Source organism: Chanodichthys erythropterus, chromosome 17 (genome assembly GCF_024489055.1).
Source record: "Chanodichthys erythropterus isolate Z2021 chromosome 17, ASM2448905v1, whole genome shotgun sequence".
Taxonomy (NCBI): domain Eukaryota; kingdom Metazoa; phylum Chordata; class Actinopteri; order Cypriniformes; family Xenocyprididae; genus Chanodichthys; species Chanodichthys erythropterus.
In genome coordinates, this window is record NC_090237.1 from 28,201,091 (window position 1) to 28,273,179 (window position 72,089).

Genomic DNA, 72,089 nt, shown 5'->3' on the forward strand with positions numbered 1-72,089 from the left:
TCTTCCAGTCATAAATACTGTATAGTGAAGTATAACCAAAGTAAGTATGAAATAAGTATAACCAGCGGACAGAGAGGCGATAGATGTGATACATATCAATGATCAGTACAAAATGACCTATAAATGCAACTTGCCCACAATTATTCTGTTCTTAAAGCAAAAAAATAAACAAACATATCAATAAACAAAGAAATAAACGACAACAACTTATGAATAAATACAAATTTCCATTACTGTATTAAAAGTATGGGACAATTTTATTTTTATTTTGTATCAGTAGAGAGTTTAATATAATGTTTACCAAAAAGTAAATGTAAGTGAAGTTGCAGAGAAACACACAGTTGCATAACACTCTCTCCGGTAACTGTGATGACTTGAAGCAACTTATTCAACCGGTTGATAAACATGAAGAATTTTTAGTTTTACTTTCTCTGTGATGTAATCACACAATTTTACTCTCTTTCTCTTCAGCATCACTGCCTTAAATGTCTTGCCAGGTTGATTAAGGAATTTGCAACCAGTCAAAAACTTCATGGTAAAGCCACTAATTTACTGTAAGTATTTCAGAAAAACTATTTTTATTATTCACTTCACTTACGGAAACACTTTACATACAATAAAGAAAAGCTCACAACAACAAAAAAAAAAAAACACAAAAACTCTTTCCCTTCAGAAAAATTTCCCAACAATGACAGAGGAAGTATGATGCTTTCCAAAAAAACAGTCATCATAAACACCTTCAGGTGCAGATGCAGATTGTCTCCAGCGATAGCAGATCTCAACATTCCTCAGCTCTCAGGTCATATGAGCTGCTGGGATGGACCTCGATCACTGCCCAGATTTATCAGCTGCTGTAAATGATATAAAAGCAAGAGAGAACACCTACAGATACAACAGTGAGACATCACAAGCTCATCATGATCTTCACCATCACCTGCCTTGCCCTGGTGGCCTCTGCTCTGGGTAAGTGTCTTCTTTAGAAGTTTGCAACAAAAGTGATGGGTGAATATATATATTTACAAAATGCAAAACCTAAATAAAGAGCTTCATTCTTGTGTCATGAACTTCTGTTCTTTATCAACAGGTTGTGGAGTGCCGGCGATTAAGCCACAGACGATTGGCAGCAGGATTGTGAACGGACAGAATGCCATCTCTGGTTCTTGGCCCTGGCAGGTCTCTCTCCAGGTAACTGTGTATTGGTTGGCTTTTATTATGCATTTGCATGATTTGTTCAAAGAGTATATGTCATGTTTTCAATGCTTTTACCTCTGAAACAGCTACCCAACGGATTCCACTTCTGCGGTGGATCCCTGATCAACCAGAACTGGGTTCTCACTGCTGCTCACTGCGCTGTCAGGTAAGAGTCTTCAATCTGACAAACGTCACATACAATAGTTCTTCATAGATGCTGTTGCTCTTGTCTTTTTACAGTTAGTTTTGTCTTTATCTCTCTCTTCTTAGGGTCGGCAATCATCGTGTCATTCTTGGAGAACATGATCGCGGCTCCAATGTTGAACCCATCCAGGTCAAACTTGTTTCCAAGGTAAAAATGTTGAATGATTTCAGAAATGAAAATACAAATTAGAGATCAGCTCATATATTTAAGTGTTCAATAACTGAACGCTTTATAATTGTTGCTTCATTTCTGCTTTTTTACACAACTGAATTGAACTGAATTAACACTGAACTGACTTGAGCTGAATAAAGACACTATTGTCTTTTTAGAGCTGATTTACGGCAGAATTTGAATTTGTCTTATATTAGATGAAGTTTGCATCATTGATTCAGTTATTTATCTGTTTATGACTGATCAGTATTATATGAAGTGCTATATAAATAATGGTGACTTCACTTAACTTGACAATAATAAAACAAGAGATCACTGGAAGAGAACAATAAAAACAATACAAATAATATGCATTATGAATGTTCATTATGAATCCATTATTATCATTTTAAATAACTTGTTGTTTTAAAGTTTATCTAAACAAGAAGTTTCTTTAGCTGTTAAATTGAATTAAGTGGGGAAATAGCTATTAGTCAAATTATCTGTAATTCAGATTTTGGTCCATGTCTGTCAGCTTTGAAGTCATCTACATGATAGATTACTCCTAAAACTTGCCCAAATAGATTTATGCATTTAAAATTGAGCATAGGAAAGAAAATATCTGTACCATATTCCCAAATGACCATTCATGCTGAAGGGAAGAAGGAAAAAATGAATAAAAGGGTTAAGATGAAAAGAAGAAATAAAACATGCTGATATATTAGATTACCTTCAGCTTCCACCAGTAACGCTCCATCATTTTCGGTCCTTTCTGAATGCACAGGTCATCACCCATCCGCTCTACAGCAGCACAACATTGAACAATGACATTGCGTTGCTGAAACTTGCTTCTCCAGTTGTCTTCACTCCTCGTATCTCTCCTGTATGTCTGGCTCCATCAACCATCAACATCCTGCCTGGAACCCGCTGCTTCACCACTGGATGGGGCAGAACTGCCACCACAAGTAAGTCACCTGTTAGATGAGGACAAATTTTAAAAATGACTCTTGTATATATATAATTTATATTTAATAATAATAATAATTTATTTTTTTCCCCTTCAAATGAATTTGAACAGCCTTTCTGATGTTTCCTTCTCTTTTTTCAGCGAGTCCTATGATCCTGCAGCAGACAGGTCTGCCCATCATGAGTCCTGCTGTGTGCAGGCAGATCTGGGGTCAGAGCAGAATCACTGATGCCATGATCTGTGCTGGAGCCTCTGGATCCTCATCTTGCCAGGTATATGAAGATGGATCAAGACAAAAACATTCCCATATCAATTTTGCTGCTGTTTCAATCTCAAATGTGTGTTTGTGTCTGTGTGTTTCCCACAGGGAGATTCTGGTGGTCCTCTGGTGTGTGAGAGATCAGGGGTCTGGAGTCTGGTGGGGTCTGTGTCCTGGGGCACCAGCACTTGTAGCACTGCTTACCCAGTAGTATACGCCCGCATCTCCCAACTGCGCTCCTGGATCGACAAGACTATCGCTTCCAACTAGAACACCAGTCTGAGCATTTACCCTTCAAAGGAGGCAAAAGCAGATTTTAATCATTAATCTGTAATGCAGTTGGTCTTTGATGGTATTTTGTTTATGACTTTTGGTCTTGTTCAATCTTCATGTTACGTTACGGTTTTATTCAAATATTGACAAAGTTTCAATAAAATGAAATGAATACAATAAATTGAAATGAGGAGTGTAATCATTTATCTGAACTTAAAATACAAGTTACCATGATCCACATACAGTACTGCAAACAAAAAGAAATGTTTTCCTTTAATGTCAGTAGTTTTAAAATATATATTTAAATTGCAATTAAAACAAATAAACAAAAAACAGAGTTCCACTTTAACGGGAACAAATGACAGACAACAATGTTGCAATATTTAGTTATCAGATGTTCTCACCTGGACAGAAAATTGATTTGCCAAAGGAAATTAAATGCAGATGATGTTCTCTCACCACCAAACATAAAGTCATGAAGATTGATAAAAATTCCTTTTGATCACATGATCATGTTGAAAATCTTATTTGGTATTCACTTGGTAACACTTTACATGAAGGGGTGTGCATAAGACTAACATGACACATAACATAACAATTTGTACCACTGTAGTTGAGGTCAAGAAAAATATTCATGACGCTGTTATAAAATTATTTGACAGAGTATTAACAAACACTAATGTTCCATATTCTTATTCAGACAATCACTAAAATTTAAGTCACAGCACAATTCATGTTCTCTTATGTAATGCTAAATAATTCTGATTGCTGACAGATTTAGCTGTACAGATTGAGCTCTACTTTTATGACTGTCTGTTATTCTACTGTAAGTGGATGACTTAGTAATACTCTGTTTTTCAGATTTATAAAATTAGATGACAGAGTGTATCGTCATTTATAAACGACAAAGAGAAATTTGCATTTAAAATGCAATAATAATATTCTAAAAAAAAAAAAAAAATGTTGACAACTGTTGATGTCAACAGTTGAAATTATACACACAGACACAAACACACTGATCGCGGACTCCATCAGGTTTAAAATAATGTTGTTACTTGAGAGCACTTTATATTAGGTGTCTTTAACATACTAATATTTAAATGAATCATTTGATACAATGCACTTATTGTGTACATACATGTTTTTAAATTATACCTATAGTTCTTTAAAAAATTCGGCATGTAATTACACCGTTGACCCTTCCCCTATCTCTTAACTCACACAGGTTTCTAACCTTACCCGTATCCAACCTCAGTAGAAGAAAATGTGTTTTGCAATACAACATGAACACAATAAGTACATTATTTTTGATGTAAGTACATAGTAGTTAAAGACACCTAATATAAAGTGTGACCAATTTTAATAAAATCAAAAGAGGCATAAGGATTACAAAATCAGCCATAAGGTGAGCAAGATATCATGCACAACTAGACTGTACAGTAACGATACAGATTATTAACATTTATTATAAACATAATGTACACAAAGTTTACAAATCTTAGCAACAAAGCAAGAGCAGAATCAGAACATGTTTGGAACAAAATGAACCAGATTTTCTTGCTTTTTTTCACAGTTTACAGAGTTATGGTAATTGTATAAATGTTTTAAAAGCAGTTTTCTTTTTTCCAAGCAGACCGGGCATTTTCCCGGTGGGCCGACGCACTTTGGGGCCGATAAAAGGTTATTTTTTATTTATTTATTTATTTTTTTTGCCAAGGACTGGCCTATCACGCAGGGACAGCGGGCCATTGGCTTGTCTTCTGAACTGACAGGCCAAAGTGAGATAGACCTCCCCTCCTGCGCGGTTTTTTGTTTTTAATTGGAGCGCATGAGAAACTGCAAAAGGCTAATATACCCGCTCACCACTGCCGCCCTATGAAGTAATAAACAGCGCAAGTCGCTTGATGCCTTGATCCTTTCACCTTTGCCTCAGAATTGTGTTTAAAACAGTCGAGTGATATGGGAACATTACAGGTTCGGTGGTGAATCTAGCTGAAAACAGCCGCGACCATGTAAAGACATGACGAGGTAAATTGGAAAACGCTAAAACACACAACTACAAGCTTGTCGATCCAACACACCACCACCTTTAATTTACTTTGCAGCTACTAACAGTGAAGAAATATGGTGTTTTGGCAGAAATGTATTTATTAAAAATGCTGTTATTATTAGGCCAACTTATGTTTAATATTGCGGAATATAAATCACTTTCTTTCATAAAGACTGTTTTCGTATTTTCTATGCTTACAATATTTTATTACACAATCTATAGTTTATTATTTATTTTAGAAACCATATACCCAAGGTAATAAGAAGCATGGTTTTACCTGGTTTACCTACCATGATCTTACAGTTAAACCATAGTAAAGGGGCAATTAAAGGATAATTTAACAAAACAGCTCTAAAGCCTGTATCCCATGGGATAAGGACAAAGCTTTATTTTTTATTTCTTTAAAAATGTTTTATGACATTTTTAATAGTTCTTATGAATTTTAATTGAAGTAAAATGTTATTTCAATGAGAGCATCATGAAAGATCGATATCAGTGTCTTACATAAATTAGGTGTTAACTCTTTAAAATATTATTGTTTTAAAGGAGTAGTTCAACCCAAAATGTCTCAATTTACTCAAACATGAATTACTTTCTTTCTGTATAACATAAAAAATAAAATAATTGGAGTCAAGGGTAGCTTAACCAAAATGGTTTGGTTGACAACATTCTTCAGAATATCTTCTTTTGTGTTTTACAGAAGAGAGAAAGTCATACAGGTTTGGAACAACATGAGAGTGAGTAAATGATGACAGGATTTGATAGCATTAAATTTACTTAACGGCATGGAAATCAGTGCTTTACTGTGACAAAAGTGCAATATTAAATTTGTTAACTGCATTTGTAATATCCATCATTATTTGTCACTGTCCTTGTTTTATTTATTCATTTATTTACTCCAATTTAAGACCCTAACCCCAGCAAAAACATTCACAGGGGAACTCGTGGGCCGCATGGGCTGGGTTTGTCCAGGGCCGAATTTTAGCCTCAAAACAATGTATGAGGCTTTTCACATGTTTCTCTGTGGTTATGTAAAATATCTCATGTTCTATATGTTTAGGTTTTATTTGGATTTTAATTTAGCTTAAATCATAATGAGTTTCACAAATCTGAACTCTTATAAAGCACTTCAATTGCATTTAGTTATTAGTGATAAATTCCATTACCATCAGCAGTCCATCTACTGTGAGTCTTACTGACTAAATAAAGCAAACTGGCTTTATCTTCCACTCATAAATACTGTATAGCGAAGTATAACCAAAATAAGTATGATATAAGTATAACCAGCGGACAGAGAGGCGATAGATGTGATACATATCAATGATCAGTACAAAATGACCTATAAATGCAACTTGCCCATAATTATTCTGTTCTTAAAACAAAACAAATAAATAAACAAACAAACATACCAATAAACAAAAAAATAAACGACAACAACTTATGAATAAATACAAATTGCCATTACTGTATTAAATTGCCATTACTGTATTATTTTTATTTTGTATCAGTAGTGAGTTTAATATAATGTTTACCAAAAAGTAAATGTAAGTGAAGTTGCAGAGAAACACACAGTTGCATAACACTCTCTCCGGTAACTGTGATGACTTGAAGAAACTTATTCAACCGGTTGATAAACATGAAGAATTTTTAGTTTTACTTTCTCTGTGATGTAATCACACAATTTTACTCTCTTTCTCTTCAGCATCACTGCCTTAAATGTCTTGCCCGGTTGATTAAGGAATTTGCAACCGGTCAAAAACTACATGGTAAAGCCACTAATTTACTGTAAGTATTTCAGAAATAGACTTCACTTGCGGAGACAATTTACATACAATAAAGAAAAGCTCACAACAAAGAACCACAAAAATGACAGAGGAAGTATGAGGCTTTCCAAAAAAACAGTCATCATAAACACCTTCAGGTGCAGATGCAGATTGTCTCCAGCGATAGCAGATCTCAACATTCCTCAGCTCTCAGGTCATATGAGCTGCTGGGATGGACCTCGATCACTGCCCAGATTTATCAGCTGCTGTAAATGATATAAAAGCAAGAGAGAACACCTACAGATACAACAGTGAGACATCACAAGCTCATCATGATCTTCACCATCACCTGCCTTGCCCTGGTGGCCTCTGCTCTGGGTAAGTGTCTTCTTTAGAAGTTTGCAACAAAAGTGATGGGTGAATATATATATTTACAAAATGCAAAACCTAAATAAAGAGCTTCATTCTTGTGTCATGAACTTCTGTTCTTTATCAACAGGTTGTGGAGTGCCGGCGATTAAGCCACAGACGATTGGCAGCAGGATTGTGAACGGACAGAATGCCATCTCTGGTTCTTGGCCCTGGCAGGTCTCTCTCCAGGTAACTGTGTATTGGTTGGCTTTTATTATGCATTTGCATGATTTGTTCAAAGAGTATATGTCATGTTTTCAATGCTTTTACCTCTGAAACAGCTACCCAACGGATTCCACTTCTGCGGTGGATCCCTGATCAACCAGAACTGGGTTCTCACTGCTGCTCACTGCGCTGTCAGGTAAGAGTCTTCAATCTGACAAACGTCACATACAATAGTTCTTCATAGATGCTGTTGCTCTTGTCTTTTTACAGTTAGTTTTGTCTTTATCTCTCTCTTTTTAGGGTCGGCTATCATCGTGTCATTCTTGGAGAACATGATCGCGGCTCCAATGTTGAACCCATCCAGGTCAAACTTGTTTCCAAGGTAAAAATGTTGAATGATTTCAGAAATGAAAATACAAATTAGAGATCAGCTCATATATTTAAGTGTTCAATAACTGAACGCTTTATAATTGTTGCTTCATTTCTGCTTTTTTACACAACTGAATTGAACTGAATTAACACTGAACTGACTTGAGCTGAATAAAGACACTATTGTCTTTTTAGAGCTGATTTACGGCAGAATTTGAATTTGTCTTATATTAGATGAAGTTTGCATCATTGATTCAGTTATTTATCTGTTTATGACTGATTAATATTATATGAAGTGCTATATAAATAATGGTGACTTCACTTAACTTGACAATAATAAAACAAGAGATCACTGGAAGAGAACAATAAAAACAATACAAATAATATGCATTATGAATGCTCATTATGAATCCATTATTATCATTTTAAATAACTTGTTGTTTTAAAGTTTATCCAAACAAGAAGTTTCTTAAGCTGTTAAATTGAATTAAATGGGGAAATAGGTATTAGTCAAACTATCTGTAATTCAGATTTTGGTCCATGTCTGTCAGCTTTGAAGTCATCTACATGATAGATTACTCCTAAAACTTGCCCAAATAGATTTATGCATTTAAAATTGAGCATAGGAAAGAAAATATCTGTACCATATTCCCAAATGACCATTCATGCTGAAGGGAAGAAGGAAAAAATTAATAAAAGGGTTAAGATGAAAAGAAGAAATAAAACATGCTGATATATTAGATTACCTTCAGCTTCCACCAGTAACGGTCCATCATTTTCGGTCCTTTCTGAATGCACAGGTCATCACCCATCCGCTCTACAGCAGCACAACATTGAACAATGACATTGCGTTGCTGAAACTTGCTTCTCCAGTTGTCTTCACTCCTCGTATCTCTCCTGTATGTCTGGCTCCATCAACCATCAACATCCTGCCTGGAACCCGCTGCTTCACCACTGGATGGGGCAGAACTGCCACCACAAGTAAGTCACCTGTTAGACGAGGACAAATTTTAAAAATGACTCTTGTATATATATAATTTATATTTAATAATAATAATAATTTATTTTTTTCCCCTTCAAATGAATTTGAACAGCCTTTCTGATGTTTCCTTCTCTTTTTTCAGCGAGTCCTATGATCCTGCAGCAGACAGGTCTGCCCATCATGAGTCCTGCTGTGTGCAGGCAGATCTGGGGTCAGAGCAGAATCACTGATGCCATGATCTGTGCTGGAGCCTCTGGATCCTCATCTTGCCAGGTATATGAAGATGGATCAAGACAAACACATTCCCATATCAATGTTGTTGCTGCTTCAATCTCAAATGTGTGTTTGTGTCTGTGTGTTTCCCACAGGGTGATTCTGGTGGTCCTCTGGTGTGTGAGAGATCAGGGGTCTGGAGTCTGGTGGGGTCTGTGTCCTGGGGCATCAACACTTGTAGCACTGCTTACCCAGTAGTATACGCCCGCATCTCCCAACTGCGCTCCTGGATCGACAAGACTATCGCTTCCAACTAGAACACCAGTCTGAGCATTTACCCTTCAAAGGAGGCAAAAGCAGATTTTAATCATTAATCTGTAATGCAGTTGGTCTTTGATGGTATTTTGTTTATGACTTTTGGTCTTGTTCAATCTTCATGTTACGTTACGGTTTTATACAAATATTGACAAAGTTTCAATAAAATGAAATGAATACAATAAATTGAAATGAGGAGTGTAATCATTTATCTGAACTTAAAATACAAGTTACCATGATCCACATACAGTACTGCAAACAAAAAGAAATGTTTTCCTTTAATGTAAGTAGTTTTAAAATATATATTTAAATTGCAATTAAAACAAACAAACAAAAAACAGAGTTCCACTTTCACAGGAACAAATGACAGACAACAATGTTGCAATATTTGGTTATCAGATGTTCTCACCTGGACAGAAAATTGATTTGCCAAAGGTTATGAAATGCAGATGATGTTCTCTCACCACCAAACATACAGACATGAAGATTGATAAAGCCACAAAAATTCCTTCTGATCACATGATCATGTTGAAAATCTTATTTGGTTTTCACTTGGTAACACTTTACATGAAGGGGTGTGCATAAGACTAACATGACACATAACATAACAATTTGTACCACTGTAGTTGAGGTCAAGAAAAATATTCATGACGCTGTTATAAAATTATTTGACAGAGTATTAACAAACACTGATGTTCCATATTCTTATTCAGACAATCACTAAAATTTAAGTTACAGCACAATTCATGTTCTCTTATGTAATGCTAAATAATTCTGATTGCTGACAGATTTAGCTGTACAGATTGAGACTGAACTGAACAGACTTTTATGACTGTCTGTTATTCTACTGTAAGTGGATGACTTAGTAATACTCTGTTTTTCAGATTTATAAAATTAGATGACAGAGTGTATCGTCATTTATAAATGACAAAGAGAAATTTGCATTTAAAATGCAATAATAATATTCTAAAAAAAAAAATGTTGACAACTGTTGATGTCAACAGTTGAAATTATACACACAGACACAAACACACTGATCGCGGACTCCATCAGGTTTAAAATAATGTTGTTACTTGAGAGCACTTTATATTAGGTGTCTTTAACATACTAATATTTAAATGAATCATTTGATACAATGCACTTATTGTGTACATACATGTTTTTAAATTATACCTATAGTTCTTTAAAAAATTCGGCATGTAATTACACCGTTGACCCTTCCCCTATCTCTTAACTCACACAGGTTTCTAACCTTACCCGTATCCAACCTCAGTAGAAGAAAATGTGTTTTGCAATACAACATGAACACAATAAGTTCATTATTTTTGATGTAAGTACATAGTAGTTAAAGACACCTAATATAAAGTGTGACCAATTTTAATAAAATCAAAAGAGGCATAAGGATTACAAAATCAGCCATAAGGTGAGCAAGATATCATGCACAACTAGACTGTACAGTAACGATACAGATTATTAACATTTATTATAAACATAACGTACACAAAGTTTACAAATCTTAGCAACAAAGCAAGAGCAGAATCAGAACATGTTTGGAACAAAATGAACCAGATTTTCTTGCTTTTTTTCACAGTTTACAGAGTTATGGTAATTGTATAAATGTTTTAAAAGCAGTTTTCTTTTTTCCAAGCAGATCGGGCATTTTCCCGGTGGGCCGACGCACTTTGGGGCCGATAAAAGGTTATTTTTTATTTATTTATTTTTTTTTTTTTTGCCAAGGACTGGCCTATCACGCAGGGACAGCGGGCCATTGGCTTGTCTTCTGAACTGACAGGCCAAAGTGAGATAGACCTCCCCTCCTGCGCGGTTTTTTGTTTTTAATTGGAGCGCATGAGAAACTGCAAAAGGCTAATATACCCGCTCACCACTGCCGCCCTATGAAGTAATAAACAGCGCAAGTCGCTTGATGCCTTGATCCTTTCACATTTGCCTCAGAATTGTGTTTAAAACAGTCGAGTGATATGGGAACATTACAGGTTCGGTGGTGAATCTAGCTGAAAACAGCCGCGACCATGTAAAGACATGACGAGGTAAATTGGAAAACGCTAAAACACACAACTACAAGCTTGTCGATCCAACACACCACCACCTTTAATTTACTTTGCAGCTACTAACAGTGAAGAAATATGGTGTTTTGGCAGAAATGTATTTATTAAAAATGCTGTTATTATTAGGCCAACTTATGTTTAATATTGCGGAATATAAATCACTTTCTTTCATAAAGACTGTTTTCGTATTTTCTATGCTTACAATATTTTATTACACAATCTATAGTTTATTATTTATTTTAGAAACCATATACCCAAGGTAATAAGAAGCATGGTTTTACCTGGTTTACCTACCATGATCTTACAGTTAAACCATAGTAAAGGGGCAATTAAAGGATAATTTAACAAAACAGCTCTAAAGCCTGTATCCCATGGGATAAGGACAAAGCTTTATTTTTTATTTCTTTAAAAATGTTTTATGACATTTTTAATAGTTCTTATGAATTTTAATTGAAGTAAAATGTTATTTCAATGAGAGCATCATGAAAGATCGATATCAGTGTCTTACATAAATTAGGTGTTAACTCTTTAAAATATTATTGTTTTAAAGGAGTAGTTCAACCCAAAATGTCTCAATTTACTCAAACATGAATTACTTTCTTTCTGTATAACATAAAAAATAAAATAATTGGAGTCAAGGGTAGCTTAACCAAAATGGTTTGGTTGACAACATTCTTCAGAATATCTTCTTTTGTGTTTTACAGAAGAGAGAAAGTCATACAGGTTTGGAACAACATGAGAGTGAGTAAATGATGACAGGATTTGATAGCATTAAATTTACTTAACGGCATGGAAATCAGTGCTTTACTGTGACAAAAGTGCAATATTAAATTTGTTAACTGCATTTGTAATATCCATCATTATTTGTCACTGTCCTTGTTTTATTTATTCATTTATTTACTCCAATTTAAGGCCCTAACCCCAGCAAAAACATTCACAGGGGAACTCGTGGGCCGCATGGGCTGGGTTTGTCCAGGGCCGAATTTTAGCCTCAAAACAATGTATGAGGCTTTTCACATGTTTCTCTGTGATTATGTAAAATATCTCATGTTCTATATGTTTAGGTTTTATTTGGATTTTAATTTAGCTTAAATCATAATGAGTTTCACAAATCTGAACTCTTATAAAGCACTTCAATTGCATTTAGTTATTAGTGATAAATTCCATTACCATCAGCAGTCCATCTACTGTGAGTCTTACTGACTAAATAAAGCAAACTGGCTTTATCTTCCAGTCATAAATACTGTATAGCGAAGTATAACCAAAATAAGTATGATATAAGTATAACCAGCGGACAGAGAGGCGATAGATGTGATACATATCAATGATCAGTACAAAATGACCTATAAATGCAACTTGCCCATAATTATTCTGTTCTTAAAACAAAACAAATAAATAAACAAACAAACATACCAATAAACAAAAAAATAAACGACAACAACTTATGAATAAATACAAATTGCCATTACTGTATTAAATTGCCATTACTGTATTATTTTTATTTTGTATCAGTAGTGAGTTTAATATAATGTTTACCAAAAAGTAAATGTAGTTGCAGAGAAACACACAGTTGCATAACACTCTCTCCGGTAACTGTGATGACTTGAAGCAACTTATTCAACCGGTTGATAAACATGAAGAATTTTTAGTTTTACTTTCTCTGTGATGTAATCACACAATTTTACTCTCTTTCTCTTCAGCATCACTGCCTTAAATGTCTTGCCAGGTTGATTAAGGAATTTGCAACCGGTCAAAAACTTCATGGTAAAGCCACTAATTTACTGTAAGTATTTCAGAAATAGACTTCACTTGCGGAGACAATTTACATACAATAAAGAAAAGCTCACAACAAAGAACCACAAAAATGACAGAGGAAGTATGAGGCTTTCCAAAAAAACAGTCATCATAAACACCTTCAGGTGCAGATGCAGATTGTCTCCAGCGATAGCAGATCTCAACATTCCTCAGCTCTCAGGTCATTTGAGCTGCTGGGCTGCTGAGCACTTGTAGCACTGCTTACCCAGTAGTATACGCCCGCATCTCCCAACTGCGCTCCTGGATCGACAGGACTATCGCTTCCAACTAGAGTGCCATTCTGAGCATTTACCCTTCAAAGGAGGCAAAAGCAGATTTTAATCATTAATCTGTAATGCAGTTGGTCTTTGATGGTATTTTGTTTATGACTTTTGGTCTTGTTCAATCTTCATGTTACGTTACGGTTTTATTCAAATATTGACAAAGTTTCAATAAAATGAAATGAGGAGTGTAATCATTTATCTGAACTTAAAATACAAGTTACCATGATCCACATACAGTACTGCAAACAAAAAGAAATGTTTTCCTTTAATGTAAGAAGTTTTAAAATATATATTTAAATTGCAATTAAAAACAAACAAACAAACAAACAAACAAAAAACAGAGTTCCACTTCAACGGGAACAAATGACAGACAACAATGTTGCAATATTTAGTTATCAGATGTTCTCACCTGGACAGAAAATTGATTTGCCAAAGGAAAAATGACATGCAGATTATGTTCTCTCACCACCAAACATAAAGTCATGAAGATTGATAAAAATTCCTTCTGATCACATGATCATGTTGAAAATCTTATTTGGTATTCACTTGGTATCACTTTACATGAAGGGGTGTGCATAAGACTAACATGACACCTTCATAATCATCACATGACACATGTCATTAACAATTTGTACCAGGGTTCAAAATGAGGGGGGTCTGGGGGGGTTCCGGACCCTCCATAAGTCATTAGGGACCCCCCATAAGAATTCATTTTTGGTTTTTGTGGGGTCCCTGACAAATATATTTTAACATTAAAAATGATTGTGAAAATTATAGGTTTTAGTGACGTTTTGTATTTATAACAGTAATTAATTTATTTCCTAGCGCGAGGCAGCAATCAGGGCAGCTATTAGCCGAGTGAGTTCCTATACAGCGTCACTGTTGTTGTGGTGCTCCCGCAGACACGTACTAGATAAACGTGGCAAAACGAGACATCACAAAGAGTGAAATCCTGAATGAAAATCCTGTAAGGGCTTAGATTGTGTTTATATCTCCATTGCTTATAGTAAAATATTAGGAGTTTGAGTTCCTATATCAAAAGTTGCATTAGCTAGATACCCAGTGTAATGATTAGAAGAGTACATTTGTCAAGGTTTCTTGCTAGCTGTAACTTATGTGTATGAAGCCAAATGATCTGCCAGCTAACAGCAGACCTAGCAGCTATAGTTATTTAAAGCTAGCTTAACAACCTACTTGTCCAGTCAGTGATTACGAAAGATAAATCAGGACTTAATTCAAGTCTGTGAGTTGATTAAAGTGAATGTGATTTGAGCATGAATGTACAGTACATGAGAGCTTGGTAAGCTATCTAGGAAGCTAATATTATTTTTCTTAATCGAGAATCCTACACATGGAGAGAAAAAGAGGAAAAAGAAAGATCACCGACTTTTTTCAAGGGTAAATTGTGCTTATGTGATAACATGGCTGTTGTTGGGGGAAATTGTAGATATCAAGGATGCAAAAACAGCGGCGCCTCCCGCCTATGTTTCTTTGCTCTCTATGGTATCTGCAACTGCATCAAATTCTCATCAAATTCTGCTTAAAAAAACTCCGTCAATACAGAACGAAATATGCTGTAGCCTATTTTGCCGTCAATACTGCCGACGTTGTCTTTGCTGTATCGGTAGGCTATATATTTATGTTAAACATCCAAATTTAGACTGGTCTGTCTGTCGGCACACAGAGCCATGCAGTCGCAAACAGCACGTGAAGTTCGTGAACGCCGAATTCCCTTTCTCTTTCTTATTTGTGTTTGAACGAAAAAAAAATTAACGATGTATGTGCTCGAAAAAAATAAGTCAAAGTGCCCGTCTCAACGAGTTTCCCCATAAACGCAGTCAGAGAAAGAAAACGGATGCGTGTCATTCCCGGTATTTTGCTGTGTTCCAGGTTTCCTGAGCGCACACGATGCTGTTGAGCTTATGAATGCAATGACCAATCAGAGGTGTTCAGATGAGTCATCTCTAAAATGCCAGTGTTTTCTTCACTCGCTCGCTGACTGAACAAAGTGCAAATATGTGTACGAATCGGAAACATTTAATTATTTTTAACATAATATATCCATTCAGAATAAAACGCAAGAACAACAACAGACATATAATCAATTTACAAATTCCAATGAGAAAAAATGCTTTCAGTGATTTTAATGGCCGTTTTTGAGACTAGACTGTCAGTGAAAATGTTCTTTGATGATATAACTTGCAATGTTTTTATTTACATTAACTTGCAATGTTAAATATATATATAAACTCAGTCATATTAAAAATATGTTATGGCATGACATCCATATCTGTTAATTAAGTAAACAGACAGGTTTTTTTATGCATATTACATTATTAGGTTAATTTGACCATCGCCCACTACAGATCATAATCTATAAAGGTGAGAATTAACATATTTCATGATAATTCAGTTTGAATAAATAAATAAATAAATAAATAATAACTCATGCCCCCTCAAAAATAACGATTGCATGACGCCCCTGAAAGAAACAATCTGTTTATTAATTATATCTAATATACAAGTATAACGTACTCGGTTACTAACGTAACCTTGGTTCCCTGAGATACGGAACGAGTACTGCGTATGGGGAAAAGTCTCCCTTTTTCCCCGTCACTGAAGCCTTTTTCAATAACGCAGTGTAACTGCACCGTCATTGGTTCACTCATAGACAAGTTGTTGAACCAATGGCGGCGCGGCTCAGCCGCGCGGCCTATGGCGAGAAAGTGCGCAAACTTTCCCACCAAAAGGGGCGCGGTTAAGGGCTATATAAGCAGGTGTTTCGCCATAGGATTTCAGTGCCAATCGACTGAAGCGACGACTCTGAGCCGCAGCCTCGTGGCACGGCAAGTAACGCAGTACTCGTTCCGTATCTCAGGTTACGCTAGTAACCGAGTGCGTTCCCTTTCTACATAACTTGTTCTGGACACCGGAAGGGGACCAAGAAAACAAGTATGAAGCAAAGCCGCCGTATCCCTTGTTACACTACAAGGAATGAAACCTGTAACGGTGTGACGCGGAACTCGCAAGAGGCCGCCCAATCACACTGAAAGCACCCGAGCTTGCAAGGTCGGGATGTCAAGATGATAAAACCTGACAAAAGTGGACGGCGAAGACCAGCCGGCCGCCTCACAGATGTCTTTAATGGAAACTCCGTTGGACCAAGCCGATGAGGAAGCCATTCCCTTGGTGGAATGGGCTTTAACTCCTATGGGGCAATCAGCACCCAGAGAGGAGTAACACAGGTTAATGCGTCGACTATCCAACGTGAGAGACGCTGTTTTGAGACCGGAGATCCTTTGGTGTGGCCACCAAAACAGACAAAGAGCTGATCCGACTCCCTGAAGGGCTGTGATCGCTCTACATAGGTCCTCAATGCCCTGACAGGGCAGAGTAGCTCTAGCTCTCATTCATCCATAGAGGGAGGAAGAGCAGAAAGCGAGATGACCTGTGCTCTAAATGGGGTTGAGAGCACCTTGGGAACGTAGCCATGCCTAGGTTTCAGAACGACTTTAGAGTAATTTGACCCGAATTCGAGGCATGCAGGCCTTACAGAGAGGGCCTGCAAATCGCCAACTCGCTTAACCGATGCTAATGCTGATGCAGCGGCTCAAAGGGTTTGCCCTTGAGGGCCCTGAGGACCAGCGAAAGGTCCCAAGTGGGAACAGTGAGGGGACGAGGTGGATTTAATCGCCTAGAACCCCTTAAAAAACGGACTACCAGGCCGTTTCGACCCACTGACTGTCCAGCAATAGGAGCGTGGAACGCTGCGATGGCTGCTACGTACACTTCAAGCGTTGAAGAGGAGCGCCCCATATCTAAACGCTCTTGGAGGAAAGACAGTATGAAAGACACGTCACTCTCCACAGGGTCTATGTTGCGCGTGGAACACCAATCAACAAAGACTGACCATTTCTGGGTGTAGAGGCGTCTCGTGGAAGGGGCTCTCGCCTGTGGACCTGGAGCTGAATGGAGCTGAACGCTGGTGAGGTGCTTGGCGGCGACCTGGCAGAAACCATTCGTCCAGGCGGCTGCATGATGGTTCCTCTGGAGGGGCCCACTCAAGGTCCAGCTCTTCCACGGCCCTGGACAGGATGCGGAAGAGCTCGGCATCCATGCCCTGGCCGTGCTCGATGGGTTCCAGAGGAGGTGGGGGAGCGGGATCCTCTGGCTCGCCAGCCCATCCTTCCGCTTCGGAGGCAGCAAGTGACATGGAGTCATCTGCTTCATCGTCCGATCCTCCAAACGAGACGAGGTCACTTGCATCAGCAGAGGGACGCTGCTCGGGTCGGGAGAACAGGACGGGGGAGTGTTCCCTTGGAGGAGAGGGCGAGGGACGCGGGGGCTGGGCCGGCGTGAGCTCGCTCAACTCCTGGCGCTGTATCGCTCTACCCCACTGTCTCTTCCTAGCCGGCTCGCGGGAGGAAGGAGAGGGGAGGGCGCGAGCGGCGAGATCACCCTCAGTGAAGAAGGCGACCCGCGAGCGCAGGGAACCGAGACTCATGCTCTCGCAGTGCGGGCATGAGGCTCCAGCAAGCGCGCCGTCAGTGTGGGACTTGCCCAAAATATTCATAACGCTGTTGTAAAATTATTTGACAGAGTATTAACACTTAATGACATTTTAATGACAATTTCAACTGGTACCACTGAAAAAAAGTGGTCAGAAAAATGTACATGACACTATTCTAATGGCCTCATGACAGGAAAAACCATCCACATGATGTAATGTAATGTCAACCCATAAAGCTAAATAGTGTCAAGTTGTCATGACAAAGACACTGACAGGTTATGATGTGTTGGTTTATGTCAAGTTGTCATAACTCGGACATCTCAAACAAAGTCATCTTTGCATTAAAAATGACATAACTGAGCGAATGACATTTAATGACAGTTGTCATAAACATGCATAAAACCTCCTTCATATTCATGACACGTGTCATGTTATGATTATGAAGGTGTCATGTCAGTCTTATGCACACCCCTTCAAGTAAAGTGTTACCATTCACTTTTGTAGACATGCCAAGATGACAGAGATCAATCTGTTTAATTTCTCTATCTATGGTGCTGAAACCTGTGTCATGTCTTGTATCAGAAGCCAAAGAGATCCAGATACAAACTGGACAGAAACCTGTAGGAGAGGTTCCATTAGAATGTGACAAACACTGATGTTCCATATTCTTATTCAGAAAATAAGGTCGTAGTAAGAGAGGAAGAAGCTGAAGATCGAGGAGGATAGAAGCAGTGAGGGTGATGGCAGAGATGAAGAATATAAGCCATAGATTGTTGTGAAAGTCAAGCATTTTGGTACATTTTCCTATGCCAGTTTGGAAGATTTGATCCATACTACAACCAGAGGTCAGGAAACATGCCACTGAATACTGGCCTCACTGTACTGACAAACAAATGCTCCTAAAATGATGACTAAACGGTCAAAATCGAGTTTCATGTGGAAAGTGTGGACTACACTGAAAAAGAAGAGTCTTTTTGATTTCCACTTGTGCTACAATCATTGATTTGGACAAGAAAGAAATTGTTTTAAGATTGTTTTTTTTTTTTTTGTTTTTTTTTTGAAACACTAAGACAAGGTTTCACTATTGCTAAGGCAGTGAAGTTGCATCTGAATTTGTGTCAAGTTTTTGATATTTTCACATGCAATTGAAATGAAATATGGTAGCACAAGATGAAATGGAACTTTCTTTCTTTCTTTTTTTTTTTTTTTGAAACACTAAGACCTTTTCACTACTAATCAGATAATAAAAATGCATTTGAATGAGTGTGAAGTTTCAGAAAATTTGCCAAAAATAATTTACTCAAATAGGACAATGTCAGTTATAAATGACAAAATCCTAAAAAAAAAAAAAAAAAAGGTCAAAGGTCAGATGTAGAAAATTAATTTTGGAAAAAAACAATAGCCTTAAATATATGTAAATTATAAAGTTATTGATTTTTTTCTAACTGTGATTTCAAAATGAGTCTCATAGAGGGTTAGATTTAAAAAGATTTTTAGGGGGGACAAAGGATTTTGCAATTTTACAGATAAGTGACCATTGTCAATAATATAAAATGACTTTGAGGGGGAAAATTACATTTTGATTATTTTTGTTTAAAGTCAAACTGTTCATTTTGATGTACAGAATGAGCAGAAGCTGGAACATTAGGACAGTAAATAAAGATATGTGAAGTTTGGCGTCTCCACTGGTGACAGAAACTCAATTATTTCCAGTAAGCTGCAGTGTTTTTAATTAAGTTCCTTCCTTGAGAATCTTCCTCATACCTACAAAACCATATCCTTCTTTTCAAAGCTAAACATTTAAAGACGTGTAACAATGTGAGGACATCATTGTTGTCTTGTATTGTTCTCACAGAACATCCGTGAATAATAGAGATGGAACTGATTAAAACTGAAACTAAAAACACTTTTAGCTGCACATGTATTTTAAAATTAATGATCTGAGAGGAGTGCAAAATAATTAGGTTATTATATTTTGTGCCATGTGAAATCAAACAATAGTTTTGAGTAGACTTGCAAACTGAACATCACTGTCATTGATGTCAACAGTTGAAATTATACACACAGACACAAACACACTGATCGCGGACTCCATCAGGTTTAAAATAATGTTGTTACTTGAGAGCACTTTATATTAGGTGTCTTTAACATACTAATATTTAAATGAATCATTTGATACCATGCACTTATTGTGTACATACATGTTTTTAACCCTTTAACTGCCCCACCAAGAAAAAAGCATTTGAACATTTTTTTGTTTATATTTTTATCTCATTATATCACTAGTTACCACACTTACTGTATTTTTTTTCAATACATCCCATATTTTTTTTAAATATCGGCCTCTACCAAATGGTTGAGATGGCACTTAAAGGTAAAATAAAAAAATTCGGTAACACTTTACTTGAAGGGGTGTGCATAAGACTGACATGACACCTTCATAATCATGACATGACACATGCAATGAATATGAAGGAGGGTTTATGAATGTTTATGACAACTGTCATTAAGTGTCATTCGCTCAATTATGTCATTTTTAATGCAAAGATGACATTGTTTGAGATGTCCGAGTTATGACAACTTGACATAAACCAATACATCATAACCTGTAAGTGTCTTTGTCATGACAGCTTGACATCATTTAGCTTTATGGGTTAACATTACATTAAACTGTCATGTGGTTGGTTTTGACATTGGCTGTCATGAGGCCATTATAATAGTGTCATGAATATGTATCTTGAGCTCAACTACAGTGGTACAAATTTAACTTGTCATTAAAATGTCATTAAGTGACAGTACTCTGACAAATAATATTATATATGATTTATAACAGTGTCATGACTATTTTTCATTTCATGTTTTTTTTTTTAAAGTTTCCTCCAACAGAAGGTCAGATAATAGACAATTTCAAATTTCGTAAAAAAGATGACAGTGTTATAAAATAATGGTAACACTTTATTTTAGGGTCTTTTAACTAGTTGCTTATTATACTATTAGCATTCATATGGCTAACATTATTGGCTATTTATTAGTACTTATAAAGCACATATTAATGCCTTATTCTGCATGACCTTATTCTACATTCTTAATCCTACCCAATACCTAAACTTAACAATTAACTATAATAAGCAGTAAATTAAAGAGTTTTTTGAGGGAAAAGTTAGTTAATCGTTTATATATGTGTTCCCTATACTGAAGTGCTATGTTATACTGAAGTAATGTTAACCCATAAAGCCAAGTAGTTTTTTAAGTTTGATAATTAATCTGCTATGTCATGTTTATGACAGGTTATGATGTTTTGCTAATGTCAAGTTGTCATGACAAAGACACTGACAGGTTATGATGTGTTGGTTTATGTCGTAACAAAGACATCTCAAACAATGTCATCTTTGCATTAAAAATGACATAATTGAGCGAATGACATTTAATGACTGTTGTCATAAACATGCATAAACCCTCCGTCATATTCATGACACGTGTCATGTCAAGATTATGAAGGTGTCATGTCAGTCTTATGCACACCTTCAAGTAAAGTGTTACCAAAAATTCATACACATACTATGAAATTCAGAAAATATGAACGATGATACTCATTTATTTAAAACATAATCAAAATAAAATAGTTTTATATATTGAATCTTGTTTATTTATTGAAATATTCTATAAAATATTTCAGATTTTCATTTTATGATAGAAAATTACATGTTTTATTTTTTTTTAACAATAAACAAAATTAAATAACACAAATAACTAAAAGTAACAAAAATAAAGACATTACATTCTTTCTGCATTCAAAAATGAAACACAAAATAGCAAAAGATAGTAATATAATGGCATTTTAGGCTTTTATAATTCAAGAAACGCCATCACGTTGTCACAGAACCCTTGTTTCCCTGGACTTCAATTCCCATGTTCCTCCTGTTCTCCACACCTGCACTCACTTCCCTCGTCAGCTCCTCATCATCACAGATCACCTGCACCTGGACTCTATTGTTAGCACTCCTATATAATGCACTCACTCCCTGCACTCCTCGTCCGTTCTCTGTTTTGTTAAGGTGTCTGTCTGTTGTTCATTGCCATTGTTTGAAGTAAAGTCTCTATTATCGTGGAAATCCGTATCTGCCTCATCTCTCTACCAGCCACCCGTAACAGAAGAACGGACCATTAACGACCGGATTTTCCACAAAAAAAAAAAAAAATGGAGACTTCCACCAGCTCCCTGGCTCCTGCTCCTCCAGCGCCTCTCACTCTTCTAACAGCCAGCGAACGCATTATCGGGCTCCTGCAGGTAGGACGTTCGCTGGAGAGGTATGTGGAGGAGTTCGTGGAGCTTGCTTTCTTGTCTAACTGGCCCGACGCTCAGTTGATCTCCCTGTTTTTGGATGGATTGGATGACGACACTATCCGTTTTGATGAACCTGTTTTTTGTTTCTCCTTAAGCGAAACTATCAATTTAATTTTGTGGTTGAATGGCTCCAAATTCTTAGTGAAAGAGGTTCAGGATCAGTGTTGTCGTCCGGTCCATCCAGAAACACGGTTGGCCGGGCCAGTTGGTCAACCTCCGGCTTCCTCCGCATACCCCTCCAGCGAACTCCCTGCCTGCCCCAGGCTGGACCCATATTCCGCTACTGGGCCCAGTAAGCGGAGGAGGAGGAAGAAAGCGGCCCCAGTGTCTCCAGAGCCCGCTCCAGTGTCTCCAGAACCCGCTCCAGTATCTCCAGAGCCCGCTCCAGTATCTCCAGAGCCCGCTCCAGTATCTCCAGAGCCCGCTCCAGTATCTCCAGAGCCAGCTCCAGTATCTCCAGAGCCAGCTCCAGTCCCCACAGAGCCAGCTCCAGTGCCTGTGGGGATTTTAATCGTATTTGAGGGGATGAAATGGCCCTCAACCCCAATCTCCTCCGAGCCAAGTTCTCCAGTCTCCTCCTCCGAGCCAAGTTCTCCAGTCTCCGCCGCCGAGCAAAGTTCTCCAGTCTCCGCCGCCGAGCAAAGTTCTCCAGTCTCCGCCGCCGAGCAAAGTTCTCCAGTCTCCGCCGCCGGGCAAAGTTCTCCAGTCTCCGCCGCCGAGCAAAGTTCTCCAGTCTCCGCCGCCGAGCAAAGTTCTCCAGTCTCCGCCGCCGAGCAAAGTTCTCCAGTCTCCGCCTCCGAGCCAAGTTCTCCAGTCTCCGCCGCCGAGCAAAGTTCTCCAGTCTCCGCCGCCGAGCAAAGTTCTCCAGTCTCCGCCGCCGAGCAAAGTTCTCCAGTCTCCGCCGCCGAGCAAAGTTCTCCAGTCTCCGCCGCCGAGCAAAGTTCTCCAGTCTCCGCCGCCTACGAGCCCTCAGCTCCAGCCGCCGCCGCCGAGCCCTCAGCTCCAGCCGCCGCCGCCGAGCCTGCCGCTCCAGCCGCCGCCGCCGAGCCTGCCGCTCCAGCCGCCGCCGCCGAGCCAGCCGCTCCAGCCGCCGCCGCCGAGCCTGCCGCTCCAGCCGCCGCCGCCGAGCCTGCCGCTCCAGCCGCCGCCGCCGAGCCTGCCGCTCCAGCCGCCGCCGCCGAGCCAGCCGCTCCTAGTATGGTCTCTGTGATTGAACTCTCCAGCCCAAAGACTGTTTTCCCTCCCTGCCTCCCTCTCCCGCCTCCTCCAAGTCATGTCTATACTGCACCTCCACCTCAAGCCCCCTCGCCCAGATCTCCACCTCGGACCTCTGGGCGATTACCTTCACCCCGGCTCCAACCTCCCTCTGCTCCACCGTTGCCCATCAGTCCTCCAGCTTCACCAGTCTCCATCCTGCCTCCACTCACACCTTGGTCATTCATCAGCCTGCCCTCCCCTCTGGACTTCACTCCTCCGTCTCCGCTCCGTCACTCCGTCCCTCGGATTCAGTTGGCCTCCTCACTCCCCCCGGTGTTCGTTTTGTTGGCTGTCCTTCTGCTTTCACTGCGGCCTTCTGGAGCCCCAGCTGCGCTTCGGTCGGCGGAGCCTTCGGTTCCGCCATCACCCGCCAGTCCTTCAGCGACGCCTGGGCTCAACGCCTCGAAGGCTTCGGCTCCTGACCCGCCATGGCTGCCCGCTGCACCTGACCCGCCATGGCTGCCCGCTGCACCTGACCCGCCATGTATGCCTGCTGCATGTCTGCCCGCTGCACCTGACCCGCCATGGCTGCCCGCTGCACCTGACCCGCCATGGCTGCCTTCAGCCCCTGACCCGCCATGGCTGCCTTCAGCCCCTGACCCGCCATGGCTGCCTTCAGCCCCTGACCCGCCATGGATGCCTTCAGCCCCTGACCCGCCATGGATGCCTTCAGCCCCTGACCCGCCATGGCTGCCTTCAGCCCCTGACCTGCCATGGCTTTTGAACCTGCCCTGGAGACCTCCACTCCAGTTTGCTCCTCCCCCTGCACCAGCTTGAGGTCTCCAGGGCGCCCGCCCCCCTCCCGGTTGTTACATCTACGGCGCGAGGACGCGCCTACCGGGAGGGGGGGGTAATGTCACAGAACCCTTGTTTCCCTGGACTTCAATTCCCATGTTCCTCCTGTTCTCCACACCTGCACTCACTTCCCTCGTCAGCTCCTCATCATCACAGATCACCTGCACCTGGACTCTATTGTTAGCACTCCTATATAATGCACTCACTCCCTGCACTCCTCGTCCGTTCTCTGTTTTGTTAAGGTGTCTGTCTGTTGTTCATTGCCATTGTTTGAAGTAAAGTCTCTATTATCGTGGAAATCCGTATCTGCCTCATCTCTCTACCAGCCACCCGTAACACACGTGTGGTAGTGCAACAGGATTTTTCTTTTTTTTTTTGGCATATGAACATTTCTCTTCTCAGACAGGGTGATAATTTGGATCCTCTACTGGGTCATCAACATCACTGAGCTCAGCATCAGAATCTGGGGGGTTTTCTGGGACAAGGGCCTGAAAGAGTGCATGTTCTTGTACCATAGAAACTGTTGACATCCATCTAGTAACTGTAAAAAAAAGCAACAACAAACAAATAAATAACAATCTCTTACAATTTTAGTAATGTTAGTTCACCAGCATGTTATTTAAGAAGTAATTGCCTCTGATAATTATGATTTCCACACATTAATTCAATGAATTCATTATATTTACATCAAAAAATATGCAAAAGTGGCAAAAAATACATATTTAAGAAATTATCTCATCATATTCATGAAGAAATAACAATAGCTGTCATATTCATAGCTAATAATGATCAGAAATTTATATTTCTCAGCAAATAGTCCATTCTGACTGCAGAAATGGATGATCTGAAAACATTACCTTAGCTTTTCAACATGAACACAATAAGTACATTATTTTTGATGTAAGTACATAGTAGTTAAAGACACCTAATATATAGTGTGACCAATTTTAATGAAATCAAAAGAGGCATAAGGATTACAAAATCAGCCATAAGGTGAGCAAGATATCATGCACAACTAGACTGTACAGTAATGATACAGATTATTAACATTTATTATAAACTTTTACATAACGTACACAAAGTTTACAAATCTTAGCAACAAAGCAAGAGCAGAATCAGAACATGTTTGGAACAAGATGAACCAGATTTTCTTGCTTTTTTCACAGTTTACAGAGTTATGGTAATTGTATAAATGTTTTAAAAGCAGTTTTCTTTTTTCCAAGCAGACATATTTTCTTCCGCTTTCTCAGAAGTGTGATTGAATGAAACAACGAAGGAGGCTTTTTCACATGTTTCTCAGTGGTTATTTAAAATATCTCATATTCTATATGTTTAGGCTTTATTTGGATTTTGATTTAGCTTAAATCATAATGAGTTTCACAAATCTGAACTCTTATAATAAAACACTTAAAATGCATTTAGCAATTAGTGATAAATTCCATTACCATCAGCAGTCCATCTACTGTGAGTCTTACTGACTAAATAAAGCAAACTGGCTTTATCTTCCAGTCATAAATACTGTATAGTGAAGTATAACCAAAGTAAGTATGAAATAAGTATAACCAGCGGACAGAGAGGCGATAGATGTGATACATATCAATGATCAGTACAAAATGACCTATAAATGCAACTTGCCAACAATTATTCTGTTCTTAAAACAAAACAAATAAACAAACAAACATACCAATAAACAAAGAAATAAACAACAACAACATATGAATAAATAAAAATTTCCATTACTGTATTAAAAGTAAATTTTACTTTTATTTTGTATCAGTAGAGAGTTTAATATAATGTTTACCAAAAAGTAAATGTAGTTGCAGAGAAACACACAGTTGCATAACACTCTCTCCGGTAACTGTGATGACTTGAAGCAACTTATTCAACCGGTTGATAAACATGAAGAATTTTTAGTTTTACTTTCTCTGTGATGTAATCACACAATTTTACTCTCTTTCTCTTCAGCATCACTGCCTTAAATGTCTTGCCAGGTTGATTAAGGAATTTGCAACCAGTCAAAAACTTCATGGTAAAGCCACTAATTTACTGTAAGTATTTCAGAAAAACTATTTTTATTATTCACTTCACTTACGGAAACACTTTACATACAATAAAGAAAAGCTCACAACAACAACAAAAAAAAACACAAAAACTCTTTCCCTTCAGAAAAATTTCCCAACAATGACAGAGGAAGTATGATGCTTTCCAAAAAAACAGTCATCATAAACACCTTCAGGTGCAGATGCAGATTGTCTCCAGCGATAGCAGATCTCAACATTCCTCAGCTCTCAGGTCATATGAGCTGCTGGGATGGACCTCGATCACTGCCCAGATTTATCAGCTGCTGTAAATGATATAAAAGCAAGAGAGAACACCTACAGATACAACAGTGAGACATCACAAGCTCATCATGATCTTCACCATCACCTGCCTTGCCCTGGTGGCCTCTGCTCTGGGTAAGTGTCTTCTTTAGAAGTTTGCAACAAAAGTGATGGGTGAATATATATATTTACAAAATGCAAAACCTAAATAAAGAGCTTCATTCTTGTGTCATGAACTTCTGTTCTTTATCAACAGGTTGTGGAGTGCCGGCGATTAAGCCACAGACGATTGGCAGCAGGATTGTGAACGGACAGAATGCCATCTCTGGTTCTTGGCCCTGGCAGGTCTCTCTCCAGGTAACTGTGTATTGGTCGGGTTTTATCATGCATTTGCATGATTTGTTCAAAGAGTATATGTCATGTTTTCAATGCTTTTACCTCTGAAACAGCTACCCAACGGATTCCACTTCTGCGGTGGATCCCTGATCAACCAGAACTGGGTTCTCACTGCTGCTCACTGCGCTGTCAGGTAAGAGTCTTCAATCTGACAAACGTCACATACAATAGTTCTTCATAGATGCTGTTGCTCTTGTCTTTTTACAGTTAGTTTTGTCTTTATCTCTCTCTTTTTAGGGTCGGCAATCATCGTGTCATTCTTGGAGAACATGATCGCGGCTCCAATGTTGAACCCATCCAGGTCAAACTTGTTTCCAAGGTAAAAATGTTGAATGATTTCAGAAATGAAAATACAAATTAGAGATCAGCTCATATATTTAAGTGTTCAATAACTGAACGCTTTATAATTGTTGCTTCATTTCTGCTTTTTTACACAACTGAATTGAACTGAATTAACACTGAACTGACTTGAGCTGAATAAAGACACTATTGTCTTTTTAGAGCTGATTTACGGCAGAATTTGAATTTGTCTTATATTAGATGAAGTTTGCATCATTGATTCAGTTATTTATCTGTTTATGACTGATCAGTATTATATGAAGTGCTATATAAATAATGGTGACTTCACTTAACTTGACAATAATAAAACAAGAGATCACTGGAAGAGAACAATAAAAACAATACAAATAATATGCATTATGAATGCTCATTATGAATCCATTATTATAATTTTAAATAACTTGTTGTTTTAAAGTTTATCCAAACAAGAAGTTTCTTTTGCTGTTAAATTGAATTAAGTGGGGAAATAGGTATTAGTCAAATTATCTGTAATTCAGATTTTGGTCCATGTCTGTCAGCTTTGAAGTCATCTACATGATAGATTACTCCTAAAACTTGCCCAAATAGATTTATGCATTTAAAATTGAGCATAGGAAAGAAAATATCTGTACCATATTCCCAAATGACCATTCATGCTGAAGGGAAGAAGGAAAAAATGAATAAAAGGGTTAAGATGAAAAGAAGAAATAAAACATGCTGATATATTAGATTACCTTCAGCTTCCACCAGTAACGGTCCATCATTTTCGGTCCTTTCTGAATGCACAGGTCATCACCCATCCACTCTACAGCAGCACAACATTCACCAATGACATTGCGTTGCTGAAGCTTGCTTCTCCAGTTGTCTTCACTCCTCGTATCTCTCCTGTATGTCTGGCTCCATCAACCATCAACATCCTGCCTGGAACCCGCTGCTTCACCACTGGATGGGGCAGAACTGCCACCACAAGTAAGTCACCTGTTAGACGAGGACAAATTTTAAAAATGACTTTTATATATAATTTATATTTAATAATAATAATAATTTATTTTTTTCCCCTTCAAATGAATTTGAACAGCCTTTCTGATGTTTCCTTCTCTTTTTTCAGCGAGTCCTATGATCCTGCAGCAGACAGGTCTGCCCATCATGAGTCCTGCTGTGTGCAGGCAGATCTGGGGTCAGAGCAGAATCACTGATGCCATGATCTGTGCTGGAGCCTCTGGATCCTCATCTTGCCAGGTATATAAAGACGGATCAAGACAAAAACATTCCCATATCAATGTTGCTGCTGTTTCAATCTTAAATGTGTGTTTGTGTCTGTGTGTTTCCCACAGGGTGATTCTGGTGGTCCTCTGGTGTGTGAGAGATCAGGGGTCTGGAGTCTGGTGGGGTCTGTGTCCTGGGGCACCAGCACTTGTAGCACTGCTTACCCAGTAGTATACGCCCGCATCTCCCAACTGCGCTCCTGGATCGACAAGACTATCGCTTCCAACTAGAACACCAGTCTGAGCATTTACCCTTCAAAGGAGGCAAAAGCAGATTTTAATCATTAATCTGTAATGCAGTTGGTCTTTGATGGTATTTTGTTTATGACTTTTGGTCTTGTTCAATCTTCATGTTACGTTACGGTTTTATTCAAATATTGACAAAGTTTCAATAAAATGAAATGAATACAATAAATTGAAATGAGGAGTGTAATCATTTATCTGAACTTAAAATACAAGTTACCATGATCCACATACAGTACTGCAAACAAAAAGAAATGTTTTCCTTTAATGTCAGTAGTTTTAAAATATATATTGAAATTGCAATTAAAACAAACAAACAAAAAACAGAGTTCCACTTCAACGGGAACAAATGACAGACAACAATGTTGCAATATTTAGTTATCAGATGTTCTCACCTGGACAGAAAATTGATTTGCCAAAGGAAATTAAATGCAGATTATGTTCTCTCACCACCAAACATAAAGTCATGAAGATTGATAAAAATTCCTTCTGATCACATGATCATGTTGAAAATCTTATTTGGTATTCACTTGGTATCACTTTACATGAAGGGGTGTGCATAAGACTAACATGACACCTTCATAATCATCACATGACACATGTCATTAACAATTTGTACCAGGGTTCAAAATGAGGGGGGTCTGGGGGGGTTCCGGACCCTCCATAAGTCATTAGGGACCCCCCATAAGAATTCATTTTTGGATTTTGGGGGGTCCCTGACAAATATATTTTAACATTAAAAATGACTGTGAAAATTATAGGTTTTAGTGACGTTTTGTATTTATAACAGTAATTAATTTATTTCCTAGCGCGAGGCAGCAATCAGGGCAGCTATTAGCCGAGTGAGTTCCTATACAGCGTCACTGTTGTTGTGGTGCTCCCGCAGACACGTACTAGATAAACATGGCAAAATGAGACATCACAAAGAGTGAAATCCTGAATGAAAATCCTGTAAGGGCTTAGATTGTGTTTATATCTCCATTGCTTATAGTAAAATATTAGGAGTTTGAGTTCCTATATCAAAAGTTGCATTAGCTAGATACCCAGTGTAATGATTAGAAGAGTACATTTGTCAACGTTTCTTGCTAGCTGTAACTTATGTGTATGAAGCCAAATGATCTGCCAGCTAACAGCAGACCTAGCAGCTATAGTTATTTAAAGCTAGCTTAACAACCTACTTGTCCAGTCAGTGATTACGAAAGATAAATCAGGACTTAATTCAAGTCTGTGAGTTGATTAAAGTGAATGTGATTTGAGCATGAATGTACAGTATATGAGAGCTTGGTAAGCTATCTAGGAAGCTAATATTATTTTTCTTAACCCTCGTATTATCCTCAAAAACCAGCGACGCCAGTTTGCCAGTGGGGTCAGATGGACCCCAGCAATTAAAAACCTCCAGAATATAATTTTATTTTCAAATTTTTATCCATCAGGTACTTTATGTTTCTTCATTGACTACTCAAATAGCTCTTTAAATAAAACAACACCCCCCATCACCCCCGACCCCTCCCATCTGGAATACCTATTGCTCATCTATGGAAAAATGTGCAAATCACCGTAAAATTTCATGACTGGCATAGAAAATGCACAAAAAATGGCTTATTAATATATTAATGGTTTTATTATATTATATTATATTATATACTATATATTATAATTCCCCCCTCCCCCCACACTATTATGATGTAATACTACAGGTATGGTTATGATAGGTTAGGGCCCCGAAGCAGATGATGTCACAGACACGTCAGGTTCCACCTCACTCCCTTACCCACGCACTCAATCACCGGAGTTCTGATCACCGCCACCTGCAACTCATTACCACAATCATCACCACGCTATTTAAACCCCACACTCACACACACACATTGTCCGGTCTCGTTTGTGATACACATGCTGTATACTTACCTCAAGGACTCCCAACACGATACTTACCTGTCTCCATACTCTCCATCGTCTCCTGGTCTCCTGGTCTCCTCGTGTCTCTACGTACCTACCTGTGTGTGTGAGTGTTCCCGTCTGCCAGCTCCAACGTCTTCATCTACCTGCATCTGCAACATAAACAAAGGACAGTATCACCTCTCTTTTACCTCAAAGTTCATCTTATCCATCATTGCACTTACCTGTTGCTCTGCTGATATTTCAAATAAACATCCAAACTGCTTTCACATCTGTCTCCGGTGTCTATACTGTAACAGAAGACCGGACCATAACAGCTACCTATAAGCATGAGCCGCCAAGACCCTTTCCAAGAGCTCGTGGACGCAGTTCGTCGAGCACTCACTCCTCAACCACCGTTGCCATCACCAGCGCCAGTCACCGCCGCTGCCACCGCCTCCACTGTCACCTCTACACCGCCAGTATTCACCGCCAGTCCCATGGCCAAACCGGCGTCCTACTCAGGATCGGCGGAGGATTGCAGCGGATTCCTCCTTCAGTGTGAGTTGGTCCTGGAGATGCAGCCGCACTTCTACCCCACCGACACGGCGAAAATAGCGTTCGTTATATCCCAACTGCAAGGTAAGGCCCTGCAATGGGCGAATTCCCTCTGGACTCAAAACGGATCAGTTGTTAAATCCTACACGGCATTCGTCACCCACTTCAGAGAAGTTTTCGGAAAACCCTTGGCTGATTCTTCAATTGGTGAGAAATTGTACAATTTGAAACAAGGAAATAAGACTGTTAACGATTATGCCTTGCAGTTCAGAACGCTCGCCGCAACCAGAAGATGGAATGAACAAGCCCTCATCACCACCTTCCGACAAGGTCTGGAGCCTAATGTGCGGCTGCATCTCGCTGCATACGAGGACTCCATAGGACTTGAAAGATTCATCCAGCTCGCCATCCGCGTGGGTTCTCGTATGCAGTCGTGTCTCCTCGAGCACCAGGGCCAGCCACAAACCACACCTCTCCTCCGTCGGTCCGAACCCGTCAGCTCCCCAGAACCAGCCCCCGAACCCATGCAAGTGGATTACTCCCGTTTGTCACCAACAGAAAGACAGAGAAGGCTGACCATGAATCTGTGCTTATACTGTGGATTGCCTGGGCATGTTATCTCCACATGCCCAACCCGTCCTCCTCGACCCGTGGTGAGTGCTATCATTCCCTCTCTCCAAAAGATGAAACCACTCACCACTGTACTAAACCTTACTGCTGCTAATGCTTCCCTTCCAGTGGTGGCGCTCCTCGATTCAGGGTCAGCAGGAAATTTCATCTCCGGCGCCCTCTGTCGACACCTCGGGATCAAGACCTCGCCTTCTCCGATTAACTACCAGGTCCACTCTATCACGGGCAAACCCCTGAGTCGCAAGATGATTCGATGCGTCACTGGACCCCTTCAACTGCACGTGGGTATCTTCCACACTGAATCCATCCATCTGCTGGTTCTGGAGGAATCCACCGCTGACGTGGTTCTAGGGCGCCCGTGGCTGGAACTCCACAATCCCAACATCTCCTGGCGCACGGGCGAAGTCCTGAAGTAGGGCGACCACTGCTTCCCTGGCTGTTTCCCAGAACTTCCAATTCCAAGATCTCCTCTCTCCACAAGTATCTCCATCAATGCTACCTCCATCGAAAGTCCTGTGGAAAAACGCTCCGTCGAAGTTCCACCAGACTACGCCCCCTTCAGTGACGTCTTCTGCCCGCAACGTGCCTCCAAGCTTCCTCCACACCGGCCATGGGACTGCGCCATCGATCTGTTACCGGGTGAACCAGTGCCCAGGGGACGCATATACCCCCTGTCAGTACCGGAGGAGAAGGCCATGGAGGAATACATCAAAGAGGCCCTTCAACAAGGATACATCCGCCCGTCTACTTCCCCTGCTGCTTCAAGCTTCTTCTTCGTGGCCAAGAAGGACGGAGGCTTTAGGCCTTGCATAGACTACTGCTCTCTTAACAAAATAACTGTGAAGTTCCGGTATCCACTTCCCCTCGTCCCAGCGGCCCTGGAACATCTCCGCGGTGCCACTGTGTTCACCAAGCTGGACCTCCGCAGCGCGTATAACCTCATCCGGATACGCGAGGGGGACGAGTGGAAGACCGCCTTCGTCACGCCCACCGGCCACTATGAATACCTAGTCATGCCGTATGGCCTGGTTAACGCCCCCTCCGTATTCCAGGATTTCATCCATGAGGTGCTCCGGGAGTTCCTCCACAAGTTCGTTCTCGTGTATATTGATGACATCCTCATCTACTCCCGGAGCCTGGCCGAACATCGCCACCACGTTGCGGAGGTCCTCAAGCGCTTACGGCAGTTCCATCTCTTCCTAAAAGCAGAGAAGTGCTCGTTCCATCAGCCCTCAGTCCACTTCCTGGGATACATGATTGACCACAGTGGCATCCAGATGGACGAGGGGAAGGTTTCTGCCATCCAGAACTGGCCTACTCCAAGTACCATAAAAGAACTCCAAAGTTTCCTCGGATTTTCCAATTTCTACCGCCGGTTCATCAAAAATTACAGCACCATTGTCAGTCCACTCACCAACCTCCTCCGTAAGCAGCCCAAGTCTCTGTCCTGGTCCCAGCCTGCCACGGAAGCTTTTGAGACGCTCAAGAAAGCCTTCACCACCGCTCCCCTCCTCGTCCACCCCAATCCAGACCTGCCATTCGTCGTGGAGGTGGACGCCTCCACCACCGGAGTGGGAGCGGTACTATCGCAGCAGCAGGGGAATCCAAGTAGGCTCCATCCATGCGCCTTCTTCTCCCGCAAGCTCAACCCGGCGGAGGTGAACTATGATATCGGGGACCGTGAACTCCTGGCTGTCAAGCTCGCCCTTGAGGAGTGGAGGCATTGGTTGGAGGGAGCAAATCACCCATTCCAAGTTCTAACTGACCATAAGAACCTCGAGTATCTGAAAGCTGCTAAGCGACTCAACCCTCGTCAAGCCTGGTGGGCAATGTTCTTCTCACGATTCAACTTCACCATATCATACCGCCCTGGTGCCAAGAACCTCAAAGCCGATGCTCTCTCACGTCTCCACGCTCCCGAGGAAAAGAACGACGAACCTGAACCTATCCTGCCTGAATCTATCTTCGTGAGCCCTATCGAATGGTCAGAAGAGACCTTACCCTCCTCCAATGCCTCCTCACGCACTCCGCCGGGTTGCCCCCAAGGCTTGCACTACATCACCCGGACATGACGCACTCCACTCCTGCACTCCGTTCACTCTTCACTTGGCACTGGTCACCCGGGGGTCAATGAGACCCTCTCGCTGCTGAAACAGCGCTTCTGGTGGCCCAACATGGCCAGCGACGTCAGAAGGTACGTGCAGGGCTGCAGGGAGTGCGCCATCTCCAAGAGCCCACGCCATCTTCCAACCGGCAAGCTCAATCCTCTGCCCGTTCCTGAGAGACCCTGGTCACACCTGGGAGTGGACTTCGTCACCGACCTCCCCGAGTCTGATGGTCACACCTGCATTCTGGTCGTCGTAGACCGTTTCTCCAAAGCCTGCCGTCTAATACCCCTGGAAGGTCTACCGACTGCCATGGCCACAGCGGAATTAATGTTCAACCACGTCTTCCGTCACTATGGAATCCCCGAAGATATTGTCTCTGATAGAGGTCCTCAATTTGTCTCTCGAGTCTGGAAGGCGTTCTTCTCCCTCCTGGGTGTGACCGTCAGCCTATCGTCTGGATACCATCCTCAGTCGAACGGGCAGACGGAACGGAAGATCCAGGAGATCGGCCGCTTCCTGTGTACCTTCTGTCACGGCCAACAGGACTCCTGGAACCAGTACCTGGGTTGGGCCGAGTATGCCCAGAACTCCCTCCGTCAAGCCACCACTGGATTAACACCCTTCCAATGCATACTCGGTTTCCAACCCCCACTGTTCCCCTGGGACGGGGAACCCTCCAACGTTCCAGCTGTCGACTACTGGTTCCGGGAGAGCGAGATGGTATGGGACTCAGCTCACCACCAGCTGCAGAGAGCCCTGCGCAGGCGCAAGACGACAGCCGACCTTCGGCGCTCCCACGCTCCAACCTATCAACCGGGGCAGAAGGTCTGGCTGTCCACCAGAGACATCCGGATGCGCCTGCCCTGCAAGAAGCTGAGTCCCCGCTTCATTGGCCCGTTCACCATCCTTCGACAGATCAACCCCGTCACCTACAGACTCCAACTTCCTGCACAGTACAAAAGAATTCATCCCACCTTCCACGTGTCACTATTAAAACCTCACCACCCTTCTGTTCTTCCTTCCACAGAACCTGACGTGGCAGTCGCCGAGCCCCCCCTTCCACTCATCCTGGACGACGGAACTGCTTACGTGGTGCGAGAGATCTTGGACTCCCGGCGCCGTGGTGGTCTATTAGAATACCTGGTGGATTGGGAAGGCTATGGCCCCGAGGAACGCTCATGGGTCCCCAAGAATGATATCCTTGATCCTACTCTGTTACAGACTTTCCACACCAACCACCCAGACAGACCTGCCCCACGACCTCGAGGACGACCACCACGACGTCGGGGTCCTCGGCTCTCAGGAGCGGGCCGTGGGAGGGGGGTACTGTCACAGACACGTCAGGTTCCACCTCACTCCCTTACCCACACACTCAATCACCGGAGTTCTGATCACCGCCACCTGCAACTCATTACCACAATCATAACCACGCTATTTAAACCCCACACCCACACACACACATTGTCCGGTCTCGTTTGTGATACACATGCTGTATACTTACCTCAAGGACTCCCAACACGATACTTACCTGTCTCCATACTCTCCATCGTCTCCTGGTCTCCTCGTGTCTCTACCTACCTGTGTGTGTGAGTGTTCCCGTCTGCCAGCTCCAACGTCTTCATCTACCTGCATCTGCAACATAAACAAAGGACAGTATCACCTCTCTTTTACCTCAAAGTTCATCTTATCCATCATTGCACTTACCTGTTGCTCTGCTGATATTTCAAATAAACATCCAAACTGCTTTCACATCTGTCTCCGGTGTCTATACTGTAACAGATGAAAGTTGTTTGAAGATTATAAAATTGCATTTTATAATGACCTCAGTATAATATAATATAATGTATTTGCCATCAAGGGTAATAACATGCAGTGTGTTTGGGGTCAATTTGACACTCCCTTGGGACCGCCCCACCCATGGGTGGTCTCAGGATGCTTCACTGTTGGCATGACACAGAACTCATCATTGTAGCGTTCACCTTTTATTTCCCTGGACTAATCATTTTCCAGATGTCTCAAACAATTGGATGGGGGCTTCATCAGAAAAAATAACTTCTTTCAGTCTTCTGCTGTCCAAACCTGTAAAAATGTAGCCTACTTGCAGAATTCTAGTCTGTCCTTGATGTTTTTCTTGGAGAAAAGTGGCTTCTTTGCTGCCCTTTTTCACCAAGCCACTGTCCAAAAGTCTTGAGCTCACTGAGCCTACAGATGCACACCTGCTGGCAATACTGAGCTCTGCACATGGTTCAGGATTGACTCTTCAGGAGGTGACTGTCCTGCCACTTGCTGGACACTCTGGGATGTTCTGAAGGCTTCTTCATTGCAGTTGAATTTCTCAACTTGAAGTTCTTGATGATCCAGTAAATGGTTCTTTCAGATGCAAAAACAGCGCGCTTTTCGGCGCCTCCCGCCTATGTTTCTTTTATGGTATCTGCAACTGCATCAAATTCTCATCAAATTCTGCTTAACCCTTTAAGCGGTACGGTCCCACATATGGGATTTTTATTTCAGTGCCCCTGGGCGTACGGTACCACATATGGGATTTCGAACGTTCAGCGACGTCACATAACTGCCAGATTCAAACTGTGCTTTCGCGCCCTGGCTGTGAGACAGACGCGCACGCTCTTGTCATATATCACAGCTATGCAGTGTTTTCAGCCACATAATGTTTATTTTAAGGTTTCAGACATTTAAATATGCATAAGCACCATTAAAACAATACATTAAGCGTTTATAATTTACACATTGATGTCCGACATCATTGGAAGCAGCAATAACAAATATAATTTGACGACATTTATTCATATCAGACACACATAATGGGCCTAAGTAACTATAAAGTTTACTCTATTATTCTTCCAGTTCAACAGCCACTTACTTGCTTATATTTCGGGAGAAACTGATGAATTAACCTGCTTTAAATCCGACTGACAGGACTGAACTGCAGCGCAAACTAAGATGGCGGCACCCATCTCGCATTATAGATCAAGATAAAGATCATTTATAAAGGTTTTAAAACGACAAAACACACTCACTTACACATATTTGAGAATCGGAATATCAGATAGTTGATGACATGGTAAGCAATTTTGCGAATATTTTAAATAAAAAAGGAAAAACTAAATAATAGCGATCCATCTGTCATACAGTGTAATTGTTGCTGCGCTCAGCGCTCGTGACACGCAAGACGCGTCGCTATGGAAACATTAAAGGCGAACGTTCTAAAATAACGGTCGCCTTAAAAAAACTCACTCTGGGGGGACAGTTAGAATATTTTAAACTCACGATCGAAAGGGTTAAAAAAACTCCGTCAATACAGAACGAAATATGCTGTAGCCTATTTTGCCGTCAATACTGCCGATGTTGTCTTTGCTGTATCAGTAGGCTATATATTTATGTTAAACATCCAAATGTAGACTGGTCTGTCTGTCGGCGCACAGAGCCATGCAGTCGCAGACAGCACGTGAAGTTCGTGAACGCCGAATTCCCTTTCTCTTTCTTATTTTTGTTTGAACGAAAAAAATTGTGCTCGAAAAAAATAAGTCAAAGTGCCCGTCTCAACGAGTTTCCCCGTAAACGCAGTCAGAGAAAGAAAACGGATGCGTGTCATTCCCGGTATTATGCTGTGTTCCAGATTTCCTGAGCGCACACGATGCTGTTGAGCTTATGAATGCGATGACCAATCAGAGGTGTTCAGATGAGTCATCTCTAAAATGCCGGTGTTTTCTTCACTCGCTCGCTGACTGAACAAAGTGCAAATATGTGTACGAATTGGAAACGTTTAATTATTTTTAACATAATATATCCATTCAGATTAAAACGCAAGAACAACAGACATATAATCAATTTACAAATTCCAATGAGAAAAAATGCTTTCAGTGATTTTAATGGGCGTTTTTGAGAGTGCTAGAACTAGACTGTCAGTGAAAATGTTCTTTGATGATATAACTTGCAATGTTTTTATTTACATTAACTTGCAATGTTAAATATATAGATAAACTCAGTCATATTAAAAATATGTTATGGCATGACATCCATATCTGTTAATTAAGTAAACAGACAGGTTTTTTTATGCATATTACATTATTAGGTTAATTTGACCATCGCCGACTACAGATCATAATCTATAAAGGTGAGAATTAAGATATTTCATGATAATTCAGTTTGAATAAATAAATAAATAACTCATGCCCCCTCAAAAATAACGATTGCATGACGCCCCTGAAAGAAACAATCTGTTTATTAATTATATCTAATATACAAGTATAACGTACTCGGTTACTAACGTAACCTTGGTTCCCTGAGATACGGAACGAGTACTGCGTATGGGGAAAAGTCTCCCTTTTTCCCCGTCACTGAAGCCTTTTTCAATAACGCAGTGTAACTGCACCGTCATTGGTTCACTCATAGACAAGTTGTTGAACCAATGGCAGCGCGGCACAGCTGCGCGGCCTATGGCGAGAAAGCGCGCAAACTTTCCCACCAAAAGGGGCGCGGTTAAGGGCTATATAAGCAGGTGTTTCGCCATAGGATTTCAGTGCCAATCGACTGAAGCGACGACTCTGAGCCGCAGCCTCGTGGCACGGCAAGTAACGCAGTACTCGTTCCGTATCTCAGGTTACGCTAGTAACCGAGTACGTTCCCTTTCGATACTTCACTCGTACTGCGTATGGGGAACGAATTGAACCGCGCCGTGCCACGGCAGGGAACGACATAACTTGTTCTGGACACCGGAAGGGGACCAAGAAAACAAGTATGAAGCAAAGCCGCCGTATCCCTTGTTACACTACAAGGAATGAAACCTGTAACGGTGTGACGCGGAAATCGCAAGAGGCCGCCCAATTACACTGAAAGCACCCGAGCTTGCAAGGTCGGGATGTCAAGATGATAAAACCTGACAAAAGTGGACGGCGAAGACCAGCCGGCCGCCTCACAGATGTCTTTAATGGAAACTCCGTTGGACCAAGCCCATGAGGAAGCCATTCCCCTGGTGGAATGGGCTTTAACTCCTATGGGGCAATCAGCACCCAGAGAGGAGTAACACAGGTTAATGCGTCGACTATCCAACGTGAGAGACGCTGTTTTGAGACCGGAGATCCTTTGGTGTGGCCACCAAAACAGACAAAGAGCTGATCCGACTCCCTGAAGGGCTGTGATCGCTCTACATAGGTCCTCAATGCCCTGACAGGGCAGAGTAGCTCTAGCTCTCATTCATCCATAGAGGGAGGAAGAGCAGAAAGCGAGATGACCTGTGCTCTAAACGGGGTTGAGAGCACCTTGGGAACGTAGCCATACCTAGGTTTCAGAACGACTTTAGAGTCATTTGGCTCGAATTCGAGGCATGCAGGCCTTACAGAGAGGGCCTGCAAATCGCCAACTCGCTTAACCGATGCTAATGCTGATGCAGCGGCTCAAAGGGTTTGCCCTTGAGGGCCCTGAGGACCAGCGAAAGGTCCCAAGTGGGAACAGTGAGGGGACGAGGTGGATTTAATCGCCTAGAACCCCTTAAAAAACGGACTACCAGGCCGTTTCGACCCACTGACTGTCCAGCAATAGGAGCGTGGAACGCTGCGATGGCTGCTACGTACACTTCAAGCGTTGAAGAGGAGCGCCCCATATCTAAACGCTCTTGGAGGAAAGACAGTATGAAAGATACGTCACTCTCCACAGGGTCTATGTTGCGCGTGGAACACCAATCAACAAAGACTGACCATTTCTGGGTGTAGAGGCGTCTCGTGGAAGGGGCTCTCGCCTGTGGACCTGGAGCTGAATGGAGCTGAACTCTGGTGAGGTGCTTGGCGGCGACCTGGCAGAAACCATTCGTCCAGGCGGCTGCATGATGGTTCCTCTGGAGGGGCCCACTCAAGGTCCAGCTCTTCCACGGCCCTGGACAGGATGCGGAAGAGCTCGGCATCCATGCCCTGGCCGTGCTCGATGGGTTCCAGAGGAGGTGGGGGAGCGGGATCCTCTGGCTCGCCAGCCCATCCTTCCGCTTCGGAGGCAGCAAGTGACATGGAGTCATCTGCTTCATCGTCCGATCCTCCAAACGAGACGAGGTCACTTGCATCAGCAGAGGGACGCTGCTCGGGTCGGGAGAACAGGACGGGGGAGTGTTCCCTTGGAGGAGAGGGCGAGGCACGCGGGGGCTGGGCCGGCGTGAGCTCGCTCAACTCCTGGCGCTGTATCGCTCTACCCCACTGTCTCTTCCTAGCCGGCTCGCGGGAGGAAGGAGAGGGGAGGGCGCGAGCGGCGAGATCACCCTCAGTGAAGAAGGCGACCCGCGAGCGCAGGGAACCGAGACTCATGCTCTCGCAGTGCGGGCATGAGGCTCCAGGAAGCGCGCCGTCAATGTGGGACTTGCCCAAAATATTCATAACGCTGTTGTCAAATTATTTGACAGAGTATTAACACTTAATGACATTTTAATGACAAGTTCAATTTGTACCACTGAAAAAAAGTGGTCAGAAAAATTTACATGCCACTATTACAATGGCCTCATGACAGGAAAAATCATCCACATGACAGTTTAATGTAATGTTAACGCATAAAGCCAAATAATGTCAAGTTGTCATGACAAAGACACTGACAGGTTATGATGTGTTGGTTTATGTCAAGTTGTCATAACTCGTACATCTCAAACAAAGTCATCTTTGCATTAAAAATGACATAACTGAGCGAATGACATTTAATGACAGTTGTCATAAACATGCATAAAACCTCCTTCATATTCATGACACGTGTCATGTTATGATTATGAAGGTGTCATGTCAGTCTTATGCACACCCCTTCAAGTAAAGTGTTACCATTCACTGTTGTAGACATGCCAAGATGACAGAGATCAATCTGTTTAATTTCTCTATCTATGGTGCTGAAACCTGTGTCATGTCTTGTATCAGAAGCCAAAGAGATCCAGATACAAACTGGACAGAAACCTGTTGGAGAGATTCCATTAGAATGTGACAAACACTGATGTTCCATATTCTTATTCAGAAAATAAGGTCGTAGTAAGAAAGGAAGAAGCTGAAGATCGAGGAGGATAGAAGCAGTGAGGGTGATGGCAGAGATGAAGAATATAAGCCATAGATTGTTGTGAAAGTCAAGCATTTTGGTACATTTTCCTATGCCAGTTTGGAAGATTTGATCCATACTACAACCAGAGGTCAGGAAAGATGCCACTGAATACTGGCCTCACTGCACTGACAAACAAATGCTCCTAAAATGATGACTAAACGGTCAAAATCGAGTTTCATGTGGAAAGTGTGGACTACACTGAAAAAGAAGAGTCTTTTTGATTTCCACTTGTGCTACAATCATTGATTTGGACAAGAAAGAAATTGTTTTAAGGGTTTTTTTTTTTTTTTGAAACACTAAGACAAGGTTTCACTATTGCTAAGGCAGTGAAGTTGCATCTGAATTTGTGTCAAGTTTTCGACATTTTCACATGCAAGTGAAATGAAATATGGTAGCACAAGATGAAATGGAACGTTATTAAAGCTTTTTAATTTTTTTTCATTCTTTCTTTCTTTCTTTTTTTTTTTTTTGAAACACTAAGACCTTTTCACTACTAATCAGATAATAAAAATGCATTTGAATGAGTGTGAAGTTTCAGAAAATTTGCCAAAAATAATTTACTCAAATAGGACAATGTCAGTTATAAATGACAAAATCCTAAAAAAAAAAAAAGGTCAAAGGTCAGGTGTAGAAAATTAATTTTGGAAAAAAACAATAGCCTTAAATATATGTAAATTATAAAGTTATTGATTTTTTTCTAACTGTGATTTCAAAATGAGTCTCATAGAGGGTTAGATTTAAAAAGATTTTTAGGGGGGACAAAAGGATTTTGCAGTTTTACAGATAAGTGACCATTGTCAATAATATAAAATGACTTTGAGGGGGAAAATTACATTTTGATTATTTTTGTTTAAAGTCAAACTGTTCATTTTGATGTACAGAATGAGCAGAAGCTGGAACATTAGGACAGTAAATAAAGATATGTGAAGTTTGGCGTCTCCACTGGTGACAGAAACTCAATTATTTCCAGTAAGCTGCAGTGTTTTTAATTAAGTTCCTTCCTTGAGAATCTTCCTCATACCTACAAAACCATATCCTTCTTTTCAAAGCTAAACATTTAAAGACGTGTAACAATGTGAGGACATCACTGTTGTCTTGTATTGTTCTCACAGAACATCCGTGAATAATAGAGATGGAACTGATTAAAACTGAAACTAAAAACACTTTTAGCTGCACATGTATTTTAAAATTAATGATCTGAGAGGAGTGCAAAATAATTAGGTTATTATATTTTGTGCCATGTGAAATCAAACAATAGTTTTGAGTAGACTTGCAAACTGAACATCACTGTCATTGATGTCAACAGTTGAAATTATACACACAGACACAAACACACTGATCGCGGACTCCATCAGGTTTAAAATAATGTTGTTACTTGAGAGCACTTTATATTAGGTGTCTTTAACATACTAATATTTAAATGAATCATTTGATACAATGCACTTATTGTGTACATACATGTTTTTAACCCTTTAACTGCCCCACCAAGAAAAAAGCATTTGAACATTTTTTTGTTTATATTTTTATCTCATTATATCACTAGTTACCACACTTACTGTATTTTTTTTCAATACATCCCATATTTTTTTTAAATATCGGCCTCTACCAAATGGTTGAGATGGCACTTAAAGGTAAAATAAAAAAAATTCGGTAACACTTTACTTGAAGGGGTGTGCATAAGACTGACATGACACCTTCATAATCATGACATGACACATGCAATGAATATGAAGGAGGGTTTATGAATGTTTATGACAACTGTCATTAAGTGTCATTCGCTCAATTATGTCATTTTTAATGCAAAGATGACTTTGTTTGAGATGTCCGAGTTATGACAACTTGACATAAACCAATACATCATAACCTGTAAGTGTCTTTGTCATGACAACTTGACATCATTTAGCTTTATGGGTTAACATTACATTAAACTGTCATGTGGTTGGTTTTGACATTGGCTGTCATGAGGCCATTATAATAGTGTCATGAATATGTATCTTGAGCTCAACTACAGTGGTACAAATTTAACTTGTCATTAAAATGTCATTAAGTGACAATACTCTGACAAATAATATTATATATGATTTATAACAGTGTCATGACTATTTTTCATTTCATGTTTTTTTTTTTTTAAAGTTTCCTCCAACAGAAGGTCAGATAATAGACAATTTCAAATTTCGTAAAAAAGATGACAGTGTTATAAAATAATGGTAACACTTTATTTTAGGGTCTTTTAACTAGTTGCTTATTATACTATTAGCATTTATATGGCTAACATTATTGGCTATTTATTAGTACTTATAAAGCACATATTAATGCCTTATTCTGCATGACCTTATTCTACATTCTTAATCCTACCCAATACCTAAACTTAACAATTAACTATAATAAGCAGTAAATTAAGAGTTTTTTGAGGGAAAAGTTAGTTAATCGTTTATATATGTGTTCCCTATTCTGAAGTGCTATGTTATACTGAAGTAATGTTAACCCATAAAGCCAAGTAGTTTTTTAAGTTTGATAATTAATCTGCTATGTCATGTTTATGACAGGTTATGATGTTTTGCTAATGTCAAGTTGTCATGACAAAGACACTGACAGGTTATGATGTGTTGGTTTATGTCAAGTTGTCGTAACAAAGACATCTCAAACAATGTCATCTTTGCATTAAAAATGACAATTGAGCGAATGACATTCAATGACAGTTGTCATAAACATGCATAAACCCTCCGTCATATTCATGACACGTGTCATGTCAAGATTATGAAGGTGTCATGTCAGTCTTATGCACACCCCTTCAAGTAAAGTGTTACCAAAAATTCATACACATACTATGAAATTCAGAAAATATGAACTATAATACTCATTTATTTAAAACATAATCAAAATAAAATAGTTTTATATATTGAATCTTGTTTATTTATTGAAATATTCTATAAAATATTTCAGATTTTCATTTTATGATAGAAAATTACATGTTTTATTTTTTTTTTTCACAATAAACAAAATTAAATAACACAAATAATTAAAAGTAACAAAAATAAAGACATTACATTCTTTCTGCATTCAAAAATTAAACACAAAATAGCAAAAGATAGTAATATAATGGCATTTTAGGCTTTTATAATTCAAGAAACGCCATCATGTGTGGTAGTGCAACAGGATTTTTCTTTTTTTTTTGGCATATGAACATTTCTCTTCTCAGACAGGGTGATAATTTGGATCCTCTTCTGGGTCATCAACATCACTGAGCTCAGCATCAGAATCTGGGGGGTTTTCTGGGACAAGGGCCTGAAAGAGTGCATGTTCTTGTCCCATAGAAACTGTTTACATCCATCTAGTAACGGTAAAAAAAGCAACAACAAACAAATAAATAACAATCTCTTACAATTTTAGTAATGTTAGTTCACCAGCATGTTATTTAAGAAGTAATTGCCTCTGATAATTATGATTTCCACACATTAATTCAATGAATTCATTATATTTACATCAAAAAATATGCAAAAGTGGCAAAAAATACATATTTAAGAAATTATCTCATCATATTCATGAAGAAATAACAATAGCTGTCATATTCATAGCTAATAATGATCAGAAGTTTATATTTTTCAGCAAATAGTCCATTCTGACTGCAGAAATGGATGATCTGAAAACATTACCTTAGCTTTTCTGCATTTACCTTTAAGTGACAAATCAACCGTTTGGTTGAGCATGTTTTTGAAAAATTATTTGAAACATACTAAAGTTTTCTCATGGCACCAAGTAACATAAGTTTGTAAAGTTAGGGCTCTTACAGTGTAATATGTCAAAATCAGGGCTCTCAAACTTTGAACTGAGTTCAGAGTGAGATTTCGGCGGCGGCAGCGACGGGGGTCAAAAAAATGACACAAACTTGTACAAATAAAAAAATATTTATTTATTTCAGCATTTTAGTGTGTATGTGAGTGAGTGAGTGTGTGTGTGTGTGTGTGTGTGTGTGTGTGTGTGTGTGTGTGTGAGAGAGAGAGAGAGAGAGAGAGAGAGAGAGAGAGAGAGAGAGAGAGAGAGAGATAATGGTTAGTGTTGTTTATTGTAGGTGTTGGTAGCAGGTTTTGAGGCCTTCAGCACAGGGGTTGGTGGCTCCCATTTGAAGCATGGTTCCAGGCCAGCCATTTTTACTGTCATGATGGATGACAGAGTTCCATCTAGGGCCAAGCTGTTCCTGGTTTTGGTTTTATTTAGTCCAACCATGGAGAAAACCCTTTCAGCGTCTGCATTTGAATGAGGGAGCACTAACACTAATGTAGCTATTTTTGAAAGCCTCCCAAACTGGCTCAAACCGGTCACCTTTGAAAAAAGGAACCAAGAGCCTCTATTACTCAAATGCTTTGCTTTTATGATTTCAATTAATTATGTGTATGTCATGTGGTACCAAATATTTCTTACCTTGCTCTTGATTGAGGACATACTCCCCCAAAACTCCTCAACATTAAAGGTGGTGGGATCTTGGGGCATGGGGATATCCATGAGCTGATACTCCAGGAACTCCTCACTCACCTTGTCCTGTTCCTCTGGCCCATGGAAAGGAAGTAGTTCCTGGAATCTAAAAAAAGCACCATGTGTAAAGAACTGATTAAGGATTTGTTTTGTGACCACGATCAAAATTAAACTTAAAGTATTCAATATGTTGAAATCCTGAAAAATGTGAAACCCTTGCCTGTCTACGAAGTATAGGGCATCTTCCACCCCACACTCAGTCCTCTGTTGCGCATCAACGAATTTGGCATGCTTCAGAAGGGCCTCCTTCAGGGGGAGTTTGTTCATCCCATACTCCACAGCCCTGACCAGAAACGCCAGTGCTGCCTGTGATGGAGTATTTTATCCATCCAATAGAAAACAATTGTAGAATTTGTTTGCTTACTATAAAAGCTAGAAGTGTTGTGAGGCCCTCTTGGCCTATTTAACTGTAAGGATCAGACAAGTTTACTTGGCCACTGAGCATATTTCATTGGTAATTTTCCACCAGACAACAGGTGGCTGTGAAATGAACAAGACCATTATTAAGGGTGTCACGTGAAGGCCTCTTGCCTCTGGGGAGTGTTGACTGTTTTGTTACAATGTTTCATTTGGCCAATGGGAAAAGGGTTGACCATCAATTGGCAGAAGGCCATGAGAAATGAAAATCAAAAGATGTACAGTAGCTGGAAGCTGGTCACCCTTACTAAGAAAATTCTCTTGCATAAGCAACACCTGCAATGACTATGGCAGAAAGGTCGGGGAGTACATGGGAAGGAGGTGTGGGAGAAGAGCCCCCGTAGATGATATCATGGAAAATAACTGTTAGGGTGAATATTACCAGCCAATGATATTACTTTGGTATATTTCAAGAGATAAGAAAAAGCCAATGATATTAATTTGGTGTGTTTTTAAGTGATAAGAAAAATGTATAAAACTGTGCCCCAGCTAAGGGAGCCTCAGATGCGGAGCTGGCATCTCACTTTGTTGCTTGACAATAAAGTTAAATACTTCTGAGACCTGGAACTTCGACTCTGTGAGTTTTTCTGAGACCTGAAACTTACACTCTGCGAGTTTTTCTTCGAGACCAGAACTGAAGGGACAAAGAAACATCGAATCTGCCACGACACCTGCTGAAATAGTTGCACCTCCTGAGGTGTGATGTGTCCAGTCTCAAGAAGCCTGTTGAGGGTAGCTCTGGTGGTGAAGCCAACATTTAGCTTTTCTCCTACCAGACAGAGAACAGAAAGAGATAAACCAAATTAAGTCCAGGTAGTTTAAACAATATTTCAGAATCAAAATAACTTTTTACTTGCCAAATTCATCAGGTAGACACATAGGAATTTCACTTGGCAATCAGCACTTTAACTCAAAACTAGACAGACAAACAGTAAGTGCACATAGATTCAGCAAGATATGCACAATAAGTGCAAGTGGTTGAAGGTATTCCTCTATGTAAGCAATATTTGTAGGCAAAACCCGGAAGCGAGTTAGCATTTTAGGGCTTCTGGTTCCAACACCGTTAAGTCTATGGGTTTTTTGAATGTTTTTTTGCTAAATCGCCTGAAATAAGGTCTGTGGTTAACAAAGCCTCTAAATATTTTCACGTTTTGATCTATGACATAAAACACACCAGTTATAACCCACTTGTGGTTTTTTAAACCTTTACTGTGTCTTAAAATCGGCGGTTGCTAACAAATTGCTAAAAGGGACTACTTCCTTTGGCGGGGACTTTAGACGTCATCATTAAAAACGGGACATTTGGACAGCATTTCTCATGAAAAAGTGGATAGGTATTCATACACAGTATAGATCATAATCAGAGAGCATGTTTTTAAATGAAGTTGTTTTTTAAATAAAGTTTGAGGAAGCTTGATGGTGGTGACGACGTTGATCCGCGACCATGGTGTGCTGTAGTCCATTTATAGCCTACTGTTAGCCTTTTATATCTGACGACTTTATTTAGGCTTCAAAATATAAAAATGTTGTGTTAACTTGTAAAGATTATCTTGATAGACAAAACGTGTAAGTGTCATAACCCTTTGTTAAACACAGAGCTTATTTTCTGCGATTTTCCAAAAGTCTATGGGAAAAATGCATAGGCTTTCGATCGAGGGAAACCGTGCGCCGCTAACTTCCGGGTTGGCCTACAAAAGCACGTCATCCCTGAGGTACTCTATAAGCATGCCATTTTACCCATAGACTACATATACATTGTATGCCTACACACATTTTATTCCTTTTCCATAACATCAGAGAGATCGCCCAACAACAATCTTCCCAAAAAGTATATTTGAGGTCAATGGGAATACAGGTTTATCTCCTTATGTGAGACTTGAAACTTTTACCTGGCAGTTGGTTTACTGGGTCCTTGTAGGGGATGTCCTGGACTTGTCGGCCCTGTAGTGCTAACGGCATCATGAACCTCGCACACAGTTTCTTGATGAACTTTGTCATCTGCAAATTTGTAGTTCATAAAAGATTTCCATGTATTACTTGAAAAAAGACATTTCAGCCCATGAAAAATAAGCAGACATCCTTGGCAGCAGGATGGCCCAACCCTTGCATTTTACCTCTCCATGGACCAGGAAGATGGAAGACCTTTCTCTCTGGAGGAGGAGGTTCAGTGTGGAGAACATTGGCAGCATTGCTTGAAAGAAGAGGAGGTAGACTTCAGTCAGGGGCTTGGAAAAAGCATCCACCAGCCTTCTAAACCTTGGTTGTTTCTCATCTGTAAATAAAAACAGGTTTTTCTTAAAAATACATATTTAGTCTGGTGTAATGCACCTGTATTACTGTCAATGAAATAAGCAACATACTTAAAGACTTAAAATAGCTGGTAAGTGGCCCATACTGCCGCAGAATTCGTGTAATACACCTCTCCAGGCTTAACCATCGCACTGAAACGTGCAGCAGCATTTCCATGTACTCGCTGTCATGGAAGTCACAAAATTCTGGGGGAAAAAAATATATCTATTATACATTTTATATATATATACATATATATATATATATAGCAAACAAATTAAAAATGTCTGAATTTTGTTGTATAACAGTAGAGCTGGTTGAATCACAAACCTGCCAGGTAACCTTTACGGTTGGTGCTTCCCTTAAACCAATACCCAACATCCACAGTCAGATCCTCTGGATCAAATCCGGATATCTGCAATACATGAATTCAAATATTTATTACAACACTATCAGCAAACTGTTTTACTTGGCATTGGGCTTAACAGATTGGAAATATAAAGTGTACATGTTTGAACTTACTTCCAAAAACTTCTGCCCTGCATGTTTGGCAGTGTTGTGGATAATATGACAGGGGCATCCATGTATGTAAATGCTGCCATTTTCCCTCAGCATTCTGGCTGCAATTGAATTTTTGGCTCCTGTATTGACAGGAGCATTGTCAATTGAGAGACCTACACAATTTCTCCAAGGGATGTTACTTTCCTGCAAGGTGTCATTGATTTTTTTATAAATCACTTCAGCAGTTCCAAAGCTCTGGCCACTGGTGGTGCACATATCAAGGAATCTGTGCACAACTTTGTTGGTGTCAAATATTCTTACTGTGAGGGGATTCATCTTCTCTAGACCTGTAAAAATAAGGTGCATAACTAAACCTACATGTTGTTCAAAAATTGTATGAGTGTACATGTAGAAATGGATGAAAAAAATACAAATTACTGGTAGTTGTTAAACTCATACCAGTATCATTTGAGCCATCTGTGACAAGTGTGAAGGGATTCTCTCTCATCTTCATCACCAGTTCTTTCTTGAAATGAGGTGCCACTGCTTCATTTATGATGCATGTTGTTTTGGTGCTTGCGCTCTTAAAGCTCTGAGCCGTGGGGGAGTCTCTAAAACATTCTTTGTACAAAGGGCTGAAATGGTCAGCAACGGCAAATGGAACATTATGCTGCACCATTGCAACGGCAATCTTCACCTCAGCCCTCCTGGTCTGCAACAGAAACAATTGATTAAATAACTCATAAAACATTAGATAAGTTTTCTTGGTAATATTACAAACAATTTGCAATTCATCAAATATTGACACCAGCCATTTGGTTTTCCTGTGCTATGTACCTTGGCCTCTTGTACACTCATGCCTCCAACAGAAGTTGCTGGCGTGTAGAACTGTGCAACGCTGCTGGCTGATTTTAAAGCCTGTTCTTTTGCTCGATGTCCCTTGCCTTCCACATGTCTACTTATGTCCCTCACGCCTTGATGGGCACAGGAGTTCTCTTGTCTGCAGACTGAGCACCAGTAGAAGGAGCTGGTGGTTCCCATTGTGATGAATGGCCATCGGGTTGACCACTCCTTCTTAAAGAAACACCTATAGGTGGCTGCTCCACTTAATCCTCTCTTTTTCCCTGTTTCCAGTGGGTTCTCCACTGTCTCCTCTATGGTGTCCTCCACAGTATCTTCCACGGATTCTTCCTCTACTGACACCTTAGCTGTCTCCTCCACAGTGTCCTCCACTGACTCATCTACTGCCTCCACTACTGTCTTCTCCACAATCTCCTCCTCTGACCTGGCTACCTTTTTAGGGAGCTGATCCTTCAGAGCGAAGCATGAAAGAATGCTCATTTGACTCTTCCCTGACATCTTTGAAATAGACAAATGCAATAATTAATACTGCATTGTCTGGATAAAATACAATGAAATAGCCTAGGCCAAAGGTTTTCATTGAAAATTATGTCAGGGAAGAGGCAAATGGAAAATTAATATTCCGTAATAATTTGGAATATTTTTAGTTCTTTTCTATCATTTTATTTCTTTCTGAATCAGAACTAATACTACACAAGCGTCAGAATAGCTGTTGAAATTAGCAGGGATTCAACCGGCTAGCTAGTAGGGGTGTGCACAAATATTCGATCTGTAATTAATATTCGAAAAATAAAAATAATATTCAAATTTTACTATATTGCTTTGCTGGCCGTAAATGCAGTGAATCCATGATAAATCCCACTAAAACTCGCAGTTATAACTAAATCCACTGGGTGGTGGTGTGGAGTGTGTTGTGTTAAGTTGAGTGCATTTAATCACTTAAAGGTGCTAAAAGTTTTATACATTTTTGCAATATTACTTGAAACTGTCTTTACTAACTGATAAAAGCCTATTTATTAGGTGCACTGAAAGGAATAATATTAATATACATCATCTGTGCACGAGGTAGGGCCTTAAAAACATCAGCCAATCGTTTATGCGATCTCTGTTTTACTAGTGTTTTTCCCACTCGCTGCTTGAGCTTATAATGCTTTTGTTCTTTAGGCCTATATTTTTTGTTTACACATATTGTTTAATGTTTTAAACTGAATGAAAACCTTAAGATAAAACGTAAGCTTGTTGTGTATATTACCTAATCATAAGTTTGTTCAGAAATGGTGACGACAACTTGAATAAAAAAAAAAAATTAAAAAACGTCTCTCTCATTTTCTCAAAATAACGTCATTTAAATACACGAATATTCGTTTTTTTATTAGCCCAAATATCCGAATACAATATTTTGGAAAAATGCCCATCCCTACTAACGTTAGCTAGGCTAGTTCACAACACGTAATGTTAACGTACTCTGGTCAAACTGTTTAACTAACCTACCAGCTGCCTGGACACAAATATTCCCCAGCAATTTGATGAGATGACTACTCATAGGATATGGTCCCACGTCGATCAGTCTGTAGCCAGATGTGAATGTAACTGACAGTCCTCTTCTTCAGCGAGCATCTGAATCAGTGAGCCCGTGAATCACAGAATGTGTGGTTGGAATCAGAACGTAAACGTTGTTGTGGCGGGAATATCTAAATCTTACCCGGATACAGCAATTCTATTTTCTGATTGGCTGTCCGGTAGCTATATTTTTTTATTAGATTAACTGGTGCGTGGCAGGGCCTTCTGAACTCTATGGGGAACTCGCTTGATTCCTCTAATAGCGGCGCAACTTGTGCGTTATCCTGGAGATTTCTCTGCGTGAGAAATACAAGGTGTGGCGTGTGAGCGTGTGAACGGGTTGAAATGCGTGTGTCTCACGCCCAATGCGTGAGACTTGAGAGCCCTGCAGTTTACATCTTAACAGTAGCCTAACAGTTTACAGAACACTGATGGGAATATTGCTTCAGAATAAATTACAATTACAACACAAAAAATGATAAACTTTACTAGATGTAGTTAGTTATTGCACCATCACAGTATTTGAAAAGAAACGTGAGGAGAGTCAATTGCTGCGTGAAAGTGAGTAGCCGGCTGCGGATAGTGAGTCGTTCGCTGCGTGAGTCGCCAGCTGAGGAAAGTGAGTCGTTCACTGCGTGAGGAAAATGAGTCGTTCGCTGCGTGAGGAAAGCGAGTCGCCAGCTGAGGAGAGTCAGTGGTCAGCTGCGTGAGGAAAGTGAGTCGTTCGCTGCGTGAGGAGAGTGTGTATACAGATGCACCGCCGGCCTATTAGTGGTAAATTCATTGGCTACTGGCAATTGTATAGTGAATTCCCGCGACAAGTCGGTAGCCATATTTTTGGACCTTCCGGCCCGCCATAGCAGGTGACAACCGGACGAGCGCAGCCGGGCCGACAGCAAGCACACTAGTAAAAGTATACTTCCATAATGTACTTACAGTGCTCTATTTTCACGCACTAATTTTAAAGGCTACTTAGTATACTAACAAAAAAAACTTTAGTACTTCGTTAATCTAATTTTAAGAATATCTAAGTGTACTGTGCTATTTTGAGACACCATGAAAATTAAAATGTGCTTAGCCTAGGTACCACTTATAGTACATTTGAACCCACCGTGTACTAAAAGTGGTAACTATTTTTTTTTAATACAGAGATATTATGTTATTCCATATTCATGATGTCTCCAAATAGTATTAAAAATAGATATTCTTAAAATTAGATTAAGAAGTAGGCTAATACTTAAGAATAATTTTTAGTATATGAAGTACAAAATTAGTGTGTGAAAATAGAGCACTGTAAGTACATTATGGAAGTGTACTTTTATTTTAATATGGGTAGTTTTGAAATAGCTGTCATAGTTACTATGCTGGGATAGTTCAACTAAAAATGAAGTCTGTCATCATCTACTCCCCCCTCATGTTTTTTTTTTTTTCATGTTTTTTGTGTGTGTGTTCAGCAGAACAAAGAAATGTATACAGGTTTGGAACATAATGAGGGGGAGTAAATAATGACAGAATTTCTTTATTTTTTGTGAACTATCTATTTAACATATTCAAATAAATAAACGAAATAGGTTACTTGATAAGGCTACTAATTGTAATACAATCACATTCACCATTCATGATTTATTGCAGGACATTGTGAGGAAACTACTTCAAACAATCCTAGAGTAGAAGCAGATAGTGAAGAGGAGAGGATGAGAAAACTACATCTGGAGGAGTTGTTTGCCTCACTGGATGCAGATTTTCAGACAGGCAGTTACACTGAGTTAGATAGTAATAATAATATATTATTAGATAATAGCTTCTGTCTTCAAGAATCTGTAACACAATGGAACGAGCAGGATGAGGGCTGATGACAGAGATGAGGAAGATGATGTGGAGGATGATGATGTGGAGGATGCTACCTATGTACCAGAGGATGAGGGTGATAATGATGAAGATAATGAGGATGTCAATAGCAGCCACATTGTTTTTCAAGAGCAGTCTGAAACTAGTGAACAAAGTAAGATTCCACAGATGGGGAAGCCTTGTGGTCCAATGTGTAGGAAGAAATGCATTAAAAAATAACAGAGGATCAAAGGAGACAGATATTTACAGCATATTGGAACATGTCCTACAGTGAGAAAAAGAGCTTTATTTTCCACATGGTTTCACAGTGCCAGACCATATGCCACACCTCAGCTGTTCCTAGCAGACGAACCAGGTCTCTTAAGTACCATCTGAATGATGACCTTGGCCAGCAACAGGAAGTCTGTAAAACTACATTTTTGACAATTTTGGGCTATCATCCAAAAAATGATAGATTGATAGTCACTGTCATTGGAAATACAATCTCCTCAAGTCTAAAACCACCACAAGAACGCAGAGGAAGGCACACTCCCATCAATAAAATTGACATGGCTCCAATATTTGAACACATTGAATCATTTAATCCCACTTCCAGCCATTACAGACGTGAGCATGCCCCACATAGGAGGTACCTGCCAAGGGATGTCAGCATTCAGTTAATGTTCAAAGATTACAAGGAAAAAGAGGCTCTCAAATGTTCCTATGAAACATATAGACCAATTTGGTGTTTGCAAACAGCGATGACGTTTTTTGTGGGCGGAGCCTAGCTGGTTGCAGAAAATGACAGTTGAGCAGTAGAAGTCTATGGAAGTCACGAAATAAAAGAATAAAAAAAAAAAAGTTAATTTCGAGTTTACATCTCACATTTCTTACAAAGAAAAACAGAATTGTGAGATATACTCGTTATTCTGTCTTTCTGAATTGCAATTTATCCCACAATTCTGACTTTTTCCCCCTCAGAATTGTGAAATAAACTCACAATTGCGACTTATAAAGTCCGAACTGGGAGTAATAAACACGGAAATGCAAGGAAAAAAAAAAAAGTAGAATTGTGAAATAAAAATTATGTTTAAAAGTTATCTATGTAAAATATTATAGGTTTCAATTATTTTAATTATAATTATTTCATGCCGTGTAACTGCTATGTATGTCCTCTGAACTGCATATGTGAATTACTGTTTACATCAAATTCCTGCTTTAATAGTAGACTAATCCTTGCAGGTGTCATCAGTCCAGTCTGTGAAACGTCTCTGTTTATCTTTAAAGGACGTTTTCAACGATGGTTTTCTTTAAAAATGAAGACTATATTTTTTTGCATTCCGATTCCAACATCCAGAGGCACAACAAAACATTTTTCTCTTATTCTCTGGATTTTGCACATTTTCTTTCAATTGTTACCGCTATTTTTCTGCAACCAGTATGCGCGCCAGCTGCAAGTGACGTAATTGTGACGTCTGCTCCAAAGTAGACCACTGTAGGAAGGCTGTGAAAGAGAGGAACATTAGCTTCACTAAGCTGGGTGAAGAGGAGTGTGAAAATTGCTTGAGGCAAGATGTCCATGTCAGAGCAGAACACCAGAATGAAACCGGCATTCAGTAATGTCACTACTGTCAAAAGTGGGAGGAACACAAGAGGAGAGCAGAGAGAGGAAGGCATCACTACAGGTTGGATGCAGAAAGGGAAGAGCTTACTGACCTCTCAATTCGCAGTGTTGACCTCCAGAAAGTCATCATGCTGCCCCGAATGCATGGGGTAAAGACTCCAAACTCTGGGAAAGTCAATGTGGTGGAGATGAAGAGTACCAACATCTTGGCATGGAGGGCTGGCCACTCACAAGTTAAAATAAAGAATGCACCAAATTTGTCTGGAATGGCTGTTATTCAGCTGAGGAGGGGGTCAAGAGCGATGTAATTCAAACTTTCGCATGATGAAGAGTTTACACAGTTGGACTTCCTCGTGAAGAAGGTAAGAGAGAATAAGAGTAAGAGTAAATTTTATTTATCACTTACAGAGTTATGATAGTGTGCAACTAGCAATAAAATGTAAATTCTGGTTGACTCGAGGTGACAATGGAGTATCCAAAAGAAAAGCGAGCTGGAGACAAGGGGATAGAGAGGGAGAAGAAGTGGGAGATAATCACCAAACTTTGCCCAATGATGCCCCTTAACCGCCGTCAGTTTTGGGAGAACCTGGCTGAAGAGAAATGAATGAGAAGTTTACACACACACATTCACACACTCACTCTCTCTCTCTCTCTGGTGCATGCTGGGAATTGGGAAGGGAATGCATGGGAGGGTGATCTAGGTGAGAGGAATTTTTCTTAAACTTTCACCGTTTCTTGCTTTTTGTTTTATTTTATTCAATTATTTAAACTGAAAAAAAAAAAAAAAAACTGAGTTTGTTTTCCGTGAGAGTTGTGGCGTGTCGGAGGTAGGGATGGCGTCTCACACTCACATGAGTGTGCAGGCATCAGGCCTGTCGCTCCGGCATGGTATTAGGTGTGTGACTCAGGCAGGTGTGCCTGTAGAAGATGTGTTACTGGACGTGGCAGAACGTGTGGGCCATGAGACTATCGTCTCGGCGTCTAGGATGAACAAGGCTGTAGTGATATTTTTGAAAGAAGAAAATCTGGTCCATGGTTTGATCGAGAGTGGGATTTCGGTAAGTGTTCAACCTTTAGTTTCAGTCACGACGAAGGTGACTGTTTCTAACGTTCCGACTTTTATTCTGGACGCCGACATTGAGCGAGAGCTTTCTCGATTTGGAAAACTTGCCAGTGGAATTAGAACGATTTCACTTGGTTGTAAAAATGCCGCTTTAAAACATGTGTTGTCGTTTAGGCGACAGGTGTACATGTTTTTAAATGAACCAACGCTGAATATTTCCTTTCGATGTGTTTTTGAGGGCAAGTCGTACATGATGTACGCGAGCACGGGAGAGATGAGGTGCTATGATTGCGGGAGTATTGGACATGTACGGCTGTCCTGTCCTCATAAAGTTGAATCTGAGAACGAAGCAGGCCCTAGTAATACTTTAGACAAACGAAGGAAAATGAAATGCAAAAGAGTAATGTACCAAATGAAGTAGTAGCAGTGAATAATGATGATCAGAATGTGGATTCAAATTTGAAGGAAGGAATGATAATAAAAGATTTGTTCCCTAATAATGGAAAAGATACAGAGGAAGCTTCTGGTAGTAAGACAAAACGGGGAAAAATGAAGAAAGTTAATGTTGTAACTGATGCGACTGTTGAGAGAAGTAGTGTGGTACAGGGGTCTGAGCAGAGTGATACTGTGGAGAGTTCAGACTCAGTGAATACAGGCCAGATGGATGATGACCCAATCGGGTTGAATGGTGACGTTTTGGAAAGAGGAAGGATAGTTTCTTTGATTAAGAAGGTGCAATCAGTAATGGTTGATGAGGAAGTGGATGATGATGATGATGATGATGACGATGATGATGATAATGGTGGTGGGTTGTCTGATTTTTCAGACGTGTCAGATGTGTCGCAAAAAAGTTGTGAGCAGGTTTACTCACTAGATGAAATAAATAAATTCTTGGATGAAACCTTTGGAAAATCTGTTGATGTGCGGAATTACTTTTCTGATCTGAAGAGGTTTGAGACTTCTGTTCGTCATTGGCAGAGGAAGGTTGGAGAAGATGAACTCAGTCAGAGAAAGAGATTTCGTTTAAAAAAGTTTCTTGCAAAACTGCGAAGGGATAAAACACCTATAAAACGTAAATTTAAATAATTGAATCAATGGTTTATACATCACACTGGATGACTTTACTACACTTTTTATTTCTTTCTGTTTCTCTTTTCTATCTCTTTATATTTTCTATGGAGATGATAAGGGTAGTCACTTTAAATATTAACAGAGGGAGAGACAAGAGCAAGAGAGCTTTGGTAGCTGAATTAATAAATATTAAGAATGTAAATATTTCTCTTTTGCAAGAAACACGATTGTAAAAATGAAGTAGAGTGGTGTAGATGGTGGGAGGGGGAGAGCGTCTTCAGTCACGGGTCAAATTTGAGTGCTGGAGTAGCCATTCTTTTTTCAAAGAATTTGAACTTTAAAATTTTGTTAACTGAAGAAATAGAAAAGGGTAGAATTGTAATGGTTACTGGAGAAATAAATGATTTAAAATGTTGTTTCATAAATGTTTATGCTCCGAACAATGGATCAGATCGTGTGGAATTGTTTAGGAAGTTGCAGAGTGTATTAAGAAAATGTGATAATGATTCTTGCATAATTATGGGTGGGGATTGGAATTGCACCACAAATTTTCTTTTAGACAGGAACAGAGAAGAGCCACATCTACTGTCTAGTAATGCTCTTCAGAATATTATTAAAGAGTTTGAGTTAATGGATGTGTGGAGGAATATGAATAAGAGAATTAGACAGTATACATGGGTTAAAATACTAGACTCGAATGTAACTGGAGCAAGATTAGATAGAATATATATAAGTAAAACAAGTATGAATAGAGTTTCTAATGCTAATAATTTCCCTAACGGTTTTTCGGATCATCATACTGCAACCATAGATTTTAACATTACTGCTTTAGACCGCCCCAGGTTTTATTGGCATTTTAATACAAAATTGCTGCAGGATAGGTCTTGAAATTTGGTGATTTTTGGAAATTGTGGAAGTTGAATAAAGGTAATTTTGAAAAAATGACACAATGGTGGGAGGTGGGGAAAACACAGATAAAGGTCTTTTGTCAAAATTTTTCCTACAATACTACTGTGTGTGTTAAAAAGAAAATTGAGCAGTTGGAGAAAGAAATTATTGGTATGGAAAATGTGATGGATGTAAATGTTTTGGGTGTATCCAATGATTTAAGGAATAAGAAATTTGAATTAAGATCTATTTTAGAGGAAAGAGCAAAGGGCGCTTTGATTAGAGCAATAATTTCTTCTATTAAAGAAATGGACTCTCCCACTTCTTACTTTTTCAACCTGGAGCGGAAAGCTGCACAACAAAAGCGTATTCTTCACCTGTGTAAGGAAAATGGAACATTAACTTCGAACCCAACAGAAATGAGGAAAATAACAATGGACTTTTATGCCGATTTGTATGGTAATACTGACTGTGACTCTGAGAATATGACAAAATTATTACAAGGACTTCCAAAGTTGCAACCTGGGGATAATAAAAAGCTTGACACCATGATCAACTTTAATGAACTTTCAGAAGCAGTTCAGCAACTCTCCACAGGGCGTGCGCCAGGAATAGATGGTTTACCTGCTTAATTTTATAAGACTTTTTGGGCTGTTTTAGGTTTTTTAAAAAATTGGCGCCCTATTTCTTTGATGTGCTCGGACTATAAAATATTGGCAAAAGTTTTAGCCAATAGGTTAAAAAAATATTTACATATTGTGGTCAAAGGAGAGCAAACATATTGTATTCCGGGTCGCTCAATTATGGACAATCTGTTCTTAATAAGAGATGTTATTGATGTGTCTTGTAATGAAAATTGTGACGTTGGATTTTTGTCTATTGATCAGGAGAAAGCTTTTGACCGGGTGGGCCATGAGTATATTTTTAGAGTCTTGGAATCATTTGGGTTCGGGAATTGTTTTATTTCATGGATCCAATTGTTGTACAAAGGGGCTTCAATTATGCTTAAAATGGGGAATGGTTTGACTTATCCTTTGCCGGTGAAAAGAGGTATTCGACAGGGGTGTCCTCTCTCAGGGCAACTTTACAGCCTAGCAATTGAGCCCCTGTTATGCAAATTAAGAACTGGATTAAAGGGTTTCATGGTTCCAGGTGATCCAAGGGAGCTGAGATATGTTGTATCGGCTTATGCCGATGATGTAACTATTTTTGTTACTAGGCAAGGGGATATGCAAACATTACGTGAGAGTTTGGATATTTATGAAAAAGCATCTTCGGCCAAAGTTAATTGGGAAAAAAGTTATGGTTTTATTGTGGGCCAGTGGGAAAATGGTGGGTTACCGTTACTTCCTTGGGGATTGCATTGGGGCAGGGAAGGTATAAAAATTCTTGGAGTGTTTTTAGGAGTAGAAAACTATAGAAAGAAGAACTGGGAGGGTTTGCTGGAGAAGGTGTCTGCTAAGTTGTCTAAATGGAAATGGCTATTGCCAGAGCTATCCTACAGGGGTAGAGTTTTGGTTACAAATAACCTGGCCACCTCCATGTTATGGCACAGATTCAACGTTTTTGAGCCACCAGATGATATTGTTAAAAGTATCCAGAGAAAATTGGTGGAGTTCTTTTGGTCAGGACAGCATTGGATTCCTGTGCCAGCTCTGTATCTTCCAACTCATGAGGGGGGACAAAGTCTGATTGACATAAGGAGCAAGATCCACACCTTTCGATTACAGGCAGTGAAGAGACTGTTGTATGAGGAGGACGTAGGGTGGATAAATGTGGCATGCACTCTGTTGAGAAGAACATCGAATCTGGGATATGACAAGCAGCTGTTTTTACTGAAAGTTAATGAGCTGGATTTGAATCATTTGACTTCTTTCTACCAATCCATTCTTAAAGTGTGGAGTATGACTTTTTCTGTGAGTAGAGAGATTTTGCGACCACAGGACTGGATTATGGGAGAACCACTGTTTCATAATTCTTTGATACAAACGAACATTTTGTCTTCAAGCAGTGTGAGGAATTGTTTGGTTAATGCAGGATGTACAAAGTTTGAATATCTAAGGGATGACAGTGGGTGGAGGACGGCAGATTCAATTCAGCACAAGACAGGAATACGTTCTTTACGTCTCTTGGATCAGATGTTGGAGGAAGTACGCTCAGCACTGCCTGAAGCCTGCAGAGAAGCACTGGGAACGCTTTCGCAGGGATGGAGCTATAGTTTTCCAGCAATTCGGGTCTCTGCTGCACAGGAAAGTCCGGATAATGAATTTACTTTTGTGTCCTTTAAAACTCCAGAGTTGGGATTATTTCAAGACATTTGTAAAAAGGCATTATACATTGTGTGTGTTAAAGTGTCTCATCAAACTGCTTTGAGAAGAGTTAAAAGATGGAGGTGGACAGAAGTGTTCGGGCCAGACTTCAGAGGATGCTGGAGATCTCTGTACAAGCCTCCTATTGAGAAGTGTACAGCAGATTTACAGTGGAGACTGATGTATGGTATAATAGCTACGAACAGACACGTGGCGCATCTGAATCCAGAAGTAGGGAGGGAATGTCCTTTTTGCGGAACGGAAGAAACGGTTGAACATTTGTTTATCCAGTGTGAGAGGTTAAGAGGTCTTTTTTATTTTTTAGAGGTTTGTTTTGAAAGTATGGGTGAGGAATTTTCCTATAAAGTTTTTATTAGTGGTCCAAAGTATAAAGTCAGTGATCGAAGAAAAGTGGTTTTGTTAAATTACTTTTTGGGAACAGCCAAGATGGCAATTTGGAGGACACGGAAAAATAAAATCTTGGGAACTGGTTCAATTGATGCAGAGAGAGATTTTCTGAAGGGGATGGTGGCTGCTCGAATTAAAATTGAGTTTGCTTATTTCAAATTAGTTAATAATATTATAGATTTTTCTGCAATATGGTCAGTGGGGAGTTTTTTGTGTGAGGTCGGGGAGGATGAAATGTTGGTTTTAAAGATGTAATGAAAGGGCTGTATTCTGTATTGATTAAATTGTTTTTATTTTATTTTTAAATTATTTACAGTTTTGTAGATTTTTTTTAATGGAATATTGGAATGAAATATGATGAATGATCAAATAAATATGGGTTAAGCCTCTTTCTCTCTCTCACACACACACACACACACACACACACACACATAAGTATATCTTACTTACCTACTTGTTGTTCTATTGTTTTTATTAATATGAATTGTTAAAACAAAGGATTTTAAAGCAGGGGTGGGGGGATGGTGGGGAGATGGAGGGGGGGGCACACATACAACTTTGTTGTTCTTCTATTTTTTAAATTGTGTTAATTTTGAACTACTGTTTTTAAAGCAACCTTGGTCTAATGAATTATTTTTTAAATAAAATGAGCAAAAACTCTGTGGTAAAAGGAGCATTTTTAACATTCACAACATGCAAACATAAAAAAATGTATTACAGTTATTAAAAACAATCAACATGTATTAAGAAGCATGAAAAAAGTTGGATGAACACTTTTAGTTTGTAGATACTGCACTTTGCCTTTGCAATAGTGTTTTAGTTGTTTAAGGTCATCCATTGCATTTTGGGGGTTAAAGATCACATCGGTGGTCATGGTTTTTATCTATAAAAAATTTCTTCCTAAGAAGGCAATATATGAATGTATTACCACTAATCTACCCACAACATGTTTGACTGGCTGGTGTAAAAACTTTAAAGGTGTTTTTCTCAGTTTCAGTGTTTGCGTAGTTACTGCACTTTGCCTTTGTAGGGCAGTATAATTGCACGATATAGTTAAAACATTAACACATTAAAATCGTCTGATAACCATACAGTAGTTAACATGAACCCTTTGTAAGCGATGTATTACCATTACATCATGGCATATGGGACAGCCCCCACCCTATGATGGGCCCCGTCGCAGATTATTTACTATTTAGCCTTTGCTTTTTTTAGAACTAATCTCAGTTGACTAAAGGTCAAAATAAAGCATCCAAATGAAGCCCAAAAATGCAAGCAGAATACCATAGAAACTAGTGCTAAATTACCACAAAAGGGGGAAAAATTCACTGTTGTTTCCATCGCCGTTTGTAAGGTAGCCAAGACAACAGCAAGCTTTGATGCACTGTGCTACTGTGTTACTGTTAGCGACGTGTGCCGAGACAAATAAATATGTTCATTCTTTGCTGAGATATTATTATTATTATTATTATATTACCCAAACGTAAATAGCATAGCCAATAAGTCTAGAGTTGGGCTGTTTCTTTATTCTTTTACTGTAAATACATGAATTTAGTTTAGGCCTATATCATTAGATTCACCGATCGAAATTACTGAAAATTTGCGGCCAAAACAGTAATTTACGTGCTTGTCTAAGGGAACCTTATTTAGCCTAGCCTATGCGCAAATTTGTGTCTAACTTAGAATTTAGAGCACAATAAAATATATTGTTAGACCAAAACAATTAATTAAGTAATAAAGACGTGTGACGAGCAGGGCAGGCGAGAGCCGTGAGGGAACGGCGCGAGGCCGGTGACGCGAGTGATAATGAGCGTCACCTGCGAGGTGTGCCGGCCTCGAGTCTCTCACGGAGGAGCTCCGGAGGCATAAAAGGAGGAGCGACTACAATGAAGGACGAGAGAGGACCAGGCCTGGATTTTATTTTTGAGCGTCACCTGCGAGGCGTGCCGGCCTCGAGTCTCTCACGGAGGAGCTCCGGAGGCATAAAAGGAGGAGCGACTACAGTGAAGGATGAGAGAGGACCAGGCCTGGACTTTATGTTATGTTTTATTATGTTTGTGTGGCCGGCAGACGTCCGCGAGGGTCTGCCGGCATTACTTTCGTTTTGTTCTTTGTTTATTTTATATTAAAGTTTGTTGAATGTTCGCCGGTTCCCGCCTCCTTCTTCCCCCATCTACTAACCTCGTTACATTGGTGCCAAAACCCGGGAGGAAGGAAGGACATGCTGTCGAAGAGCCCGGGATCGCGGTGCTGCGGAGTTCGGGCAGCCCGGGAGTGTGTGTAGACCGCGAGAGCGGTGGTGCTGGAGCCTTGTGAAAGGTGGGACGGAGACCCGGATGCCGTGCTCCTGGGACGAGGTGGGGTGGCTGCCGTCCTGGACCTGGAGGGAGCGGAGGAGTCGCCGCCGTCTGCCGTGGGCCGGAGCCTGCTGCCGTCCGCCATGAAGGGGAGAAGCAGGGGACGGGGGACTCGCTGCCGGCTGCCCTCAGTCGGAGGAGCCATCGCCGGCCGCCAGGAGGCGGTCGAGGATCGGGCCGTCCACCGAGCGTCCAGTGCCACCGCATGGCACCGCGAAGAAGAGCCTCTTGGCAGGCTGAGGACCGAGCGGCAGTGTGTCAGGGAACCGGACCAAGAATTTTTTTTTTTCTCTTTTTCCTCTCTCCCCTCTCTCGTCCTGTCGCTCCCCTTGCTTCCGTCTCCTTTCTTTCGTCTCGTCTGTCCTTACCCCCAGGTGCTGCGGCCGCCGATACAGGCCCCGGGGGGGGGAGTAAGCGCAGTCGCGGGAGTACCCCCCGGGCTGCGAGGGGCGTTGGGGGTATGTGACGAGCAGGGCGGGCGAGAGCCGTGAGGGAACGGCGCGAGGCCGGTGACGCGAGTGATAATGAGCGTCACCTGCGAGGCGTGCCTTTCTCTCGTCTCGTCTGTCCTTACCCCCAGGTGCTGCGGCCGCCGAGACAGGCCCCGGGGGGGAGTAAGCGCAGTCGCGGGAGTACCCCCCGGCCTGCGAGGGGCGTTGGGGGTATGTGACGAGCAGGGCGGGCGAGAGCCGTGAGGGAAGTCTCTCACATAGGAGCTCCAGAGGCATAAAAGGAGGAGCGACTACAATGAAGGACGAGAGAGGACCAGGCCTGGATTTTATTTTATGTTTTGTTATGTTTGTGTGGCCGACAGACGTCCGCGAGGGTCTGCCGCCTCCTTCTTCCCCCATTTACTAACCTCGTTACAACATGTATTTTATAAATTTAATAAAAACAGAAAGACGTCTATTGCTTCAGCCTTATTTAAAGGCCCCGGAAACATGGTTTCGTTTCCATTCCACACCCGACGTTCATGGTTTTCTTCCTAATTAAATATAGGCAATTGGTTGATGAAACATTGATTAAAAATAAAGATACAATTCATAAAATCATGCTATTCCCTTTTCATAATCAACATTGGTTTTGATTATGATCTGGGATCTTTAAAAATATATATATATTGGCTATGGCCCAATATTTAAATATAAATATGAAACTAAATTGATTACATTGTTATCCCTCTGGTCGACGAAAGCGCCGGCGCGTTCTGATGGATTTTCTCCTCATGACAGAAACAACTTAAAACAGGCCTTTCGTCATTTTTTGGCGATAGCTTACAGATTAGTACAAGAATACAAATAGTCTACTTTTATTTTTGTGCGCTCACAATAACAACAAAACCTTGTGCTTTAGTAAAATAAAATAAATAAAAACAGGGTGAGCTTTTAGCTGTCTCTCTGCGAGAAACTGAAACGTCTCAAAACTCAGCGAATAATTGTACCTAAAAAGAAATATCTCAATTCGATAATAAATTCGTAGGTCTGTGTTAAATAAGAGGCGATCTATCCGCTGGAATGTGTTGTTTCTGAATTTGATATTTGATATTTCAAGGAATAGAATATACTCCTGCATTTAAATGCGGCTGCAGGAGTAGCAGTTTTTTTTTTATGATGTTTTATTAATCCGTCCATTCTTTTTAGTTTCAACGATTTAGCTAAATTGCCTTAATAATGGGAGCGAAATTATTCAGTGACTCACGTTTTACTAAAATAAAGGGATATAATTCATGAAACACGCAACAATTTATTAATTAGTGTCCAAACAGATAAGTAGTTATCTATCAAATAAAGGGCAGGTAACGAATAACAAAGTAGCCTATGTGCATGTCAAAAATCCATGCTGTTTTATTAAAGGAGTTTAAAATATAAATAAAAAATTTATTTGTGATAAATATAGGCCTAACATGTAAGAAAATTTACATTTTGCATAAAGATAAATGTGCTTTGATGCATTTGTTGGATAACATGTGGTTAAAGCACCACTCAGCGGTCAAAAGCTGCAAAAGCACTTTACGACGCGGCGACGTGGCACTCGCGGTGGTACAAACACTGCTTTGGATGGCCACCTACTGTAGATTGCTCTCAAGAAAAGCATCTTCCCCAGAGACCACAGGAGGATCTGGTGCACCAGTTTACAAAGTGGGCGCAAACGCAGACCCCCTGACGATTTATATATGAAACCATCGATGTGTTGTGTGTCCAGACAAGCACATGATGTCCCCTCAAGTCTGGGAGGAAAAATTTCAATGCATTTATGTGCCACGAAAGATGATGACTCCTCCAAAGACCTTGAGCTGAGCTGCCTTCCATTACCGCTCCCCAGCCCCTGAGAGAAGCGTCCGTAGTGAGAGTGACTCAACGACATTGAGCTCATAACACAGGGCCCTGGGACAGGAACCAACTTTTCTCTTTCATATGACCAAGGCGTGGAGACATTGCCGAGTGATCTTGATCATACGAAGTGGGTTCCCCCTTGGGAAAAACCCTTTGGTCCTGAGCCACCACTGCAAGGGTCTCATGTACAGCAGGCCAAAAGCTATCACGTTGAACGCAGCTGCCATCAGACCCAAGAGTCTCTAAAACTGTTTTGCAGTGCGTGACAGGCCTTGCTTCAGTTCTTTTATGGCTGATAAAATAGCAGTGATGCGAATGGGTGAGAGACATGCCTGCACTGTCACTGAGTCCCATACCACACCAAGAAAAGTGGTCCTCTGTCGTGGAGAAAGCATACTTTTCTTGGCATTCAATCTCAACCACAATTTTTGAATATAAGCGAGGACGTTATCTCGATGCTGAACCGCCATCTCCTCTGACTGTGCTAATATCAACCAGTTGTCTAATTCAGAATGTGTACGCCCTGCAGCCTGAGTGGGGCCAGCGCTGCATCTATGCATTTTGTGAATGAGCAGGGTATAAAAGCTAGGCTGAACAAAAGAACCCGAAATTGGTATGCTTCGCCCCCGAAAGCGAACCTCAGGAACTTCCTGTGTTGTGGGAGGATGGAGACATGGAAATATGTATCCTTTAGATATATTGTGACAAATCAATCCTCGGATTTGATTTGAGTCATGATTTGAATCATGATTTGACTTATTGTCAACATCTTGAACTTTAGCTTGCGATCTGCACGATTCAGATGACACAGATCTAAAATAGGCCGCAATCCCCCATCCTTTTTCGGATCCAAGAAGTACCGGCTGTAAAACCCTGACTCTCTATCGGTAACCGGGACCTGTTCTATAGCCTCCTTTGCTAGCAAGGTCTTTACGTCTTGCTCCAATACCAGAGCCTGCTCGGGAAGCACTATTGTCAGAAGCACTCCTTGTATAGAGGTGGATGGCACCAAAACTGAATTTTGTAACCCCTTTCTATAATCTGTATGACTCAACATGTGATATTTGGAAGAGATTTCCATTCTGCCAAAAAATCTACTAAGGGAACCAGCCTCTTGAGGCTGGCCTCTGGTGTATTGAGAACACATGTGTAGCGTCTGGACTAATCAGGCACACAAAATTATTCAATATATTTAATGAATTACCTATGAACTCACTTTATCAAAGCTCTGTGAACCCCTGTGCATCCCAAACTAGCTAAACTACAGGAAGAACTAGGTGTCCTGTTACAGATACTTGGACCTTTTACGATCAGGAAGAATTTTGCAGAGACCAGTGACTCATTCTTTCTGAAAAGGACAAATAAGCTCTCTTAATCCTATGTATTCTCTATATAACCACTTGGGAAATGTATAAACATGTATCCAATTTTCCCATATCACGACTTTCCTTTTATAGGCTTTATTCTATGTATTAATTCTCTCTTTTGAACTATTTTGGTATTAATGTTCCATAGTTGCAAATGTATAGTTGACTGAGATCACATTGGCAGCATGTTTTGTATCTACGGACTCCACTTTAATTTCCTATATGGTCATTTATGTTACATGTTACTAACTCTGTGACACATTAGTATTATAAGAATATAGAGGGTTCTTTTCTCATTCATCCAATCCAGTGTCTTATGCTAATATCTTGCTACAAAACAAAGACTCGTAAAACTTCCCTCCGAGGGGGCAACTCCTTATTGGCTCAGACACCTTAAGAGGGTGTGACATCTTCACCTCTTATATTCACTGATCACAAGATCAAACTTTTCTCTTCCTGCTATTCCTCCTCTTCTCCTTTTTTTTTTTACTGACAAATACTGACGTCAAGATGATGCTGTAAGAAGCTAGAAGCCTCTAGGGAACCCCAAGCTTGTGCCAGGCCTCGGCCTAGACCTTCCATTCACCAAAGATCCTCTTAATCCAACTGGATCTCTTTCATCAAGACAATATCAGCAAAGATTCAACGGGAGCCTCCACAAATTGCATCAGGACAGTTTTAATTCAACTTGGAGAGGCATGCAAGTATCAAACTGAGTCTCATTATCGGATACATTGAGTATCCTTACCCCTTTTAAAGAAGGGCCTGTTAAAACTAAACTGATGGTTTGCTCAAGGCTGTTGATCTGCTGAAATGTCCAACAATGCTGTAACCTCTTGCTTCCTGTACTCTGCTTTAGCTCTTTCTCTCTTGGTAAACTGTATGCATGCATGTGTGTGAATGTTAGAGTAGTTTAAGTGTTTAGTCTAGTTAATAAAGTCTTGCTCATGTCACCCGTAAGGTTGTCCGTGTTTTGCGCTCATATACGGGAGTCCCTATTCATGTTGGTCCTGACTACAGGCTTTTAGAAGAATAAGATTGTTATTTCCCATAACCTGGAAATGAACATTTCTTAGAATTAATAAACAATTAACACTGTGTGTTCATTGAACAACAGGTTAATTGATTGTAATATAAATTTTATTACATTAAGTTAATTTTATTAACTTATTAAAATATTAATAATTAATTATAACTAGATATGATTAATTATTCATATTTATTTTGAGCTAATTTGCTACAAATGGTGGAGAATGTGGGCATGAATAAACACAGGTTATGAGCTTAAACCACTGTCAACTTAAAAGTGTGCATTTGATCATTCCAGTTAGAATACGTCATACTATGCGCATTTTGGTCACTAATTGCTGGCTTGTTAGATACCGATAAAGTGATAGCTTGAATTGACATCTCTACTGTAACTGAAAGAGCCTACTCTTGACACATTTTAGCCTATGTTCAAATGGTATCAGTGTAAAGTTAATCTAATTTTAGCGAAGAAATCCTAATCTCAGTATTAGAGCGTAAGCCTGTGTTGACGAAGGAATCTCAGCTCAGCGGCATGTAAACTGTACCAGAATTGATTATTCTGCTTTGGTTGGAGAAATACCAATGCAGTATTGCTTAACCTGTTTCTGATAAATGAATCTCAGTACAGTGTTATATAAATGTAGATTTGGGTAATGCTCCCCTTTTATAGTTAAGATTGATGTCATTCATCTAAACTTTGGCTGCATCTACAAGCATAGCTACCTTTTGACCAAAACTGTGTTTCACTCGCTGAAAGGAATATCAGTATACATGCACAAGGCGGACTTAACTATATATGCTTAAACAAGCTTTGACTTACAGCAAACTGTGTAATTACCCTTTAAACCAGTGGTTCCCAACCACATTCCTGGAGTACCCCCAACACTGCACATTTTGCATGTCTCCTTGATCAAGCACACCTGAATCAAGTCATCAATTCATTAGCAGAGACTCCAAGACCAGAAATGGGTGTGTCAGACAAAGGAGACATGGAAAATGTGCAGTGTTGGGGGTACTCCAGGAATGTGGTTGGGAACCACTGCTTTAAACAAATACAAGACATTGTTTAAAGTAGAGAGAAGAGTTTACATGAGTAAAATTTGCAAATGCCAAAACATATTTGCATTTTACTGAATGTAATATCAAGTTTTTGAAAATCTGAAAGTATAAGCGTCACATTTTAACTCTGTACGTAACTAGTTTGAAATGAGCAGACAGTCTTCATGAACTGTTTGAATTGCTGTGGTGTGCATTGGTTACCATGACAACAACTTGTCACAGGAAGTGCTAACTCATCACCTTGTGATGCCATGGTGTAAACAAACCAGGCTAGGTGGCTAAGCTAACCCCACCTAGCAACCCTTCCGCTCAGGCTAAGCTAACTAATAGCTTCTACAGTTAGCGGTTAGCATCATTTATGTGAAGCCTTTAACTACAGCTTGTGTGTATGCAGTGTGAACTGATCTAAACCCATTCTGCTGTTTTAGTCACTTCTTTAAATCTTTTTATTGATTTTAATTATAATAGCAGTCAGCTATTAATGTTTACTAGTATTATTTCTTTCATCTTTGTGATTTACTTACATCTTCCTTTTTTTCTTGTGTGGTTTAATTTCCCAATATAACCACAAGCAACTAGACATACTCTCCTTCTTGATTTTGTTTATTTACAACAGTTGCTTCAATTTTATGAGCCAGCTACAAAAGTAATCTGAACAATTACTAGGGCATAATTTTGAGCACCACTAATAAGCAGAATCTAATAGGAAAGCTCTCCTCTTCCTTTCCCTTTTTCTTTCCTATTTGTTCAGAGGTCAAGCCTCTGAACAAGAACCATCTTAAGTCATTTGTTAAACCTAGCTGTATTTTATACACCTGGCTGCTCACTGTGCCTTTAGCCCTAAATTCTGTTTGATCTTGCAGTAGTCTCTTGCCCTTACTCTCACCACAAGCATGCCTAAATGTTGCAGATGCTCAGCCTAACTGCCCAGATGGCAGACCAAAAGGACTGGCTAGGTGTAGTGAGGAACACCCTCCTAACCAGTGCTGCTGATCAATTGCAGCACCAGAGCCAAAAGCAACTGGACAAAGATGGAAGAGAAGTAAAGGCAGATGACTCAAACCAGAGGTATGGTCACAATGATCTGACTGAAGTCAACTTCTTCCTGGCCCACATCCTCACTGTTTTGAAACAGGAGGTGAACAACCTCAAACTCCAGATCACAGAGACTCACAAGGAGCTGATGCATGCTAAAAGCTACATAGACCAGCTAGAGATGGAGGCTCGGGACAGACACAAGGACCCTGACAGAATAGAGACACAGAAGAAAAGCCACAAACTGCAAACGGCTCTGACAGCTGCTCCGCAACTAGAGCAGCTGGAAAAGGCAGCCAGGGAGGACCTGGAAAAGGAACTCTTTCACAAAGAGTCACTGTTAAAAACAGCAAATTCTGAACTCTTGGACAAAGACGCCAGAATCAGGTCCTTTGAAAGTCACCTGGACAACACCCAAGATGAACTTGACATGGCCCAAAGAGAACTGAGACTCTCTTACCTGCAGCAAACAGAACCACTGCAGGAGAAACATCTCAGTTCACCACACGGAATCAGCAGAAGAACCTCCCCCAGCCAACCACAGATGTACAGAGGGGGAAGCCAAAGCCTTCTGCTTGACACCTTATCAGACAATTTCCTGAAATCCTCTGCAGCTTCAGAAGGAGAAGGATTAATTCAGACAGACCCAGGTACCAGACCTACCACAGGAAGAAGCCATGGATGGGAGCATCCTCATCCTGCAGACCCTGCAGGACCTCCAACAGCAGGCAGCAACCACCTCCTCATCCACGCCCTTCACACAGTAGCCATCCAGATGCTGCACAAGGACGAATGGACACACCTGCATCGGACCCACAGGAGCTTCACTGCAAACTTCAGACTGCTTCTGACTGAGAGCAGAGGCTACAATCACCGGTTGCTCCTCTGCCATCAGACCTAGGTGAGTCTGAAACCCTCTTCACACTACAACTCCTGTAACCTCCTCCTACAACCACCTGCTCCACAGGCGTCCAGACGACAGGTGACACTGTCAAGGCACCTGCTACTTCGACACCTGCTGAGCAAGCTCAGAGACCTGAACCTTGCCACCAGCAAACATCTTGCCTGCATTAACTGTACCAACACTAACTGACAGGTGACACACGGTCAAGGCACTGGCTGCCTTGATTCCTGCAGCACCAGCTCAGAGACCTGAGCTTGCCTACTGGCTACGTCAACCGCCATGGAACGAGCACCACTCCAGGAGACACATACAACCAGAGTCCATCACAGCCTTCCAGCCTTGTGTGCTAGTGGTGTGCCTGATCTTTCTGCACCTTCAATGTCACTCGCTGTTGTCCACAGAAAGAACAACAACGATCAAAAGGGGGGAAATATGTAGCGTCTGGACTAATCAGGCACACAAAATTATTCAATATATTTAATGAATTACCTATGAACTCACTTTATCAAAGCTCTGTGAACCCATCCCCCTAAAACTGCAACTAGCACCCCAAACTAGCTAAACTACAGGAAGAACTAGGTGTCCTGTTACAGATACTTGGACCTTTTATGATCAGGAAGAATTTTGCAGAGACCAGTGACTCATTCTTTCTGAGAAGGACAAATAAACTCTCTTAATCCTATGTATTCTCTATCTAACCACTTGGGAAATGTATAAACATGTATCCAATTTTCCCATATCACGACTTTCCTTTTATAGGCTTTATTCTATGTATTAATTCTCTCTTTTGAACTATTTTGGTATTAATGTTCCATAGTTGCAAATGTATAGTTGACTGAGATCACATTGGCAGCCTGTTTGGTATCTACAGACTCCAACTTTAATTTCCTATTTGGTAATTTATGTTACATATTACTAACTCTGTGACACATTAGTATTATAAGAATTTAGAGGGTTCTTTTCTCATTCATCCAATCCAGTGTCTTATGCTAATATCTTGCTACAGAACAAAGACTCGTAAAACTTCCCTCCGAAGGGGCAACTCCTCATTGGTTCAGACACCTTAAGAGGGTGTGACATCTTCACCTCTTATATTCACTGATCACAAGATCAAACTCTTCTCTTCCTGTTCTTCCTCCTCTTCTCCTTTTTTTTTTTTTTTTTACTGACAAATGCTGACGTCAAGATGATGCTGTAAGAAGCTAGAAGCTTCTAGGGAACCTCAAGCTTGTGCCAGGCCTCGGCCTAGACCTTCCATTCACCAAAGATCCTCTGAATCCAACTGGTTCTCTTTCATCAAGACAATATCAGCAAAGATTCAACGGGAGCCTCCACAAATTGCATCAGGACAGTTTTGTTTCAATTTGGAGAGACATGCAAGTATCAAACTTAGTCTCATTATCGGATACATTGAGTATCCTTACCCCTTTTAAAGAAGGGCCTGTTAAAACTAAACTGATGGTTTGCTCAAGGCTGTTGATCTGCTGAAATGTCCAACAATGCTG

General features: G+C 40.5%; 3 protein-coding genes across 3 annotated transcripts; all 3 read left to right on the plus strand.

Moving 5' to 3' along the window:
• The first annotated feature begins 917 nt into the window (after positions 1–917).
• On the plus strand, positions 918–3,042 carry LOC137004603 (chymotrypsin-like protease CTRL-1). Its single transcript, XM_067365086.1, has 7 exons — positions 918–963; positions 1,085–1,185; positions 1,278–1,357; positions 1,462–1,543; positions 2,331–2,511; positions 2,655–2,785; positions 2,881–3,042. Exons 1-7 carry the CDS (start codon positions 918–920, stop codon positions 3,040–3,042), a joined length of 783 nt encoding a protein of 260 aa, XP_067221187.1.
• Positions 3,043–7,190: 4,148 nt separating this feature from the next.
• Positions 7,191–9,315, plus strand: LOC137004116 (chymotrypsin-like protease CTRL-1). The gene is made up of 7 exons (XM_067364298.1): positions 7,191–7,236; positions 7,358–7,458; positions 7,551–7,630; positions 7,735–7,816; positions 8,604–8,784; positions 8,928–9,058; positions 9,154–9,315. Exons 1-7 carry the CDS (start codon positions 7,191–7,193, stop codon positions 9,313–9,315), a joined length of 783 nt encoding a protein of 260 aa, XP_067220399.1.
• A 17,459-nt stretch (positions 9,316–26,774) lies between these two features.
• LOC137004115 (chymotrypsin-like protease CTRL-1) lies at positions 26,775–28,895 on the plus strand. Its single transcript, XM_067364297.1, has 7 exons — positions 26,775–26,820; positions 26,942–27,042; positions 27,135–27,214; positions 27,319–27,400; positions 28,188–28,368; positions 28,508–28,638; positions 28,734–28,895. Exons 1-7 carry the CDS (start codon positions 26,775–26,777, stop codon positions 28,893–28,895), a joined length of 783 nt encoding a protein of 260 aa, XP_067220398.1.
• Positions 28,896–72,089: the final 43,194 nt, after the last annotated feature.

Bases quoted from the DNA above. Each gene is read 5' to 3' on its own strand.
- LOC137004603 (XM_067365086.1), top strand. From the start codon at position 918: ATGATCTTCACCATCACCTGCCTTGCCCTGGTGGCCTCTGCTCTGG. The intron at 1,186-1,277 runs GTAACTGTGTAT...CCTCTGAAACAG, and splicing joins CCTGGCAGGTCTCTCTCCAG to CTACCCAACGGATTCCACTT. The intron at 2,786-2,880 runs GTATATGAAGAT...TGTTTCCCACAG, and splicing joins CTGGATCCTCATCTTGCCAG to GGAGATTCTGGTGGTCCTCT.
- LOC137004116 (XM_067364298.1), top strand. From the start codon at position 7,191: ATGATCTTCACCATCACCTGCCTTGCCCTGGTGGCCTCTGCTCTGG. The intron at 7,237-7,357 runs GTAAGTGTCTTC...CTTTATCAACAG, and splicing joins CCTGGTGGCCTCTGCTCTGG to GTTGTGGAGTGCCGGCGATT. The intron at 7,817-8,603 runs GTAAAAATGTTG...CTGAATGCACAG, and splicing joins AGGTCAAACTTGTTTCCAAG to GTCATCACCCATCCGCTCTA.
- LOC137004115 (XM_067364297.1), top strand. From the start codon at position 26,775: ATGATCTTCACCATCACCTGCCTTGCCCTGGTGGCCTCTGCTCTGG. The intron at 27,401-28,187 runs GTAAAAATGTTG...CTGAATGCACAG, and splicing joins AGGTCAAACTTGTTTCCAAG to GTCATCACCCATCCACTCTA. The intron at 28,369-28,507 runs GTAAGTCACCTG...CTCTTTTTTCAG, and splicing joins GGGCAGAACTGCCACCACAA to CGAGTCCTATGATCCTGCAG.